The sequence below is a fragment of the Juglans microcarpa x Juglans regia genome, chromosome 7D, assembly GCF_004785595.1.
Source record: "Juglans microcarpa x Juglans regia isolate MS1-56 chromosome 7D, Jm3101_v1.0, whole genome shotgun sequence".
Taxonomy (NCBI): Eukaryota; Viridiplantae; Streptophyta; class Magnoliopsida; order Fagales; family Juglandaceae; genus Juglans; species Juglans microcarpa x Juglans regia.
Window position 1 is genome coordinate 18,580,227 of NC_054606.1, and position 72,089 is coordinate 18,652,315.

Below are 72,089 nucleotides of genomic sequence, written 5' to 3' on the forward strand. Positions count from 1 at the left end.
TTCATTGGACGGGCGACAGATTTTTGTGAAGAAAATGAACCATCTCTTGTGTCGGTTTGGATTTTCCTCCCTGGTTTACTACCGAATTATCACCGTGAGGCGTTTCTTCATAAGATTGTGAGTCCGTTGAAAAATTTTCTATGTCGAGATAATAGTACTAAATGTGCAACAAGAACAGACGGTGCTCGTTTGTGTGTGTTGAAATGGATGCGACCGTTGATCCGATCCCTGGTTTCTGGATTGGGATTCCTCAGAATCAGAATAGTTGGTTTCAATAAGTTGTGTATGAAACCCTCCCGACATATTGTCAACGTTGTATGGTGCAAGGACATAACATTAAAAATTGTAAGGGTGCAAAATAAATAAATAAATAAATAAAGGAAGAAGCACAAGATGTTGGTCGACGAGAAAAAATATGGGTTAAAAAAATATGGGTGAGAGTAGTTTGCTACAATCAGGGGGAGGATCTCCCAGTGGTGGAAAAGGATATTCAGGATGTAGAACACCTAGGGTTAAAAAGAGGGAGAATTTGCAAGATGGTTTGGTGTCATCTGATGTGTCACCAAATATTCCACTTGTCATCCCATTGATTGGGTTCAGCCCATTGAAAATCTATCACTAATAATAAGGGACGGCAGGTAAGGACTTCAGGATGGTTTGGTGCCATCTGAGTTCCCGCCACTTTATTTTGGACTTCAGGGCCTAGCATGCCACCCCTAGAAGCGACCATATTTTCCACCAAATCCGTAGGTTTGACAATGCCATACTGCTATTGAGTAGTCCCAGTTGAATCCCCTTCCATTTGCTCCAGAAGTACCTCCCTTTCCATTACAGGCGATTGACTCCCAATGCATTCCCATCCCACCCTTTGACTCTTGCCTCAATTCTCGCTCTGTTGATAGGCCTGCAGCTACATTAGAGTCATGAGAGTCTGCAAAGGTCCATTCCCTATCAATACAGACCTTTGTCCCCTGACCCATACCCAACCTGACATTTGTACCGTGACTTGAGACTTGTGCCACGTGGCCTGTGACATGTGGAACAGTAGACTCTTTGGCCGTAGGATTCACTGGTGACACTTCCATCGGATTTCCACCATTCGCAGGCATCATCTTCAAGCTATGTTCACTGTTGGGGCAAGTCACCCCAAGGGTAAAATTTCCTTCAGCATGGTCACGACGTTTCTTCTTTCCTGGGTTAGCACGCAGCCAGAACCTAAATTGAATTGTAACATCCTAGTTTGGTTGCTACACTTGCTGCCTTGTGCATGATTCTTCCACACTGAAAGTAAAAACGTGGGAGCTTTTTGTATTGTACTGAGATCCAGTACTTTATCCCTTGCAATGTTATGGTCCTTCCTTGAGCTATAGGTTTAAATAGATCCACATTAACTTCTACTCTCATGAAACTGCCCCACCCTATATTATCATCCTCAACATCAACGTCTTCAACGACTCCCAGCGTGCTTCCAAGTTTAAAGCCACATTCCCGATTAATTCCTACCAGAGGTAGATTCTGAAATTGCACCCAGAATGCAGTAGTCTCAAACTTCAACATACTTGGTTAAGTGAAACCTTGGAACGGGTCTATAGCCAAGAGATAGCCGTCAAACGACCACGGCCTTCCTTCAAGTATTCTGTTTTTGTCAGCATGGGTTTCAAAGATAAACACGTTTGTACTCAACTCCTTGAACTTGGTAGGTTTGCTCCACCTCCATATTTTAGCCATCATCGACTCCACCACCTTACTGCTAATATGACGCTATAAGCTAAACTTCCCAACTAGACATTTCTCACCCTTCCTCTGAGCTTCTAATATTGTCTTGTCTTCTAACACAATTTTGTCTCCCTCCTTTTCACTTAAACGTAGGTTTCCCCACATCTCTTGCATACTCTCCATCGTCGTTAGCTAAGAAGAGAATTGCACTCTGTATCCACCCCTGTTGTTGTGATGCCCTGACTCCCACGTACAGAAATACAGGAATCGTGACGTCGGGATGATGACAATATGGGTCACGCATCCCAACGAAAAGTGCTTAAGTGTGTGCAACATGCAAAAAGTGCACAACAAAAGTTGCAGCGGTTAAATAAAAGTTAGTCGACTAAAAAACTAGAAATTTAAATACAAATATCCAAAATAAATTACCTTTAAAAAGTTATACAGTTATCTAATATAAATATAATACAAACCAAATACATAGCCAAAAAGTGTGAGACAAATCCCAATACACGAGCAAGTGATCTCAAATCACTTCTTCGGCAGAGTCGAATCCTCAGGCGCTTCTTCCTCATTTGCATCAAAATCTGCGATACCATAAAACGGTACCGCAGGGTATCGAATACTGTAAGATTATGAATCTCAGCAAGTAATCAACCAAGCAACCCAAGAGATAAAAATGCATTAATGCAATTAACAAACATGAGTATATGACGAAACACAAATGTGACCCAACAATCTCATTTTTCCTGAAAATGATTATTTTTCAACACACGTCAAAAACCCCATTTGATAAAAAACATGCCATAAATAATATCTGTCATTTCTCCAGAAAATGTGCTCGTAACCATTAAATCATAAACTGACAACATAATCATTTATCGGACACTGTAGGCGGGAATTACAGGCGGGACTCTACCACCATCCCTGTTTACTACCATCCCTACCACATGCACCGTTGGCATGACTATATCACCATCCCTGCTTACCAGCATCCCTATTGCATGCACCGTAGGCGGGAATCACAGGCGGGACTATACCACCATCCCTGCTTACCACCATCCTTATAGTTCATTTTCACACAAGAGGTACTTATCAGAGCATTGTAGGCGGGAATCATAGACAGGACTCTACCAGCATCCCTACCGCGTGCACCGTAGGTGGGAATCATAGGCGAGACTACACCACCATCCTTGCTTACCACTATCCATACCGCGTGCACCGTAGGCGGGAATCACAGGCGGGACTATGCCACCATCCCTGCTTACCACCATCCCAACTGTCTCTTTTCCTTTCTCTCAAACTAGTCAATCCAATCATTACAAACATACTCAAAATCATTTCTCACATGAAAACCTAGTATTTCAAGTATGCACATGAACATGTATACAATTATGCGAAAACCCAATTTTCAGTTACAAACATGAAAATGCGTGCAAATATGCAATGTACATGATACAACACAATATCCAACACCTAACAAATCACAACATTGTCCAATAACACAAACAACTCCATCCTCCAATCCATTCAACCCCCTTACTCCTCGGACTCAGTCCGGCATAACCAATCAATTCACAGTAAATATGAGTTAGTGCAAAATACATTTAAATCTCAAAAGTTCTTTGGAAAATACTTACAGTGCTATAATATAATTTTTGAAGGATCATGGAGGTGCTAGAAGTGGCGGCACAGCAACGTAACAGTGCAAAATGCACTATGGCCGTGGGTCTCAAAATGCAAAATTTTGAACGAAGACTTGAGATTACTAGAGAAGGGCTTAGGGATGTTGGTGAAGTTAATAGTGGTGGTGGTTGGCCGTGGGTGGCGGCGTAGAGGGTGGTTGAATCCAAAAAGGTCAAAACGGAAATGGAGTTGGATGGACTTCACCGGTGGCTGATCGGAACTAAGGATGGGTGGGTTAGGTAGTTGGGGGGTCGCTGGTGAAGTGGTGAAAATATGGTGGCCAATGGTGGCACGACAGCGGCGCTGGAGCACAAAGGTCGTGTGGCTTGAAGCCGTGTGTGGAGGCTCACGGCGGCATGACAGGGGCTGGAAATGGAGGGGTGAGGTCGCCGGCTAGTAGGGAGAAGAATGGGAGGGGCGGTGAAGGAGATGGGCAGCACAGGGCGACGTTGGGGAGGACGACCCACGGATGGGGGGAGAGAGAGGAAATTGCACAGGAGAAGAGAGAGAGAGAGAGAAGAAAAAGAAATGAGGAGAAAAGAAAATAAGAAGAAAAGAAAAAGAGGAACAGAAAAAAGGAAAAAGAAAAAGTGAGGGAAAGAAATGAGGTCCAATCCTCACATCTTGGATCACAAAAATGATCCAACGAAAAATATTTCAAAACAACAAGTTAAATAAAATAATTTAAACGTAGTGATTAAATGAAAATAAAATAATTAAATCCAACAATAAATTAATTTAAAATAAAGAGCAATTTAAATAATGAACAATAATTAATAACAAGAAAACACATTGAATTAACAATTAAAAATCTTAAAATAATATCACGTAAATCATCTAAAATTTAAAACAAGAAAGCTCATAATCTTAATAAATGTAATAATTTATTTAGTCAAAATACACGTAAATACGATGTATCATAGTTGTCGTTTCCAACACCAGTAGGCTAAGAAACTACCACCAACTCTGAATTTCCTTAGAGAGAAAAAGCAAGCGAGGACTTTCAATGGGCTGAACCCAATCAATGGGATGATAAGATGAATAATAAGGGACGACATAAAGCCAAGAGATCTCCTCTATAAAAGGAGGAGATCTCTACAATCTACGAACTCTCCAAGACTTCTCTACGCACGGCCTCCACCAGGCACAGTGACTCCGAAGGACATTCTCTCAGGAGAGGCATTGTATTAAACTCCCAAAATCCTAAATTTCTACATTGTATTGAGAGATACTTGAGGTCATGAGAGATTGTAAAATCACCAATTATAGTGATTTCGATATCAAATAATCCATGAATTCAAGTTTTACTCCAAACAATGTAAATTTATGTGGCTATCTCTATTTATCTTTTATAGGCTTATTTGCTATTTATTTTTATAGATCAACGCTCAAATCATTATTATGGGTTGGGAATGACTCTTTCTTCCCAACCCAAATTTACGTATACACAAATTTACACACTAACAGTTGGCGCTGTCTGTGGGATCCAATTTATTGATCTTGAAGCAAAAAATTGTCTGACTCAAAGAGGACATCTCCAGAAAACCAAATAAGTCACGCCACCCTTTATCTCCACAATAGTGTTTTGTCTCTACTACACTTGTAAATTTTACTTTTGTGTATACGTAAATCCTGGACACTAACTAATCAGGCACATCCCATCATTTAATATATATATATATATCTACTTAATTTAATTAACATATATCATTTTAGATTTCTTGAGCCTCAGTCAGACCGATATGTCTTTATTAGGCTAGTGAATATTGATAAGCATGTTTAGCATGGCTTGCATGCAAATTTCACGGCCGACATGCACATTGGATAAATGGATCAGCCATAAGAGTTGTCTTCCTCAACCAGTTCTTAGGGTTTGTGCCGCGACATCTTGATCCTCTCCACTACAAGCCATAGTAGCAGTCACTTGCCTAGCTATGTCGCTTCATCAACTGGCTGCCCAATGAGCCACACAAGCATCGTAGCCCCCAAACGCACCTCTGGAAGCAATCACCAAACATACCAGTTTGGTCCTCGCATGACCATTCTCCTCCACAGCAACACCAGGTCAAGTTGAGAGAAGGGAAAACAACTTAGACCTAGGCCGCCACCCGAGAAGATAAAACCACTAAGAAGCACACGACACAAGCCATTGTATTTACGCCATGCAAGTTGCTACACTTCACCAGGCTTAACCGCAACACCCCCTCCACGCCACCTCCCTCAGCCACAGTCAGGAATCAATTACAGTGAGACTACCACAACCCTCTATATAGTGCCAAACCTGAGCCACAGTAACCCCCTATTTTATGATACCAAAAACAAAGCACACTCAACTGCCATGCACCTCCACTACAACACCAGAGCAGCCACCACATCCAGCCTGCCTAGCTCCACCTTAAGCTACCACCACTGCTGTAAAGCTCGTCGATCGCATTTTGCAAAACACAAAGGAAATTAATCCAAAGGACATATGAACAATAAATTTACAATACGGTTTGATATTCGGAAGGAAACAAAAATAAAATAAAATGAGCTATTTGCTTGGGTTTATTCCTCTCAAACTCACTATCTTGGCCTAGAGATGGACAATCTCCATTGCTACAAAAAAAATGCTCAAGAAACAATCTCCCCCATGCAAAAATTATTCAACAACGAACAATCTCTGCCAATGAATAAGTGAAAGCAATAGCTAAATGGCCATGGTTTTCCTCCCCCGAGCTCGCTATTTGAATTTTATTTTCATTTACAAATTAGGTTTTTGAAGGTTTTCCCCAACAAAATTTCTCAAGATTCAAGAAGAATCCCGCTGGATGAATAAGCATGAACACATTTTACTCACCAAGCTTAACCAAAAAGCAAGTTCGGATGATTCATATCCCAAACAAGAGTCCATGGGCAGATAAACAGAATACAGAGAGTGCATAATGGCGATCAACTTTCACCAGGAAATAAGCTTGGAAACCTTCCACTTGACCTAGAATGCCAACTGTAGAGTCACCCTCGAGTAGCACTCAGGCACCTCAACTCCTTATCCCCACCAGAGCTGAAGCTCATGCCAAACAATGGCAATACTCGCCAAGCAACAAAAGGACTGTGCAACCCTCAAAGCACCTAGGCACCTCCAGCCTTACTTGAGCACTATTGGATTTGAATGTCCACAGGACATCACGCACACATGGTTCAGGTTTGCAAGTCTCAAAATTATAACTTTGGTTATTTACAGTTTCCTATTTGGTCTTTGGTGAAAACCTATCAGTAGCAACAGAGTGCATGTCTTACCATAGCAAAGTGGTAGAGCATCATTCACCCTGCAGCAGAGCAGTCGAGCTCTACCTCCCGCCACAGCAAAGTGGTTGAGTACAACTCTTGAAAAAGTAACTCGATCGAGCATCTCTCCCGCCAAGCTCAACCACACTTGAGCAGTTGGGTTAGCCTCCCTCAATGCAGTTGAGCATCTCTCACATCGGGTTTAACACCACTCAAGCATAAGGGTTGCCCCTCAACTCGGTTGAGCATCTCCTTCTGCAAAGCCAAGTCTCGCACTCACACCGGCGACCAAAGGAGGAAACAACTTCCTTAAATGCTTCCCTTCTCACCACCCGTGTTCAAGCTCATCACCCACCTAGCCCCAAAGTCGAGCATTTTCCTCCTCGACACCTAGCGTAGTTGAGTTCATCTCTCACCTAGCCTCAAAGTCAAGTGTCCTTACTCCCATCGATGATCAAAGGAGGAAAGAACTTCCTTAAGTATTTTACTCCTCGCCAACTAGCACGGTTGAGCTCATCTCCTGTCTTCCATCAAAGTTGGGTTTTCTCATGCTCGTACTTGGCCATCAACGCCAACGCGTCTTCTCCAACAAATGCCAAGTGTTGACACTTGTTCAACAACCGCCGCCTGTAGGTACCTTTGGGAATGAGCTTCTAAGCTCAACCTCCTCTCGTGGGTTACTTCGGGAACGAGTCGACAGGCTCGGTAATTGGCCGAGATGGACCCAGGGGGTAGACGGGCTCCCTGGCCCCTTAGCTTAGGTTACAAAAAATAAACTCTAACCTCAATGCCAAAATGGAAGTGTCAACAAAAAATCTCTTCAAAGGAAAAAAAAATCCACTACTGCCAACAAAAGCAAAAACAATTATGAAAATAGGCACTCTTTGCTAACGATAAACAGTCACCTGCAATCATCAGTACACTCGATTATCTTCTTCTTCTTCTTCTTCTTCTTTTAATAACAGTACACTCGATTATCAAGTGAACATTCTTACAAACAAACTTCCCAGAGGCTCATCCTCAAAGGCCCTTAATACAATTTTCGCAGATTGTCCTCGAGGACCACTCACGGAGATCTCCATTGCATTACACAAGAACATAAAACTAGGGACAAGTTCCTAGAATTTTTCTACAGTTTTTTAGTCTATCTCTATCATGGCTTGACATGAAGATTCTCAAGGACTTCTTATTGAGCAAATCGACCTTAAGAATCGCAGGCATATGATAGAAATAAAGTTGACTAGGGCCAACCCATTGAAAATTATCACTAATAGTAAGGGAATATATAAAACTAAGAGATAAAGTAAGGAAGAGATTGCCTCAGATACAAAAAGGTGAACCGATATAAGGCAAGTAGGACGCACTACTCCAAAGAAGAAAATAGACCTTTATAGAAGGAGAACATCTCTACAAATCTACGAACTCTCTAGGACTTCTCTAGACACATCCTCCAACACGCACAGTAACTCCAAAGGATCTTCTCTCAAGGGAGGAGGCATCTTCAATCTCTAAAAATTCTAAATTCATCCATTGTATTGAGAGATACATGAGCCTATGAGAGATTGTAAAATCATTAATTGTAATAGATTTCATTTCCAAACAACCTGTGGGTGTAGGCTTTACGCCGAACAACATAAGCTAAACATTAAAAAATCTCTTTGTGATCAAATATTATTATGTAAATAGTATAAATATTATGTTTTTCACAAAGGTTTGCAAGTAGAAAATTAATGTTCGTGAGGACGCTATATATCAAAACATAAACTTGGGGACCAGGCCAATCTTAAGGGAAAGGAATCCTAGGTCTCTGATCAACTTTCATGATCATCGGTTTCAAATGGTTAGTCAAATCAATCCATAATGGTTGGGACGAGTCAAGTCTACTGATGACCAATACCAGTCATGTGAGATGGCCGGACACGTAACGTCTTGGAGTCTAGATGATTAGGCTTTTATTCGGAGAAATATAGGGTTATATTTGGATAAATTCTAATGTTAGTTAGACATGGATTAGCTAAATGACAATACATCTTCGTATTTTGATTATGTATGAGTAAAATCTTTTATATTGAACTAGTCAAACCATGACTTAAACTCAACATATGACCTACAATAAATTAGGCTTTCTAGTCATCTTTAACTAGATACTATTTACTCACCAAAATAATATTTTAATCATTTTTAACGACTATTATATTTTAATCTTATATCAAGTGTACAGGTTTTGAAGTTTTTGACCTATCATGCATTATATACATAAATGTTACTTTTCATGCCCTTTCTGTTTTGTAATATCTTACATCAATTTAAAAAATCTATACATTATTTTAATGTTTATATTATCTAATTATTTTAAAGTCTATATTATCCATTCCAATTTTCATAAATAGTTCGTTATTTTCTACTTTATTATATTTCATAAATAATAACTAAATTATGAAATTAAAATTAAATTATTAATTAATATATTAAGTATATTTGCAAAATATTACAAATTTATGTTTTGTAAAATATTATTAAAATATATAATATTATATTATTATTTTGACTTTGAAATGACTAAGTCAATATAGATTCACCTAGTCAAAAATTAATACTATAACCAAAACTTAAAGTTATATGGCTCATTGTCAATGCTCTAATTAGAATGTAACGTGACAAAGTTTATCTGCTAGCTATAGTGTCATCTCAGTGGATTTTCGTGAAGCAAAAAAAAATTTAGGGCCACTCTGTGTAACGACCGGTACTTTTATATTAATAAATTGCAGAAACAATGTTTAATGTTGCTTGGGTATAGAATTCCATTAAAAATTCAAAGAGATACAACGTACGTGCGTGGTTGCTTTACAACTCATGCCACCTTTATATGGTAGGTAGGGATTGCCAACCCAGAGATGTCAATTTAAAAAATTTAGAAACATGCATGTGAAATATGACAAATCTCACATTCCTTTGGGAGGAGCGGAGTTTTTTTTAGCGATGTCAAGAACAATAATCGATCTTTTAAAAATATGCTAGAAATAACAGTATTTTGGATACAACAATTAAATTGCCGGCTACTGGTAATATCTATTGCCAGTTATTTATAAGGAGTCTCCTACTAGTAAAAAATGATGGAAAAAAGTCATTTCTGGTAATTATATTGACTATTTCGGACAAAAATTCTCACGGAAAAAAGACCTTTTTGTTGTAATGAGACTTGTGATTTGGACTTTCCTTTTAACACAATAGACATTGTTGAAGTGATGATGGTCAGAATGGTCGTAGCAAAAGATATAACGTACACTCAAGATGGATAACAACTTTAATTTGAAGCGTCTGTGTGCGTAATTTTCGCTCTCAAGAATAATTTACTAAGATAATTATTACATCTTGGAAGTTAGTTGGGTAAAAGTATGCACCGAAGGTCCATGAAAATAGATTTCCAGTTCATGATATTTTCCATTCTCAATTTTGAATCTTAAACAAGAGTACAAGACCTAAAAGAAATGGAAGCCAAAAGTACCATATAATTCGAATGTTGTGTATTTTAAGCAAAACACTCAGGAATATGAATATTCCTAGAATATTCAGTCATGCATGGTGGCTTGAAATACATTGAAGAGAATGAGCTGGTAGATGCTTCTCGCCTGGTCAGTCATGTCTATTACGTTGATCATAGCATGGTATAGATAACTAAATCATTTTTTTACTGAACTCTAAAGCAAGATGCCATCCATTTTAAAGGATTAATTATATCTGAGAAGAGTTTGCAACAAATATTAAGCTTAATGATTATATATATATATATATATATATATATATATGTTGAATAAACACAAATTAGAAGATACTTTTTATTATAAACTTGTATATTTCTTCATGCTTTATTTCTTTAGATCAGTTAAGTGAGAAATATATTTGGAGTTTTAAGAAGTTTTTTAAGTTTTTATTTCCATGATGCCAAGATTTTAGAGGGGTTAAATTAGGATGGAGATTTTTATTAGGACTAGGCTCACTATTATTGAGGTATAATTAGGGGAAAATTAGGTTTGGGACCTAAGATTAGTAAGCTATCAGTCTTTTAGATGATATTTGGATAGTGAATTGAGATGAAATGAGTTGAAAAGAAAGTTAAATAAAATATTGTTAGAATATTATTTTTTTTAATACTATAATTGTTTTGGAATTTGAAAAAGTTAAATTGTTTATTATATTTTGTGTGATAATTTGAAATAGTTGTAATAATTAGATAAGATGAATTGGATGTCTTTTTGTATCCAAACCAAACTTAAGGATTATGAAATAACCTAGTAGGCCTTGTTTGGTTATGCAGTTCAGAAGAGATGAGATGAAATATTTTGAACAGTATTGTAATTTTTAAGTTAAGATGAGAATAAATAGTTTGTAAAAAAAATGTGTATTTGAATAGTGAGATGAGATGATAATATATAGTTTGTAAAAAAAATGTGTATTTGAATAGTGAGATGAGATGAGATAGTTTTTAATTTTAGAGATTTGAAAAAGGTGTGGGTTCCACTATTAATTAGAGAGCCAAAAATATCACTGTTCACACATTGTTTATGCACTGTTCAATGTTAGTTTTTACTGTTCACAATTGTTTATTTATTGTTTGCGCACTGTTCCTTTACTGTTCATACACTGTTTGCGTACTGTTCAATGTTCATTACTATTCATTGAAGTGGATATTTTTAAAATTTAGAGATGAAATAAAGTGTATTTGGATAGGAAAAACTAGTGTATGGTACTGATGAGATGAAAACATCTCATCTGTACCTTGTAACCAAACCAGGCCTTAAGTGCATCGACCTACAAGGACCCAAGAACAACCATATGACTTACGATTCATCCCACCAAAAGATCCAAATACCATTTGAAAAAGGACCCAAACCTATAAGCCTTCTCCACTTCATCCACGCATAACATATGGCGCTACTAACCTCCAAAGTTGCCACACCCCATAACTGCACCTCCATAAATCACACCACATTGTGAGCCTCTCTGCTGCCTAGTTCAGCCACCCACGCCACCTGTACAACCCATGGAAGGTGGTAAAATTGGTTTGTTTCTGCCTGTTAGACACAATATGAACTAGGTCCAGCCTACTGAAAACCAATTATCAAAAATAAAGTAAGAGATAAAACCAAAAGAGGTTGGCTTAGATACAAAAGATGAATGTGACATAAAGACAGGACTTAACTACTACAAAGAATGAGAGAGACCTCTATAAAATTAGAGAATCTCTATAGATTTTCTATAGACTTCTCTATGCACAGAGACCTAACAGAATTTCTCTCTAGAAGGAACGTGTCTTTTTCAACCTTTCTCAAAACCATAATTTTATCTATTGTATTGAGAGATATGTGAGACCATGAGAGATTGTACAATCAACAAGCATAGTGGATTTCACCCCATACAACCTATGGACGTAGACTTTTATGCTGAACCATGTAAATCTATATGTCTAATTCTTTTTTCTACATTTTATATGCTTTTTTTTTTCATAGATGAACATCCGAGCAGTGTATCAATTGTCAAAGCCATCATCATGTGCTATCCTATTGTATTGTTAGGCTTCCGAAAAAATGCATCAACACTGCCTCCCTTCTACCCCTATTCTCTTTTACCGCCAGCGCGATGTTTTCTACAATCCACACTTGTGTACTACCTAAACACGTCCAACCTCACCTTCTAAAATGCCCATAAAATTGCCAAGGCCGCCATTAATCATCTAAACCAAGGTTGCACCAAAAGCTAGTCATATAAGTCTTTCCCTTTGTTTTGTGGTTGTAATGAAATCTTCTTGGATTGTACTAAGGCTAGTTTATGCCTATATACTAAGGGCTCATTTGGGAACACAACTTTCAAAAGTATTCTCAAATATTCTTAGATATTCTCAAATATTTCATTTCTAAATATCAATTAAACACAAAACATTTTTCAATTTCATGTCTTCCACTTTTTCATCGATTAATTATCTAATCATTACAACTTTCTCAAACTCCCAAACAAAACACAAAAAATAATACAACTTTTTCACAAAATAAAAATAATATTAAAAGTTATATTCAAATAATTTTTTAACTTTATAATACTTTTATTCAGTTTTTTTATCTCCTTTCCCAAAATCTAATAAAATATTTTAACTCAAATTATTTAAGTACTATTCACAAAACTATTATTTACAGATATTCTGAGATATTCTTAGTATCCAAACGAGTCCTAAGAGTCAACGAAAACGGTAGAAATGTTGAGTCATGCCTAGGTTTCACTAAACACTGCAGTTTTATTTAAATGAGATTAAGACCATTAACATATTCTCCAAGGGATACTCAAATAGATCGAGCTGAAGATGTCTGCTCTATGTTTTTATTTCTTTTAGGATACCCAATTTTATTTATTACCTCACTTATAGTAGAGGAATATTGTTTACATGATAGAGTTTGGAGTTACAAAAATGTCATGAACCCAACTCCTGAGAGAACTGGTTACAAGCACATCATAAGTCTCTATGAATCAAAGCAAGAGCAAGTTTGGTTTACATCATGTGCACTAGATATAAACTCTAAACTCCTTGGCTTCAGTGTCTAGGATTCCACTATGGGTCCGTGTTTCTTCTCACTAGACCAAAGCAAGCTCTCCTTGTCAAGCTCAAGCAACACCACCACAACTTCTTCGTTCCTCATCCACTCATGTTGGAACCAATTGGATGTTAACCAAAAACAACCAAACCCTCATGTCCATCTTATTACACTACCACATCAATCTTCAAATGTAAGCCATGTTTCTCATTATTCTTCCCCACCATCAAGCTTTGCACCAAGGAACTCAGACAGCCTTGCACCCCTATGAACTATGTGGTGCCCCTTTCCCCTGGCGTGGACCCATAGTGACAAGGATGCCAACCATACAGCAACACCCAGTTGTTTAAGTCAGGCTAGGTGTGCAACGTTTGCTAGGATGTGTACATGTAAAGAAAGTTATATGGTTCATAGCAGAAAAAAGGTTTAGTCTAAAGGCTAAATGATATAGTACCAGAAATCTAAAAGAATCCACACTTTCATTCTCACAATATCCACAATGTCACATAATTCCTTAAATAATTGCAAACATAACCAGCTGTTTAATTATATCCCCAAAATAAGGTTGATCGAACATAGAGGATCATCTGCCTAAAAGTTACAAATACAACTTTCATAACTAACCAATCCTACAACAGTAAAAGGATCTACTCGCCTATTGCTCGGGCTGGGTTGGCTCTTGCTCCTTGGGTATTACTCTTGGGTCTACCTCCGCATTAAAGTCTATGGTTCTGATACCAAAACCATAGGCAAATTAGGCAGGTATGACAAGACTGCTAATGAGAAAAATTTATCTCACGGTGAAATACTTTATATAAGTATGGCAATGAATCACCCTCTGTGGAATTACCCTGTGTCATAAAACTCAATACATATATATGTATGCATGTCGCCGAGGCATGGAATCACCTTCTTCTCTAGCATGTAAACCTCCCAACACCAGTCACACACCTGTTCATAGTCTTCACATAGATATTCGTCACAAAGACATGTGTCACTAATGAGCCAACATGGGATGAACCTTTCCACTGTTCAAAATCGGGGGTCTCTCCCATCCAACCAACATGGTGCAAGTAAACTCGCTTGTACCCCAACATAGGTCGACTCTCACATAGAGATATACATGTTGTACTGGAGAAGCATCTATCTAGCCAACCAACTCGAAAACACCAACACCCGATAAACCCAGTTGATTCTTCATCCCATCTATTAGGTGAGGCCAACACAATACCACCCCACCCCAATCATTTAAGGGACCTCCTTCTACCTGTATGAAGCTCGTGGTGACGTCTCACAGGAATGGCTCGAGGCGTTCCTCATCTCGTCTCATGATGATCGACACATGGTATACTTACTTACATAAGGACATAGATACTTACATAGAGATTTCACCAAAAACAAATGCATTCAGATTTTAGAGAGACACAACATAAAGATAACTATAAACATAATGGAAAACACTTATTGTTTCAAAAGTGAGATTTTGACTTTTGTCTTAAACTTTTATAGCATAGGTGCATCAGGTGTCCTATCGACGTGCCTTAAGCATATATGCCAAACTCAGTAAATGTGAGTTCTAGCTCAGAGAAGTAAAGCTCTTGGGCCACTTGATATCTAGTGTAGGAGTAGTTGTTCATCCCAGTAAGGTGGAAGTGGTGATGGATTGGTAGAGGCCAACCAATGTACCCGAGATGTGGAGTTCCCAAGGACTGGCTAGATACTATAGAAGATTCGTAGAGGGTTTCTCCAAACTACCTGGACCACTTATTGCTAACCACAAAGAATGCAAGGTTTTTATGGAGTGAAGGATGTGAATAGAGTTTTCTCAAATTAAAGAGGAGGTTGACAACAGCACTCGTGTTGACATTCTTGGATCCCCATAAGCCTTATGTAGTTTATAGTGTTGCATCCAAAGTGCTCATTGGATGTGTGTTGTTACAAGAACGGCTAGAATTACTCTTCCCATAAATTGAAGAACTACGAATAGAATTACCCTTCTCATGAATTGGAGTTAGCAATAGTGGTCTTCGTCATGAAAATTTGGAGATACTACTTGTATGGCGATAAGTGTGAGGTATTAACAAATCACAAAAGCCTCAAGTATCTTTTTGTTAAGACAAATATGATATGAACCAGAGAAGATGGATTGAAACGATAAGTGATTACCAATGTGACATAAAGTACCACCCAGGTAAGGCAAATGTGGAGGCAGATGCTTTAAGTCGAAAGACCCAAACCAAAAGTTCTTCATCTTCATTAGCAGAGATGCAGTCTCTTTTAAGTAGCATGAGGAGTCTTCTTATTGGGAGTCGTCACTAGGATGATGTTCTAGCCACCATAAAGGAGACTATTCCTTTGGATTGGGAGGAATTGAAGAATCACCAGAGGGCGGACAATAAGCTATTGAAAACTATAGTCTTAGGGACTCCGTGTAACCTAACTATCTCATATATATACAACTAAGTGAGCTTACTCAGAGTGTCCATAGTGTTGACCAATAAGAGTGGGCACTCCTACTCAACCGATATATAATTACCCATATGATATCCTTACCACTAGGGGTTTGGGGTAACCCGAAGACAAAATTAATAACGATGTCTTATCATTTCCATTTTGGGATCGGTATATGCTCTCACTTTCCTAAGTTAACCAGAACTACCTTTCGTCCTCTATAAAATAAGTTTCATCCTTGCTCAAACTAAAATGTGTAGTTCCCTTACCTCTATAGACTCATCGCCTAATTTTAAGCAATTTGGGATCTTCTCTACTGAGGCTTCAGCTTATCAAACTCATTTACTCTCAACTGCCGCATAGCCGTGAGAACTTCCTCTGATGACAAGTCCTTCAACAGGAGGTGTCTCATCCCTTCCAACAGTGAATCCACCCCTATTGAATCTTCCACACCCTTAGAACCTAACTTGCAACTTAGTGCATAGGCAACTAAGTTCGATTTTTCCGAGTGATACTTGATTTCACACCGGTAGTCACTAATGGTTTCTAACTATCTCAAACTCCTTTGGTTTGTGTACACCTCACATTCTTCACTATACAGGTAGTGTCACCAAATCTTCAAGGCAAACACCACGGCCGTTAGTTCCAAGTTGTGAGTACGGTAATTCTGTTTGTAGTCTTTCAGTTGTCTAGACGTGTATGCCCCTACTCTTCCTTCTTACATTAGAACACAACCTAATCCAAACTTGGACGCTTCACTAAACACCAGAAATGGTTGCTGAGGTTCGGGCAAAGCTAAAATAGGTGTCGTGGTTAATCTTTTTTTTAGTTTTTCAAAGCTCTACTCACATTTGTCAATCCAAACGCATTTAACGTTCTTCTTGGTTAAAGCCAAGAGAGAACTTGACAACCTAGAGAATCCTTCCACAAACCTCTGATAGTAACCAACTAGACCCAAGAAACTCTTCACCTCATACATTAAGGTTGGTCATTGCCACTCAAATATTGTCTCAATTTTACTTGAGTAAACTATGACTCTTGCCTAAAATATCACTTGACCTAGGAACTTCACTTCCTCAAGCCAAAACTCACACTCGTTGAGTTTGGCAAACAATTGATGATCCTTAAGTGTTCCTAATACTAGCCTTTAGTGATCCCCATGGCCCTCTACACTCTTGGAATACAACAGTATATCGTCTATGAATACCACTACAAATAGGTCTAGAAGTGGCCGAAACACTATATTCATAATATCCAAAAAGCTGTTGGAGAGTTAGCTAACCTAAAAGGCATCATTGTGAACTCAAAATAGCCATACCTTGTTCAAAAGGTTGTCTTCTGTATGTCGCATTCCTTAATCCTCAACTAGTGATATCCTAATCTAAGGTCAATCTTAGAAAACAGATCCTCATAGTTGATGGAATAAATCATCTATCCTCGGTAGTGGATACCTCTTCTTCCAGGCATATGGAATGTTACCGTCCTTTGGCAATAATCTATACTCACGAGGTATCCACTACCGAGGATAGTATGTTAACAGATTTATATATTCCAAATTCTCCATCAAAATACAAACTCATTTATTCAAACTAAATATATATGTTCCTCCACCAGAACACCAAATAATTACTTCAATAAAATAGTTTAAAACTTCAGAATAATTCAAAAATATCCATGATATCAAATACTAAATAACATAAAATCATAAACCTACTAAATAAGACTATCGAATAAAAACTTGTACCCTCTGGCACTTATTCCTTTATGATCAACAAACGTTGCTAACACTTCCTACTCTTGACTTCCAGCTGAGGCATCCAAATTATCTGAAAAAGATTGTAAAGATAAGGAGAGAGTTATCAACAACTCAGTAAGTAGAGAACATATACTAGTATGTAAACATAAGTATTTTCAAAACTCAGAATGCAGAACAAAATATTTACTTTTAGAATGTAGAATCAGAAATATTTGCTTTCAGAATGCAAAATCAAAACATATTACCAAAAATATCATAGCGAAACTTTTAGAAAACATTCTTATTCAAAAATCCTTTGGCATATCAAAATTTGAGACCTCATCTCCATCAATCAAAGCATCACATCGGGACAGATACCATGTTTAACCCTCGTGTAAGGGTTATAAACCACAATTATAACCCGTGAAAGGGTTGTCTCCACTATTATAACCCATGGGAGAGTTATAAACCACAATTCTAACCCGTAGAAGGGTCGTATCCACTATTATAATCTGTGGTTGGGTCGTATCCACTATTATAACCCTTGGTTGGGCCGTATCCATAATTATCTGTGGTTGAAACATATCCACTATTATAAACTGTAGTTAGGTCGTATGCCCCTATTATCACCTGTGGCTAGGCTGTAATGGAAGATGAATAGAACATCATAATTAGACTTAATCAGAATATAGAATCAGAATCTCATGCCAAGGTTTTCAGATGCTACAAAATATCCAAATATAGTACTGAACAAATTTAGATCTTTTTACATATTTAAAAATAGTTTCAGAACATTTTCGCATCACATGCACAAATTTTCATAAATTTCATATTCGCTCTTTTTGCATAATTCAAAAATAGAATGCACAAAATTAGCTCATATTTATACCAATCATGACAGAAAATATTTTCTTTTATACAGCTTTCATGCATATGCAAAATACATATCTGAGGTTGTTTTTAGATTTATTTTCAAAACAAACATGCATATTTTCAAAATCAATCTCGTTTCTTTTTCTTTTTATGCAAAGTCAAGTATAGGACCTCACTTATCTGAACTTCTTAACTTTTTAAAAATTTTCCTCAATAATGCCGAACAAAATTATTCGTCACCTATAAAATAATCAAGCAATTTTTGTAAATTTTCAAACCAATACGTATTTCGATATTTAAACCCGAAATCCCAAATTAACCTATTTTAATTCTTCAAAACATAAAATTGTCATACTCCTAAAATACCATTACTTTTCAAATTTCAATGTCCACTTAATATCTTCGACTAAGATATTAAATTCTAACTTATTTACTATTGAAATCAAACTATAAAATTTAATACTAGATAATACAATAAAAGGAATATCCTTTAAAAACCTAACTATCTTCTGTAATAATACTTGTACTTAAAACCAAGCCCAACATATAACCAAGGGTATTTTGGAACATACTCATATAATGCATGGGTTCTTTGATGAGTACGTTGCAAAAATAAACTTCTGAAAATACAAAACATAACCCATGACAGCACTAAACTCACCGAGAGAGAAGGAGCCACGATGGGCTTGGGCAACTACGGTGCATACTCCAGCGAGTTGGGCGACTACGCACTGAGAGAGAGAGAGAGAGAGAGAGAGAATCCAAGGGAAATAGGGAGAGACGAAGAGGAGACCGTGGGGAGGATTTGAGTGGGCTTACCGAGAGAGAGCAATGGCTTGTGTAACTCCCGTCCTTGTGGTGGGACTTTTTATAAAATGATTTTAGAAAAGACGACGGGAATTACCGTTCAATTTAAAACTTTTTACTTCCATACCCAGGGTATGAGACTCTATGTTATAAAATAAAATGTATTTTGAGTATAAAAGAGGTTTACAGCGGAAAACGTTAATCTTACAATAAAATAAAAGGCCTCTCATGCAATTAAAACTCTCATGCCTAGACTTTCGTGTTCTTCCCATGGGTTATGTCCGTCCTGAGACATACTTCTCATTCACTTCCTGTGGGGGGAGGGGCATGCATAAAAACTAAAATGAGTCGATGACTCGTAAGCATTACTTCATACAATTAAAATATAATAAATTAGGTCTTCATTCATGCATTCATCATTCCGTACATACTATACGTATATGCATACATGCATACGTGCGTTCGTTTGAAAACATCACTGGATGAGATTTTTCTTTAAAAGGGTCTTCTCTTCGTAAAACATATCTCCTGTCAGTGCCTTCATTTCTTCAAGAGTGCGATGCATTCATGCATTTATACGTTCTTTCTTATCACTTTCATTAGCTGGTACACACTGTTATGCCCTGTGTGTTAGGGTTAGTGGTCTTCTTTTAGACTCGGACTCCGCCCGTGGCCATGAGTTGGGAATCCCTTTTTAGTCAGGGGCAACGCTGGGTGCACTACCAGTACTACTTACCCGGCATTGCAATCTGACCATTCATTGGTACCCTTTCCATTCATTCATATAGTCGTTACGTATTTTCATACATTAAACATTCAATCCTTTCTTTCAGTTCATTTCAGCTCTATCTTTCATTTAACAGTTCATTCATGGAAAACGTAATTTAAAAGTATGGGCTTAAACATTATCTTTCGTGACATCCATAAAGCATCAGTTCATATGGACATTTTAACATCAGTTCATAAGGACCATTTTAGAACACTTTTTTCGCGTCAATCAAAGCATCAGTTAAAGCTCGAGGCACAAGTCTCGATATTTCTTTTTGTGAAAAATACATACAATAGGTACAACGTATAGTCATCCATTCACATACGTACAATTAATACTTTTGGTGCTTAAAAAGGGGCTGCCAAGGAGGGGCCATACATACGTATACATTTAAACACTTATACTTAGCATGTTTTTCGTAAAACATCTTTCGTGTTGTTTAGCAAGGGAAAAGCGTTTCATTTTAGATTCTTGTATTTTAGAGAATGCTAGAAGAGTATGAACGTAATACTTACTTGAACTCCATGCTACTTTCATATTATGCAGTCCATTCATGTGCGTGTCAGATGGCAATCTACATGTATACGCATAACCTTGACATCATTCTCTATCTAATGCATAAGCAACTTAAATTATAAATAAAGCTACACACTCCAATTGGAACACTCTCCTTTGATCCCATGCCCTTATGTGCCCTTTACTATGCTAAAACCTTCGGGGTTCGTTTACGGTCACTACCTCTTCCAAACTCGACGTTCTACTTTGAGTGCTCATCCCCTAAGGTGAACTCATGGATTAAGACACTAAAACTTTCGTCTTACTCTTCTTACTAACCACATTCCGACGCATGATTCCAATCGGTGGAATGACGCATTCCAATCCTAGACAATACACCCGTCACTATCTTCATGCACATTATCTCACACTAAATCCTCATTCCCATCCATACACGCCACAAGGCTCTAAGCCGACTTCGAGACTTAAGCACCATGTAACCATGCTTTGGACGGATAACCCATTACATATGGTGAATCCATTTGGCACATGTGTCTAACCATATTACACACGTACCTTACTGCCTTATCACTTAAGACCAACATATAACACGTTGATCACCTGCTTGTGTAAACAAGCACCATATTCCAATACCAATCTTCTCTTAACTAGGCTAGCATGACTCTTCATACTATCTGTCCCTTTTTATAGTTCATCCCAACACTTAACACGACAAGACTCCGTTCACAACCATGCCTTACGTCATGTCATATAGCTCGAGATTACTCTCAAGCTACACCGTGACCATGTCAAGTCACCTGACATTCTGTTACGCCATTTCTAAGCCAACTCCTAACTCATTACGAGTACGATTCATCACGTACTCCTATCACATTGTGACATCTCGTCACAATCCCTACTATGTCATTCCTACGCTAACTCCTCACCTATCATAAGCACGATTGCTAATAACCATGTCACTTCGTGACATTCTCCAGTCATGTTTCCGTTGCGCACTCTTACACTTGTTCTTCTACTTCACCTATACTCCTAGCCATAAGTCAATTACGGTGACACCTGTCACCTCAAACTCCAGGCTACACCATAACTATTTCGGGACATTGTTCCACAGTTCCCGACACTACTCATCACACTACATGCCCATCGACCACACAATTATCTTTATCTCTACGACACGCCACACGGTGTGTCGCTGCACTTCTTGGAGTACACTTCACGTGTACTCCTTCTCACACGCTACGCCACATCACCAATATGGCATATACGCCATATGGTGCATCACTCCATCACATGGAGTACAATCCGCTTGTACTCCCTTCATATATGCTACGCCACACAGAGTACACTCCACGTGTACTATTCCCATTCCACATTATGCCAAGAGGGTATATTTTACATATACTCTCCTTATCCCACACTACGCCACGAGAGTACACACTCTCTTCCCAATCCACATGATGCCATGCTACTATTACAGCACATATTCCACAACCACACTACACATCACAATCCACAGCACATCACAATATAGCAACTCCACAATACTAACAGCACAGTCCACAACCTAATCCACTAATTAACATCTAACATAAATACGAGGGATAGAGGGTTATACTATCGATGGGCTAACCCGTGCGTTGCTCGTTGATCATCGTAGTTGATGACATTGGAAAGGTTGTACGTGGTCGCTAACCCACGTACAGTGGCTGTTTGGACATTTGGATAGCTAAGTTTGGTCTTGGGAGGGCTCATGGTGGCCTCGTGGTAGAGGTGAGAGGGCAGAACACGGCTTATCTAGCCATGTACAGCAGCGGTTAGCCACGCACAATGGTTGTCCACCACATAAAATGGCGGTTTGGGCCTAGGACTAGGCTAGGGAAGGCCAATGGAGGATGAGGGTGACCTTCATGGTGGTTGGGGTGGAGGAGCAAGGCGGATCTAGCCATGTATAGTGCACCCGTGAGGGTGAGGATTCGCGTGAAGCTAGGGACTATTGGGAACTATGGCTGGCTATGGAAGGGCTTAGGAGGTGCTGTGGAGGGGCATGGTGGCGATGGAGTGGCGGCATGGCCACTGGAGGCGGCAGATCTAAGCTGCGCATGAGGGAGAGCCCGTGGGAGAGTGAGGAAGCTAGGTGGCTCGGCTGGACCTGGCAGTGGCTAGGGGAGGTCGCTAGTGGAAGGGGAAGCTCTTGGTGGTGGTGCAGTGGTCGTGGGGGGCAGAGCTCCGTCATGGGTATGGAGAACCCATGCGTCGAAGGAGCTCCGTGCGGCTGAGGAAGGGGCTATGGGCTTCGGGCCAAGGGGAGGAGGAAGGGGGGAGGCTTAGGGTGCTCGGCGGCCGTGGGTGGACGCATACGGTGGTGGAAAGGGGCTGCGCACTGTGAAGCCGTGTGTGAGAGGCTGCGTGCGTGCGTGGGAGAGGATGGCTACGAGGTGGGAGCTGGGTTTGTCAGTGGGAGGTCGCCGACGTGAGAGGTGGCTATTGGTGGTGGAGGTGAGACCGGGCGGCGCACAGTAGTGCCAGGCTAGAGGAAGGAAGAATTGGGTGAGAGGGAGAACGGAAGGAGAGAGAGAGAGAGGAGGGAAAAGTGAGGCAGAAAGAGAGAGGGTCTGGGTTTTAATTATAATCCCTTCATCTTGGGATCTTCAAAATGATCGAGCGATAGGGAATTAAAACACTGATTTAAACTAAACTTTAGTTTATAAAATAATATTCATTTATCATTAATAAAATGATGAAGTCTTATTTAATATCTTTAAAGAGTAAAATCATTTAATTTAATTAGAGTTTTAAACATAATTTTAAATCACATAATATTTTAAATAACCGGAATCATTTTAATAAATGATATTAAAATAATTTCTGACAATTATAATATTTTTGGAGCTCTTCAAAAATATTATAATTGTCTTATTTAAAATCAAATTTAGTTCAATAACACTAGAAATACTCCATATAAATTTTTTCAGTGCATTTAAAACACTGGACGTACTTTACAAATCACATAGTATCTTTGAAAACATGCCATCGGGGTTCGACATGCATAATGAGGCTCGCAGTCCTTAGAGAGAAGGGGCAGGCTATTACATAATTTTCATCCTCAAAATTTGCTTACGTCAGAAAGAATGAGCGTACGTAAAAAGGAAGGAGCGGGGTGTTACAACTTGGGACAGTGTGAAGTGTCCAGTAGTGTTTTCTGTGCATATGGTGACGAGGTGGAGGGGGTTGATGCCATGAGGTGGCTGGGTCATGGCTTATGGTGGGGGGAAAAATTTTCTGTTTCGATGTAGTAAAACAAAGTGTTTCGTTGGTGGTTTTCAATGGTTGGGCGACAGTGGCATAGGGCAGTGTTGTGGAGGCTCTTGACCTTGCACGGTGGCTGAGAGGGAGGAGAGTGCGACATGGTGGTGGTGGTCATACGCGTTTGCGTGTGGTGTATGTGTAATGGCATTGCTAGAGGGCTTCACCGTAGTTTTGTTCTGGATAGTTTGGTTTCGTGCAGCGGATGACTAGTGTTGGGCTTCCATGGTGGCCAGGATGTGGCCTAGAGTTGAACAACAGCTTGGTGGTCACGGCCAGGTGGCCCATGGCTAATGATTGGACGCAAAGGTGATGACGGCAATATACAGGAGGGAGTCAAAGTGGTGTGGAGGTGCTATAAGGCAGATTACGGCAACCCTATTCTGGAAGTTTCTTCATGCAGGAGAAATAAAACTATGTATATATAGGTGATTGAAAACAAAGAAGAAAAACCTAGCGACGAGGGAAAAAGAGACGTACATGCATGGGACTATGGGAGTGGAAATCGTGCGTGGTGGGGTTTTAAAAAAAAAACTGATGTTGGTTCTCCTGGGTTGGTTTTTTAGGGGATCAGGTAGGGCCCATTTCAAATATTTTGGCCCATGTATTGGGTAGTGTGTGAAAATAATAAATGGACTTTTTCCAGAGTTTTGGGTCTCCAATCAAGCTCCAAAATACTCCTACTCTTCCCACAAATTTCTCAGCCCAATAAAAAGATTCCACCTAATCCAAAAATATTTAAAGATTTTCACTTAATAAGCAAGCCCAATAAATATTCAATATCTGCCAAAAATAAAAATTGGGCCCAGGTGTTACAACCAGAGTCAAAGCATGCACATTTTGATTAATTTATGCTTAACTTATGGAGTTTTGATTTATTTCAGTTAGACTTGAAATATAAACATTTAGAAAACCTTGTGATTGGGATAAGAAGAGAAATGCATGATTTAATTCCAGTTTTTAAAAATTTTGATAAAAAAAAGATTAAGAGATATCATTTATGCTTAAGGACTAGTTTAATAGAAATTAAGACTTTTAGCCATAATTAAGTGATGGGATGAACTTATTCACCCAAGACTTAGCTTTTAACATGTCTTTAAGGGTTATAGTGATTATTTTTAATGAAATAAATTTGAATATGCATACATTCATAGAGATCAATAGTTGGAATTATACTTAAGCATCAACTAGAGTGCATGCCACGGGTTGAGTGTATTTGGGATAGTTCCACTTTGATTTTGGGATTCAAAGAGTATATTTGGTTTTTGAATGTGAAAAATATTATGTCTATGACGTTTGGTTAAATTTGGAGTTCGGTTGCAAATAGTAAAAATTATGGGCTTAATGGAAATTTTTGAAAGTTTAGGGGTATTTTTATAAATACCCATTTTTGAAACCTTTTGATTATGAACATCTTCCATAATAGTTCAAATCTTAACTTAGTTAACTTTGATTATAACTACTACATTTTTCCAAACTCATACAGTTTGTACGTTGGCATCTAACTTACACCTCGATAAGTTATTTATGATTTATTGAAAAATGTCACATTCATGTTATAATTGTTATTTTAAGCATGAAACATCATGTTATATGATACATTGAGTACATGACTACTTGCTTATATGACATGTGAAATTTTCACCATTTTAGCATATTGCATATAAATTTCATTTACACATGAAAGCTTGCTACATATGCACATGTCATGAACTACATTTTTCAAGCGTAACATGAAAATAATTTTGTCAGGACCCCAAAGGCTAGGATGACAAATTATCCTAGTAGAACTCTTTTGTCTACTATGGAGTGATTAAAGTTAGAGTGGTAACTCTTGGGTTGACGAAGAACAGTCAACAAGTTTAAAAATTAGTTCTTTTTAAAGAACGCCGCAGCGAAGTCAAATGCTATGACACCTACGGCTGATGGGTGTATATGTTATGAAGTTATGATGTTATGATGCCAATGCATTGAGAACGAGTCTACAAACAACGTAGTTTCAACATTAGTTATATTATAGTTACCAACATGTACTCACAGTACATGTGAGAAACTGTGATGATACCACACATTATAATGTTAATATTGTGATTAAATGAGAATTTCTAATAATGATGAAACCTTATGATGAAATTATGTTTCTGACAGTTGAAGTGAAAAATATTCTCTGTAAGAAAATATGTATCTTAATTTTCTAAAAATGTTGAGGAATCTGGATGGGAGACAAATACTGATTCTTTTTTCTGCATCGCATGCATTTCATATTTATCATTCATCATGCATAATTTATCTTTGTACACGTTGATTGTCTAACTTATTGAGATTTCAAATAAATCTCAGCCCTTGTGGACCCATTATCATTCCACTCGGAATGATAGAAGCTGTGTCAGGACTTGACGAAGATGGACTGGATGAACAAGTGGATCCGATTGATTGAAGAGGAGCTGGACCTCGACAAAAGATTGGACATCATCTTGATGTTTATAGCCCTAACCCTTCATGCGTTAGAGCGCATGAAGCAGTTGATTTAGCCATGGAGACTTCTTAGCAAGAATAATTGTACTAAGATTATGCTACCTTATGATTTGAAATAATGATGGTTATGAATGAAATTGGGATATTTTAGTTTATTCTGGCATAAATTTTATTTAGTCAACCTTATTCAGCTGCGGTTATTGCATATTGCTAGATACATTTATAGAATGTATTGCATATTAACTGTCATGAGCGAGAGTATGTAACCTTGTATTACATGTCCCGATGCTCTAAGTCTTCGTTCAATCTCAAGCAGAGGTTGGGAGCTTCACAACGACCATCTTTGGCAATAAAGTATGTATTCGAAAACAGGACGAGGAATCACCTTCTCGGTAAAATACAATTTTATAAGAATGGCAAGGAATCACCCTCTGAGGAATTACCCTTTGTCGCAAAACTCAATACATATATATGTAGTTATGCATGTCGTTGATGCAAGGAATTTCCCTATTCTCTAGAATGTAAAACCTATAACACCAGTCACACAACAGTTCACAGTCATCACATAGATATTCGTCACACAGGCATACATCGCCTGATGGGCCAACAGGGGATGAGTCATTTCACCATTCGAAATTGGGAAATCTCTCCCACCCGACCAACATGGTGCAAGTCAACTCGCATGTATCCAACACAGGTTGACTCTTACACAAAGTCATACATGTTGTACTAGAGAAACAACTACTTGGCCAACCAACTCAAAGACACCAACACCTAATAAACCTGGGGAATTCTTCATCTCGTATGTCAGGTGAGGCTAACATGATACTATCCCACCCCAATCATACACGAGGACTCCCTCTGCCAGTATGAAACTCATAACGACTTCTCCTCCCTCTGCCAGTATGAAACTCATAACGACTTCTCGTAGGAATGTTTCAGGGAATTCTCTAGCCCATCCCATGATGGTTGACAGATAGTACACTTACTCACACAAAGATTTCATTGAAAACAAATTATTAAAATCTTATAGAAACATTAAGTAAAAATAATAGAAAACATAATAGAAAAACACTTATTATTTCATTCTTAGAAAGTGGGAGATTATAGAGTATGCATGAACCAAAATTCCACAACATTTACCTCATCCCTCGGTGTAATCTTAGAAGCTAACCTACCTCACAATTTAGGCTCTACTTGGGTAGTTGAGTGTTTTTGAGAATACTCCATTACTATTCATTATTTTATAATTACTTTTTACCTACTTTTCACTACATTTTACTATTATTCACTATTTTATCATTAGTTTTTCACTACTATTCACAGAATATCTGAGATCACTTCACTACCCAAGCAACATTAGAGTTACGACGGCGCTGCGCTACTCCTCTTTTTGCCTCCTTTAAAGTCTCAAGCTCATTTGAAAAATCCTACTCTAGGAGCTCTCATGTCCTCATGATCTCAAAGTAAGATTTTGACTTTTGCCTTAAGTCTTTTAAGGCACAGGTGCATTAGGTTTCCTTTTGACATTCCTCTCACTCAAAACATGACTCAATAGAAGTCCTTTAGCTCGTTTGTTTTCAGAGATGAGATGAGATGAGTTGAGATTAAAGTTAAAAAGTTGAATAAAATATTGTTAGAATATATTTTTTAATATTATTTTTGTTTTGGGATTTGAAAAAGTTAAATTATTTATTTTATTTTGTATGGGGATTTGGGAAAGTTGTAATGATGAGGTGAGATGAGATGAGATGTTTTCTGAAAACAAACGAGGCCAATTTCTTGATCATCTAACTACAGGATGACATAGACAAACTGGCAGGGCATGGTCTACACATCCTTACAGCCTTCCTTATGTCCAATTCTTAGTCTTTCTCCAAATGAGGGTCTCCCATGTGGCGTTAGATCATACCTCTGGGTTTAGATGATATATTTTACCAAGCCGATAACCTTTTCAGCAAACCCATTCTAGATGTGACTCCTTAGATGGAATGTGGCCTTTTGCGTACAACTTTGCCACCGTTTCAGTGTTTCCCTGTAGCTCGTACATGACAGCGAGGGCTTGGTCCTCAACCATTGCTCGCCCTGTGCTCGTTCTTCGCCTTTGCTCATTAGGCGGCTTTTCTAGTTAGCGTACATAAGGTGAAAATTCCTTTATCACCTTCCACAGGGACGTGCCAGCTGAGCTTTCTACGTAGTGTTGCTTGCCCATATATTGGAGTTACGACACTCTGCAGCACCTACAGCTATTTTTAACCAAATCAATAGAGTGGTCCCTCATCTTTCTTTCCACTCAACTCCACGGGTGGTCGGTCCCCTTACACCGGCAGAGCCCTCATAAACTGCCCCACCATGTACAAAGATTAAATACCATCCCTCTAGTTAATTTCATTGTTCCAAGGACAAAGCCAAATAGAATACTTTAGCGTGGCAATGTAAAAGTCATTACATTTTGTGAACTTGGCAACTCTGAGGGTTATGATTTTTAAACCCTTCTTTTGTATCGAGAGATTTTGAGCAAGTACTTTTGGGATTTCTTAGTTATGTTTCAATGGTACTATGCATTAATTGCTCTAATCTTTACTTAGAATTAAACTTTTTCTGCTGCGATTAGTAGCTACTAGAAACATGTTAGGTGCATTCTATGTTAACTATTATCAACGGGGGTGTGTAGCCTTGAGTTACATGTCTCAATGCTTCAGTCTCCGTCGAATCCCAAACGGGGTTTAAGGACGTTATAGTTTGTAAGGTCTAAGGAAATTCTTTCTATCAAATTTCTTTCAATTACAAAAAGCAAGACACTATGCATTGTTCTGGTCACATGTTTAATTTTGTATTTGTGATTATATATATCTTTCAAGGAAAACCAGTGTTTATATTATGTTTATTATATGACGCGTTACCTATTGAGTATTTGACTTATTTTTTTTGTGTTATATTTTAACCATCCCTAGTGATGATCTAGGATGAGACATAGCTTGGGGATGCTTATTTTTATGCTTTTAGTTATTAATAAATTATTTTGTTAAGCACATGGCATTGTATAGATTTGAATTAGTGCTTATGTAGAATCTCTTTTAGTTTTTCGTATTTATTAAATTATGTTTTATATTCATGTTATGAAGTCTTTTATACGTGACTTCAAAGTAAATGCCTTGGAAGGTTAGTAGCATTCTCCTTGATTTCTAAAACTGACATTAATCTTAATCCCTAGGAGACGAGGTGTTGTGACACCTTTTTTGATTTGAATGTTATAATCAAAACTCTTATCTCCTCGATGAATGGTTTATCGAGACATTATAGTTGAGCATGTATTAATGTAGTCAATAATGATAAAAGAGTCCCCCTTCAATATATGATATATTATGATCTATATATGTAGGTCCACTAATAGAAAAAGTTTAAGAGATTCTCATTGCAAGCTCCCCAAGCAAAAGTTTTTACATTGTTGGCAGCTTTAAGCTCCATATCCTTTTCCAAAACTCCCTTTTGATCTCCAATTCATTTGAACTTTCTGTCTCTTCTTAATTTGTGCTACCTAATCTTAAGAGAACTAGTCAAGTATGCAGTAATCGCCTAGTGCTAGACTATGAACACAATATTAATCTACAAAAAGGAAAAAAAAAATAAAACATGAAATTCACTTTTGTCTTTATATTTTGAACATAGTAGCTATTATTCTAGCTCACTTATAGTGATTGTCGTTAAGTTATTAGGATTTGACCTTATATTTGATATATTATAGTAACAAAAAAGTAAAATAAATTATAAATAAAAATCTATTATTGTAAAAAATCATATCAGTCATGCATGTTTAAGAAAAAAATATATATATATATATATATATATATATATACACACAAAAAATAAATACAATCAGAATGAGAATGAAGTAAAACTTCAAATAAAGAAAATAATAAGGGAAAATCAAACTTCACCCCCCTCAAATACCAACTACATTGCAATAAGACCACGAAACTACCAAAGTTATTATTTAACTGCCAATTTGAAATATAAATTGCAAATTACCCATTTGTTGATACCTTATCCTCAATGTGGTTGTACATATGATGTAACAAAATCTAATTAGACTCCGTTTGGATACAGAAACGGTTTTATTTCATCTCATCTCATTAACTTTTTCAAATTCTCACATAAAATATAATAAGCAATTCAACTTTTTCAAATCTCAAAATAATATTAATATTAAAAAATAATATTTTATTAAATTTTTAATTTTTATTTAAAATCATCACATCTCATCTGACTATCCAAACGAGTCCAAATAGTTGGTGCGGTAATACTTTGACATGGCATGGGAGGCTTAGAAGAACATATCACTATAGCCTTTATAAGGAGTTTAGATTTTGAACTGATCTAAAAGTCAAATGTTGTATGCGTCATTTTTAATCCCATTGGTCTAAAAAGTCAAATGCTGTAGGTTTTAATATTTTCAAGTTGTTGTTGGTTTCTCTAAATGTCGTTTGTGTCAAAGTAAACCGTTTTTCTTTTCCTTCTAATAGGAAAGGTTTTTTTATCATATATTTATATATATTAAGCTGCTTTTTTTTTTTTCTTTTTTAAGCCGCCTAAGCTGCTTATCCCTCGTGCTGCCTTTGATTTGTTGGTAGGCTTATTATATTTTTCAGAATTATTAAATCATTTTATTATTTACTAAATCATGAAATCAACTATAATATATATTATGAAATATTCGATATTTGACCACACGTCCACAATAGATTAAAAAAATCAATCAAATTTAGCACCAACTTATTGACTAATGATCAAGAAAATTGATAAATCACATTTTTCTTACATTTGCTAATGTCAATTTGGTTAATTATTGATTCTTTTTTACCAACAAACAGTGCTGAGTCACATGATTGACGAGTGGGCTTTTTAGAATTCTTCTATAATTATTCTTGAAATCCATTTCAGACACTGATGGCTGCATATCCGGACATCAGAAACATGAGAACGTAGAGTTTGGTGAAACAAAGAAAAATAAGGTAATAAGTAGGGGTGGTAATATGTGATATAATCTGTGAATTCAACATGAATACGATATGAAATTAGCGGATTTGAATTTGATGTGATTTATTTTAAAATTAAAATTTTATTATTGTTAAGTTGTAATGTTAATTAGTATTTCTTTGTATATTTATATTTTTATTATTTTTATTATTGAGATTGTAATTTTAGACCGAACATAGAGTTTGGTGAAACAAAAAAAAATAAGGCCATAAGCCTTCTGCAAATAATTATTGAGAAATGCTTTCAATAAATGTCGGATTTTTTTTTTTTTTAACTGAATGATTAAAAAAATATTTTGTAATGATGTTATAAATTTTTTATTTTTTTAAAAAATATTTATAATGATTAAAAAAATACATAAAAAAATTAGATTATTCGGTGAACATTTTAAGTTTCGAATTCGGGACCGTACTCATAATTATTTTCCTTTGTTGCTTAAAGTCGACGACTGATGATTATTTTTCTTTTGGCCGGTTCAAACAAGACAGGGAAAGGCTCATGTACGTCATGCACGTACGTACCACTCTTGACCTTGGACCATGCAGTTTGTCGTAGTTTCTTACCTTTTTTTCCTCTATTTTAAAATATACATAAAAATAATTATTTCATTTACTTTATTGTAGTATGAGTCTCTGAAAATAATTATTTCAATACTATAGATCGCTTAATTACTTTATATATATATATATATATATATATATATATATGACTTGAATCCGGATTCTATGTTATCACGTACTCTTGACCTTCGGCCATGCAATTTATCGTCATTTTATGCCTCTTTTCCTCTACTCTTGGTATCAATTCTTTTATTAAAAAAATAATATATAATTCTCTCATTTTCCAATTGGACTTTTGATGGACTTAAAAATTTACTGGCTGAAAGAATGAGTTAAGAATGACGGCTCGGTGACACCTTTTTTTTTTTTTTTTTTTTTTTTTTTTTTTTTTTTTTTTTTTTACATTAAGTTGAAAGAGATATGCAGATATATCATGATGTGGACCTGGAATTTCTAATTTGGACAATATCACAACGGAGTCTATGAAGTACTAGTCTTCCACGCTTTTTATGATCAGTACTTAAATGATGGTTGGGTTGAAGTTAAGAAATTTCCAAAATTTTGAGAACTTTATAAGTTAATCAAATATGGTCAATTATTATTATTATTCCACAAACAAGAGAAACTTATATTATGAATATTATATGAAGTGAATTCTATAATATATATATATATATATATATATTGAGTGTTTCATACTGTTTGAAAAATGTAAAGCTTATATTATGTGTCTTTCGTTTTTCTAGTATTCTAGATATTGATGATCTGAATCTCAAATTTAGCATGATATTGTATTTAGAAAGTACCATGTCTTCAGTAGTGAAATTGAGATCTTGATGGGTCTGATAAAGTACTATTGATCCAAAGGTAACAAGCTAGGCGCGCATACCATATAAAGATTTAAGATGTGTCCTAGCTAGCTATTTGATCGACACTGCTATATATAACGATTTAAACGGTCAAACAAGGCTAGGGTAAATAACCATATAATCCTGGTCACATTTCTAACATATTAATCATCTTATAATATCTTGAAATATTTTGTTTCATAAATATACATATAAAAATAACATCATGATAATTGCAACATTCCAAGCATAAAAATATACACAATCGCTCTTAGAAAAGAGAATTTGATTGAATTTAGAGTTAGAGAATTCCGAAATGTTAAATCATAACACATAGGAGAAAAAGCTTATGAAAGTTAATAGTCGTATATATGCTCAGAGCTTGACAATGAGTACTAGAGAGCTTTTGCCATGGCGGTGACAAAATGGGTCTATAAATTAGAACATATATGGGTAATATCATGTTGAAAATTTTAGAACTTTAGACGTTAGGGTACGACCAAGATCATACTAGTTTTGGGTTTTGATGAGTTGAATCTGGCATATTAGCTCCTTAAAAATCAAACCTCTTGACATTAGAGGCATATATATCTTCCAAGAAAGTGTAACAATATGATGAATGATCAAAATAATGGTTTTCAGCTTTAGTTAGATATGTATTGACCTTCCTAAACATAAGATTAAAACTTAAGTAGAAAAGGCGTGATTGTAGGAGTATTGAGGAGGACTTAATGAGTAAAAAGAGAAATTAATAATGGATTTTTACCGGCCTATAGATTTCGGTCATGAATATATATATATATATATATATATATATAGCATCTTGAACTCTTTTAAATATTGAATGGTCATAAATCAAGTCTTATAATGTCTAATTATTAGAGTGTCATGTTTTGAATTAATTCATAATATGAACTCACTCCTAGCTTACAAATTCGGCCATCCTTGAACATAAACTCAACTCTAATTTTATGTATGTCTAGAGAAAATGCTAAAGATGTAAAAAGGGTCAAGCGTTTAATCATGCATGATGATGTGTCTAAACCTAAAAGGAATGAGCAAAATTGAGGGTCTAGTACTGTAGTAAAGCGGCGCCCATAGTGGGCACGCCTTTGCCTTCCCTCGGCTAAGGGATATTAAGTGCCGCCATTTCATGAGTTTTGATGGTTGGCCAGGCCGGGGGTTACAACTGGAGGGGCTATATACATAGCTCTGCCCCCTTAGAGCTAATAACTTTCAATGTACAAAGTGAGAATCTTTCTCTCAAAGAGTTCCCTTTAGTCCCGACATTTAGGCTATGTATATTGTGAGTGTTACTCTGGTCTTACCATGTAGTATACTCCATCATCGACGAGATGGTTTCGGATGTACAACAACGAAGACCAAAAATTAGTGGAACAACCGCACTAAATCTACAATCAGACAACGAGATAATATTACTTCCGTTGTACTCTGATCTATTCTTTTTCCTAACATTGGTAGTAGAGCAACTGATCGATTGTTCTCCATTAAATTTATCATCTGCTTGTTGATATTTCGAAAATATATTTTTTGTGATATATTTTTCTTCTTTCTCGTGGTAACCATGCCTACTCGAGATTGGTTGTTACGGAAACACACATGTAGCAGCATCGATGCACAAGTAGTGGTTGTAACCACCCACTCAAAGTAGCATGGACCCATGTATGTGGATGTGCTCCAAGTCTTGACGCTACACCATACGAGGCAGCAACGTTTAGTGGAGGTAAAGGGAGCACCTAGGTGCGGGGGCCGCCTCTGCTGCACGCAAAGACGTGTAACAAGATGGAGCTACAGGCTCTGCTGCCATCAAATCTACATGCAAAGCCACACACAGAGGTGGGTTGTCCATTGTAGGTGGCAGCACTAGTGTCACAGACAGTGCCTTTAGCAAGAGATGTGGTGGTAGCGCCACCCATGGCGCTACACACACCAATGTTGCGCTAACGAGGATGTTATGTGCACCCACTCAGTGTTGTGCAATGCCCACCAACAGTTATGGACTCTATTTGTGTTGGGCTTTTTAAGTTTTCAGATTGGCCCATAGTTATTGAGCAAAACCCAAATTCTTTTTGCTTAAAAAAAAAAGCTTCAAGTTAGCCGGGTCATGAGCCTAGCAGGCAAAAGCCTGATTTGCAGCTGGGCACTCAGGAGGGTGTGGCCAGTTGAGTTTTGAAAGCTTGTATTTATTTATTTATTTATTTTCAAAATAGAAGGGCTTGAGGTGTTTTTGAACCCAAGACCTCACAAACTAGAGTCATGAACCCAACCATTGGGTTGGAGGTCATTGTTGGTGTACTTGCTAAATTTTGTATCTTTTAAATTATGCAGCAAATACTCATGCCACATGAATATTTGTTTTTAGTTCTGAAATATTTTTTTGGCATGATTTTATAATATATTATTGGTTATCGAATATATGCATGCTATTATATTATGAGATCATTTTGTCACATTTGCTGGGCATTTTTATTTTATGTTATAAATTGTCTAGATTATTATTTGGATGGTTTTTTTTTTTTTTTGTACATGTATTGTGGTTACATGTATGGGCTTATTTTACCACTAGTATTTTTTAGGCTAATTTTAGGAGTTAGTCTTCAAATTTTTAGAATCAGATTAAGTAGTTTGAGTTTATATTGCCCATGCTTACGATAAGTCCAAATGAATTTCTTTGATCTGAGAAGGAAGTGTTCTTGCATGTGATTAGCTCAGTAGGCTACTTTTCTCCTAGTGTAAGTATGGTTGAGATTGATTTAGTGTAACGTTCGTCCTTGTGGTGGGACCTTAGAAAATGAGACGGGAATTATTAACATTTTTAAAACCTTTTCCCTTTCCTTCCCAGGATATGAAAGGTTTTAACTGTAAGATAAAAACCTACTCTATAAGTTAAAAGAGAGTTTGCAGTGAAAATATTTAAATTAAAATATAAGTCATTTTAAAAAATTACCCTTTCATACGTCACATAAAGCTCACCTAGGCTTCAATCACTCTTCCCTTAGGCCATGTCTTTCCCTTTTCTAATGCTTCTTCCTTACTTTGTCCTTAGAAGGGGGAGGGACATACATAAAAACTAAAGTGAGTCGAATATTCAGTAAGTATTACTATATACAATCAAAATCTAATAACATAGATTTTCAGTATGCATTCACATTCATCTACATACTTTACATAAGCATTCATTTCATTTAAAACATTACAAGTTGGGGTTTTTTCTTAAATAAGTTTTCCTTTCATGAAACATTTCTCACCCTTTGTACTTTCATTCATAAAGAAACTAAAACATACATGCATTCATTTAGTCTTTTCACTTTTCCTCTGGTCAATACACACTATTACGCCCTGTGTGTTGAGGTTAGCAGTCTTTGGACCTGAATTCCGCCCATGGCCACAGGTTGGGAATCCCTTTCAGTTAGGGGGTAGCACTAGGTGCACTACCAGTACTATTTACCCAGCATTGCAATATGCCCAGTCCATTGGTATCATCATTCATTCATTCAATTATGGCCGTTTATGTATTTTCATACATTTAAAAGATTTGCATTCCAGTCCTTTTCTTAAATTCAATCATTTCCTTTCATTTCCATTCCTTTCAATCATTAGTTCATTTCATTTCATAAACATCATTTAAAAGCATAAGCTTAAACATCATCATAAACATCATTTCATAGCATCATTTAAACATCTTTTTATAGCATTATTTACAACTCATTTCATAGCCTTATTTAAATACCAGTTCATAACATCATTTAAATACACTTTCATCGCATCGTTTAAACATCATTTCAAAGCATCAAGCATAAACCTCAACATTTTGTTTCATGAAAATAAGGACAATAGCTACTACATCCATTCACATATATACAATTATTACTTTGGGTGCATAAATAGGGGCTACCAAAGGACTTTACATACATATACCTTTAAATACTTATACTTAGCATTCTTTCTTAAACCATCCTTTCATTTCATGAAGCATCATAAAGAGAAAATTTTCTTTTTTTTTTCCATTTAATATCATTTAGAAAACTCATAAGAGTATGAATATAATACTTATCTAAACTTCATGCTATACTCATTTCATGCAGTCCATTCATGTGCATTTCAGATGGCAACCTACATGCATACATAACCTTACATTATTCCTTTCCTCAAGTGCATAACTTAAATTTAGAAAATAGATAAACTACTTCCGACTTGGACTTCCTTCATCCAGACATACTCTTTCATCCCAATCCATCTTTTATATTTTCCTTTATCACATTTCCTTAATCTTAGGGTCGTAACTTGTGATCCATTTGAGATCACATTTCAAACACATAGCCTCATACTTCACGTTCTTATCCTTCAAAGTAAACCTCCTTGATTTACTTTAAAGGCTAAGATACACAGTCGCCTCCATCATTATCTCTACCTACGAATTCATCCACTTTGATGCATAACTTGGACCAACCAAGTTACACATCTCAACCTTAGCCAATACATACATTCTTTCCTTCAATGTACAACCTAACCGACACTTCCTCGAAATCTTAACCATGCATATTCACAACGTCAAGCTAACCTTGAGACTTAAACATCGTATACTCATGCTTAGAACAGACTATCCATTACATATTGTAAATTTTTCCGGCACATGCATCCAACCAATTTACACATGTACATCACCCTCCTATTACCTAAGATCAACATATAATCCACTAAAACGTATGCTTGTTTACACAAGCCTCATACACTCCGATGCTAACATCCAACTTTATATTATTTGTTTAACTTATCCAAAATGAAAAAAAAAAATTACATTCTTAAGTTATCTTCCATTTACAGGGGCCTCTATGTCCAAAGCTAAGAGAAACGGCACCAAATATCAAAAGAACAACGTTTCTGCATCCACTAAAAAGAAGTAGCTGGTCTCCGAAAGAGTAAATTTCTGGAGTTCTCTCTCTCTCTGTGTTTGGTTAATCGAGGCAGATACCCTTTAAAAAGCTGGAATCTCTGATTTTCTATCTAGGGGATTGTAAATTACATCGAATATGTTGTGACTTAAATCTTCTTTGCATGAAGAGGGGTTTCCTCATTATCAATGGGGTCTGTTTAGGTAAGTTACTTCAAGTAATCAAAGCAAACTTCGTGTACAGTTAACCATATGAATTGGCATTGATACCGTGGATTGTAAGCGAGCGTGTTAAGCGTTGTCAATGAAATTAGCGATAAGACTATTTCTGTATTTGTTCTTTGGTTATGTTTTTTCTGTAAATAAGCTTCCGCTCAGATGGTATTTGCTTGCACTTTTTTTTTTTTTTTGTCTATTTATGTTTCGAAGAATAAAACAGTATCGAGTACACCTCTCTTCGGCTGGACTCTGGAGATCGAACTTAGAAGACAACTTAAAACGCATTTAATGCAACAAGATTTCAAGCTGGCATTTTTACAATTTTAAGTTTCTCTGTGATCACTACTTTCAGTTGTTTTATTTTGAAGAGCTATTCACACGGAAGAAATCACAGAGCTCCCTTATTTACATTGGAGATGCTTCAGGTTAAGTTGTTTTTGCAAATCTGAAACGCATATGGTATAGCTGCATGAAGGGCCTCCTCCACTTTTACCGTGACATGTCTCTTTTCCTTACAAACAGGTTGGAAGTAAGAGAATGGGGAAGAGAAACCAAGAACTTGAACAAAACAAGATGTTCGCAACACAGCTCCTTTGTATGGTTAGAAAATAGAAATCATTCATCATTGTTTTTCACTCAGAAGAAAATCAGCTGATTCTAGTGAGTAATCGTTCATCATACTTGGGAATTGCAGCATGTTTCACTCCCTGCCCCGACCTTTTTGGCGACCCTGAAAAATTATAGTATGTCCTCCACACAAAAATACATCTAGACTGCTGCTAGAACACTTGAGCCAAGAGTTCCATTCCTTCCTCATCTCAATACCGCTTAAGAGTTGAAATCAATCCCTCAAGCCAAAAATGTCTTAATTGTAACAGATCCAAGTAAAGAAGTTGCTGTCTCAATACATCCAGAAGGTTATAAGCATTACATAAAAACACGAAGCACCGGAGTAGTCTCTTCATGACCTGCTTATATTTCGTCCACTTCAAAGAGATCTCTTTCGGGGTAGTTGCCAATCTGAAACAAGATTTAAGATTTGTATCAACATCTAAATTGTTGATCAGGCTTTTGAGAAGAAGTCTTTGCACTGGGTCTACATGTCTGCACCATGAGTTTTTAAGATGCAAACTTTGCATTCAAATTTTTATTAGTGTTCACCATATTGCATGTGTAATTAACTACATTTTTATGGCTACCTAATTGAATAAGTCAAATTATAGAACAGAATAACAAGAGCGCAAGTAATATATCAGATCAATAGATCATATGTAGCAGGTACTTTTGGATCTGTGCTTTTAAAAGGCATCACTTTCGAAATCTTAGAAAAAAGTACATTATAGTGATGGATAGGTGTTGTGTGTGTAAAAAGGAATGGAGAAAATGAAACAATTGATCATCTTTTGCATCACTGTGAGGTACATTCCATAAAGCAATATTTTTCGACCGTTTGGGCTAAAATAGAGATGGCATGTTTGCGAGGTTCCAGCCTTCTAATTGGTTATCAGTGGACAAGCACCAATTACTTGCATTTACAGAACATTGAGATTCAGTGAACAAATTTCTCTCATTCCAATCAATCAAACACCTTTGGTCCTCAGAACAAAATATCTAGCCATAGTACATTAAATCCCAATATGGAAATGCTTTGAAAGATGTTGTAATTACTAATAGTAATTCCAATGTGTGCAACAAGTGTAAATTTCCTAGATTGAGGGTCCACAAATGTTAAACCGGCAATAGCACTTCGTGAAACCTGGGCAAGGCTCAATACAAGCCTGAAAACCATCATTTTTAATCATGAAAGTGGCTGAACTTACATGAGGGCATTGATTCTCATTCTTTGAGGTAAACCAAGTATGCTTCTACCGTGTGGATCAGGCCAAAAGTAAAATACCTCCATATTTTAAAGGATAATAATCAGCATTACACAAGCTAAAGGATGGCCAGAGCATAGTTGAATACACACCTTTACTTTGTCTGGCCTAACCATTGCACCATGAAGCGGAGGGCAATCAAAGTATCGTACTCCTTTCACCCTGAAACATGTTGAAGAGATTCTAATGAATGTGGACAACATAGCATGACAATCTATTAAAAGAGGGAGGTAATTAAAGTTTACAATCTAAAAGGCAAGCAAGCAGCAGCAAGAATTCACTTGAGCGCAAGAAGTCGAGTCCCAACACAAAAAGAATACAGTTCAAAACTTGAAATGACTCCAAAATGAGTGATGACTAGTCATATAAGAATGAAGCCCAAGCAGAAAGGAGCCATTTTTGCTTTGGTTTATTCATTTTTCTTTTGCCTATTTCACCTTGAGAGTTGGTTTACAGGTAGGACCACAGCCTTAACTTGAGAACTAATCTATAATTGAAATAAGTCCATTTTCAGAAAAATAGAATGGTACTATAAAATTCATGTTTAGTTTTTTCCGCAGATAACTCCACAAGCATTTCCATGGTATATATGAATTGAATCTAGTTTTTTCTAAATAAGTTATAGCGATCCTACATCTAATTTGTTTCTTTAATGACTTCAAAGACCTTTTAAATTGTGGGTTGGCATGCACTTCTGATAAACGTAAAACATATATTTAAGAGTATGTTGCTGCAGGAAATCATCAATAATATTAAATAAATGAGACCAAACATAAAAAATTGAAAAATATTATCCACAAAAAACCATAAAATAAATAAAATAAAATAAAAAAATTGATATCTAAAGTGCCAACTTACATGCCATCATGTTTTCCCAGTGGTTCATCATATTGAACTCCAACCCAGTAACCAGGTGCCAGGTTTTCTGCCAGACCCACAAATTTTACAGTACCTCGTTTCTCCCCTGGTTCAACTTCACATCTATCTCCTAGCTTAATTATAAAATTCAGAAAATGATAAATGAGAAGACATAAGTTAATCATTGCATCGACCATTCATGCATAATGTACTCCACTTTGTTCTTGAAACAATTTATAAATTAATCCGCTAATCATGTTTGATTTGTAACTTATTTCTTTTGGAGTGTCTCCAAGATGAATTTTCCAGAATGGGAATTATTCACTGCTTATTGATTTTCTCATCCATAAAGCTTTACCTCATTAACATGCAACATCACTTCAGCTGATACAAGTTCCAGTTAATGCACTAAATTTTTGTCATCAACAGAATAACTAGTTGAAAGGGGAAACAAGGTATCAAAAAAAAAAAAAAAACGCATACACATACACCAAAAAAGAATCACCTAACCTTGATATTGGCACATAGATTTTCCATGTAGTTGTCAGGTATCTATAAATAAACTCCAAGTTAACTGAAGCAACAATTGCACAATGCTAAAACTAATTTGTTAATTCAAAAAGGAATAAAACCATGGAGCTTACCTTGTTCCCGGGAGTTGATGGATTTTGGGAGGTCAATTTTCCCTTAAATTTTCTAAAAGTTCCTGAAACACACAAAAGTAATTGAACAGCATAAAATATGCATGAACAGTTAATCAAATCTATTGTGTGTTTTCAACTTTCATACAGTCATGGTCACAAGCGCACAATCTATACGTGTGCATGTATACATTTATATATATTGAGTGAGTGTGTGTGTGTGTGTGTTATACACATAATTGCAGGCTTCTTTATCAAACTTGAGGCACTTTCTCACTATTCTGGACTCAAAAAATATTGTCAAATGCCCCTGATATGTTAGGATGCACTTGTATGGTAAACAAAAATAATAATAATAATATAGAAAGACTAAGATCCAAAGAAGAAAAGGGAAATGTCTTATCACACAACCAAAAATAGGCCTTTCACAACATACTAGACCATGAATAAAAACAAATAAATGCAAGGAAACCCCTTCTCACCATGGCATGCACTTAATATGCCTGTTGTTCTGAGTTAAGCAACTAGAGATTTATATGGGACCACAAATCAGCTCAAATTAATTTTCCCTTGGGAAGTAATTCATACACATCAAAATGCTTCCTTATGTTGAACTAGTTTGTGCATAATGTCAATTGTACTGTTGCCACTGTTCAATTCCCATTCCAATTTTGGCCAATGAAGTTCGTATGCACCGAGTATCATAGCATCTTGCGAGTCAAACTCCAGTCCCCAACAACCCCAAAAATTGATACACATCTTGCATGCCTGTCTTGTAATGTCTAGTTAACTAAAACTTGTGAAGCCAGGAACTCATTTCCTCACCAACGACTTCAGTCATAATTGTCATGTCAAATATTTTACTACAAAAATTTTAACCATGTGAGCTTTCACAGCTTGAATAATTCTATTTGAAGGCCTTAGCCCTTTACAACAAACACCATCCACATGGCATAATTTGATTTGTAAGATTCAAATTTTAAAACTTATCTTCAAAACAAATTATGTCACACGGATGGTGTGTGGTGTAAAAGCCTTCAAATAGCACTACTCCTTTAATAACACTAATAATTAAAAACATGGAAACTTTACCATCACGTTTCTCATAAGCTTCTTCTGAAATGGAGTATTTCTCCACCAATGAAGTGTCTTCCAGCCAACCACCAGAGGTTACCGATGCAGGGTCAAGATCTATAACATGTAACCGGTACCTGAAGCAAACATTCATGTAAAGAGGTTAGAGTGCACTTTGCACAAGCCAGAAGGCACAAGATCCAACAGAGACGTGCAATAATGATGTTAGGTGAATTTGAAGTTTTCCACAAGCAAAATTTGAACCATTAGTTAATGGTGCCTTATACTTTCAACAGTTTTCAACAAGCTAGCCACTTTCAACAACTATAAAAGCAACCCAAACTATACATGTGTGTGTGTAATTAAGAAAAGGGAATTCGTCTTACCCATCAAGCGGAGAATAGAATCCGAAGGGCCTCGAATTGTCGGTCAAATCCGAAATCTTGGTGTTGGTATCGTCGTAGAGCTGAAGGCCCATAGAATTAACGGAAGTGCCACATTTTCTCCAGAGTTTTTCTTTCACGGATTCCACAGTAATCTAAGATCAAAGAGGAAGGGAAGGTGTAATCGGGCAACAAAAAAAGATGAAATTTGTTCGGATAATTGGCAGGGAAGGTTGGTAGGCGGGTTGTTTACCTGAAGCGAGAAGCGAATGTCGGCGGAGAAGGACTTGAGGTTGGAATGTGTTACGCGCAAGAGCACGGACTCGTCCCCTTGGATCTGTAACCCAGAAGCCATGAAAACCACTTTTAACTCGTTTACCTTCCTTTTCTTCAAGTTCCTTCCCCCCTTCTACACACTTCAGATACAAACCAGTGCCTCTCCCTCGCGCGCTGATACTGAATGCACCCACTGGCATTGTCTACCTTTAAATGCATTTATTAGTAAACGTAAAATGCGAAAATAAGCTTATAATTTTATTTATTTTCTTATAGCACTAAATACTAAACAGTTAATGATTTATTTCTTTTTTATGATTTTTATATTAATTGAAGAAAAGTATTATAAGAGGATATCAAAATTTTCTAATTTATTAAATGTAAAATTTATTTACTTTTTTATCAATACAGATAAAAAGATTCCACATTCCAATAAGAGAAACACTACTATTCTCATTCCTTTTGACACTTTTATTTGACAGTTGGTCAAATTTTTTTTTTTTACTTAGTGATTAAAAAAGTAATTTTAAATGTATTGATGTATTTTTTTATTTTTTAAATATATTTAATTATGTTAAAAAAATATGAAAAATTAAAAGAAAAAAAAAACTTTTTTATACTGGGCAATATGTTAAGATGGGGTGGCATAGTAGCCACACCCTTCCAATAAATACTCATTTCCAACTAGTATATTACTTAGTTGGAAGCTTGTAAGAGCATTGGTAATATAGCCAAAATATTTGGCTAGACTAATTCACGTTGTACCAGTCATCATAAAATTAAAATAGTAATATAATATTATATATTTTAATAAATTTTTACAAGTTTTTTTAATATTTTACAAATAAATTTTATATATTAATTAATAATTTAATTTTTACATAAAGTTATTGTTTCCAAACAAAACATGGGAGATCATGGAAGAGATCTCATGGAGATATCCCCAAGGAGCAATGGTTGTTGAGGTGTTTCTTCATGTGCAGTATTTTGGCCACTCAAAAAATAGGACTACAAAATCTCATAATATGAGCATCATCGTTATTTGATGAGAAAAAATATTTGTAATTATGAATTGTATTAGTGTTGAGTAATCGTTTTGAAAAAAGTAAATAATATATGAGATCCACATGAAAAATATTAATTTTTTAATAATAAATTTCACTCTATTTTAAAATGATTATACAACATTTACGCACTTTATGATTGTACGTAGAATTACTATCATTTGATTATGGTAAATATATATATGTCAAACAAATCATCATAAAGGTAACGGGACAATCGAAAACTAGTCATGCATTTGTACCCATTAGAGAAAGAAATGGTAAATGTCCAGCTTCATCTGCTTTGGATTGACATCTAAGCTGCAACAATCATTCTCTGCAAGACCTTCTAAAACGTTATTGATTATTAATGCAAGTTTGCAACAACTACATATCAACAAAAAAAGGAAAGAAAATAAAAAAGGGAAAATCTGCAAACTGGATGCTGGCCTAGTCACTGAAACAAGGTTATGCCTAGTCACTGAAACAATGTAAGTTGGTTGTAACTCTATTTGTGATACTCCATATGATAAAAATAAAGGTAGATGATGAATGAGATCCCACATTGATTAGAAAGAAAAAATTATTATTTTTTATAAGGTTTCAATGAGGCTTTAATTGTATTATTGACTAGTTCTTTTGAAGTATAAGTCATGTGGTTTGAGTCTTCCATTAGAGCGTTACAACTCAAGGCAAACAAAAGGTGCAAAATCACAAATATTTTCCAAAAGAAGGGATTTTTGGGAGGAACCAATGACAAACCTATGAGAATTAAGATTTGAGGCTCGTGGCTTTGATTTCTCTATCGTGTTTGAAGCGACGATGATAGAAGAAAACACTGAAAATCCTAGAAATCGCAAAATGGAAGGAAGAGAAATGTGAGAGAAAGAGAGAGAGGCAGTTGGACGTAAAGAATAAAATAAAGGTTTGGTTTCTACAATGTCTCACCAAGTATGACAAGGGAGAGGAATTCACTGTACTATAGCTCAAAATGGAGAAAATATCCCCTTGGGTAATCCAATATAGGGATTTTAACTCAAAAAATGTAAAATTTAGGCTCGATTTGGATTGAGAGTTGATCTTAATTCATCTCATCTCATCTTATCTTATAATTACAACTTTTACAAATTCTCATATAAAATACAATAAACAATTCATAATTACAATTTTCACAAATTTTCATATAAAATACAATAAACAATTCAATTTTTTCAAATCTCAAAATAATAATAATATTAAAAAATAATATTCTAATAATATTTTATTCAACTTTCGATTTTCATCTTAACTCATATCATCTCAACTCACTATCTAAATCTAACCTTAGAGTTCACTGGCATTTGACTAGGCCAATACTAGTACTCTAAGTCAAGCTTATCTATCAAATAATTTCATATTCTTCAAAACGGGTCTAGGTCCAAAATAAATGAAAAATCATATTCACAATGCTGATATAACATGACTTGATTGACAAAAAATTAATTTTAGATTTTTCATACTAATCAAATTGCTTGATGTCAACAATGTAGATAATACATATTTCACTCCGATTTGTAAACATATTTACTTTCTTACTATCCTTCACTCTCAATTATGGAACTGTGAAGAGAGAAAATCCCTTATACTATGCCAAAGGATGGGCCCAGATTACAATCCAGATATGTGGTCTGGGTCGGACTGGGCCAGAGGCAAGGCCCAGCCATATCACATGGACTAAGTCAAACAAACAACTTGGATTACGGCTCAGGCAAGAGAGAGACCTAGGTCATGCCAGGCCGACGGGATAGAGGATGAAGGCAAGGCTTGAGAAGGAAGGGGCATGGCATACATCACCAGATGGAAGGGACGTGGGACAGAAAGCATGCCGCATTTAATGCGGCCCAGGGTAGAAACCATGCCGCATTCAATGTGGCCTAGAGTAGAAGGCGTGCCGCATTCAATGCTACCCAAGGCCCGAGCAATGCGCAGCAAGCCTGAGCCCTTCACGGCTCGATAAGAAGACGGCACAAGAGCAACTTAGTGAATCAACAGCACAAGTGTATTATCCCCTGCTATGCAACACTCCATTATGGTGGGGACCTGGTCGGTAACTATAAATAGGACACCACCAGCAGAGGACAAGGTAATCAGTCAATCTATCACTATCACCTACACTCTCATCTTCATTACTGTTTATCATCTTCTTCTTCACCGTACTGACTTAAGCATTGGAGGATCAACGGACCCCGAGGTCCCCCCTCCCCCCGCGATAGCTACTGTGTAGGTGATCGCTCGTATACCAAGGGTATGAAGTTGCCCAAGCCAGCGAAACACGACATCAATAGTGGCACCGTCTGTGGGATCTCTGTTGTCCCAAAGCTAGTGTGTTCTTCATATGCCGGCAACAACCGCTCTCAACATTCGTAGCGTGCAAAAATGCAGTCTGAAGCAATGGAAGCAAGATTCAATCAGCAAAATGTAGCAATACAAAAACTCATGGCAGACAAGAGACCCTCCGACAAGAGAACATTGCCTTACGAAGGAATGACGAAGAACTTGAGGCAAACCAACAGAGTCATCTTTCTGGGGACCATCCTCAACCTAATGCAACCACCGCAGATGAAAAATGATGCAGAGTAAATTTGCAAATCCAGATGGAAGTATCAAAGCAGATAGGCCAACCTTCCATAGTGGACCAACTACTCACCAACGATGAACTACCATACAGTACTGGGATTTTGGCGGTACCTATACCTCCAAAGTTTAAAATTCCTCAGATGGAAGCATAAGATGGGTCAAAGGACCCATTGAAACACCTGGAGACCTTCAAAGCCCATATGACTCTCCATGACTTCCCCAATGAGATAGCATGTAGGGCCTTCCCCCTCACCCTAAAAGGGGCAGCATGAGTGTGGTTCAGTTCTCTGTGGCCTGGAACAGTAGATAGTTTCAACGAGCTGGCACGTCAATTTTTAACACAGTTCATGGCCAGCTGAACGGGGAGAAAGCTAGCTGCCTATCTATTGATTGTTAAGTAGAGGGATGACAAGAGTCTTAAGTCATACCTCTCCCGGTTCAATAAAGAACGGATGACGACGGAAGACCAAGACAAAAAGATCACTCTGGTCGCATTGTTAGGAGGGGTCTCGCCTCGTAACCCCTTTATGACAGAGATCGCCTGAAAGACCCCATCAACCCTGAGGGAATTCATGGACCGAGCAGACAGTTACATAAACAGAGAGGATACACTCCAAGCGTTAAGAAAACGGCAGACTGGCATCAGGCGTCGAACCAAGGGCCCACAAGAAAAGGATTTACGAAACCAAGGGCAAAGGAAAACCTAGCCCTTGTATACACTCTAATTTAACGGTAGAAGCTATGGAGGACCTAAGTCAACATGAAGAGCAAAGACAAAGTTTGTCGCGCCCCAAATATTGTTCCTTCCATAGGAGCAGTGGACATAACACGCAAGATTTCTATACAAAGTGGAGAAGATTTGACGGCCCAGAGATTCGTGCCAACCAATATAAAGATGAGAGGGATGAGCCACGACGGGACTACCGTCCCTACTATTGGAGAAACCAGGACCGAAGCCCCATTCGTAGGAATCAGGGTCCAATTCGCAGGAGTTACAGCTCAACCCACAAAGACTAGAACCGTGAACCCCTGTAAAGAGAACCCGCATCAGTGAAATTCGAAAAGAGAATAACCCCCCATAGGCGAAATTAGCACCATAGCTAGAGGATACACAAGGGGAATGACTTCCTCGGCACAAAAGGCCCATGCAAGGAAGGTCAAGTACGAAGAAGTATTCTCTGCCCAACGACCTTCCCATAACAACAGAGATTCATCCGAAGAATATCTTGTGACGTTCAACGAAGAAGATGGAAAGGGTTTGTTGCGCCCTCATGACAATGCACTGGTAGTAACAGCGCAAATTGTTAACTGCTGGACCAAAAGAGTATTAATCGACAATGGCAGTTCCGCCGACATCCTCTTTTGGGAAGCATTCATTTAAGATGGGAATCACTCCTGATAGGTTGCGGCCAGCACCTACGCCCCTCAAAGGCTTCACAGGGGACACCATCCAACTGATCGGGGCAATCGCTTTGTCTGTATTGGTAGGAACCGCTCCCAAAACAACATCTCTCATGATAGGCTTCTTGGTAGTGAAGGCCCCTTCTTCGTACAATGTGATACTCGAACACTCATCCATGAACCAAATGAAGGCTGTGACTTCCACATATCACCTGAAGGTAAAATTCCCGACCCCATCGAGAGTAGGAGAAATGCGTGGCAAACAGCAGACCAAAAGAGATTGCTACACCCCAGAGATGAAGTTGAAAGCAATAGCTATACAAACACTTGAGCAAGACTGTATGGAAGCGGCCACACCTCCACTTCTGGCTCAGACTGAACCAGACCAAGAGGCATTAAGGCAGGCGGAACTCAATGGGGCAGCCATGCCTCCACCTCCGGTTGTAACTAAACTAGATCGTGAAGTTAGGGATGAAGAGGCACCGAGGCAGGAGGAACCCAACGAGCTGCTACTTTTGATACCAATGGATCCTAAAATGTTCGCTGAGCTAAGCCAGTCAATGAAGCAACTACTTGTGGAACATCGTGATGTCTTCACCTGGTGCCATGAACAAATGTCGGGTATCGATGGATCGGTAATAGAACACCACCTAGATGTAAACCCCGAGGCCAAAATAGTCAAGCAAAAGCGCCACAGTTTCAATACAGAGAAATATGCGGCCAGTGCTGAAGAAATGGAACGCCTTCTAACTGCGGGGTTCATTTGGGAAGTTTACTATCCCGAATGGCTCTCTAACGTTGTATTGGTTAAGAAGGCAAGTGGGAAATGGAGGATGTGTGTCGACTTCACTGACTTAAACGAAACCTGCCCTAAAGATAGTTTTCCCCTTCCAAGGATAAATTTGATAGTGGACTCGACGACCGTACACACCTTGCTCAGTTTCATGGATGCATACTCCAACTACAATTAGATCAAGATGAGCCCCGATGATAAGGAAAAAATGGCATTTATCACCGATAGAGGACTTTATTGCTACAAAGCAATGTGGTTCGGCCTAAAAATGCAGGAGCAACATACCAGCGTCTGGTCAACCGAATGTTCAAAAACCAGATCGGGAGAAACATGGAAGTCTATGTAGATGATCTTCTGGTTAAGAGCAAGGAGTCCGAGCAGCATCTTGATGACCTCTGAGAAGCTTTCGCAGTACTGAGAAAATACAAGATGAAGCACAACCCGCAAAAATGTGCTTTTCGAGTCGAGTCAGGAAAATTCTTGGGTTTCATGGTCTCCGAGCGAGGGATTGAAGCTAATCCTGGAAAAATTAAGGCAATCGTGGACATGCCTCCACCCCGAACTATCAATGAAGTCTAGAAACTGACAGGGAGGATAGCCGTCCTGGGCCGTTTTATTGCAAAGTCAACCGACCGATGCCATCCTTTCTTCAAGGTCCTACGAAAGGTACAAGAATGGGATGAAGATTGCGGAAGGGCCTTCAGCGAGTTGAAGGAATACTTGGCTCATCCACCTTAGCTTAACCAAACCACGCTAGGAGAAGACCTAACTGTCTACCTGGTTGTATCACCCAATGCGGTGTCCTCCGTGTTGACCCGAGTAGAAGAAGGAGTTCAACACCCAGTTTATTATGTAAGCAGGGCCTTTCAAGGGGCAGAAGCTAGGTACCCCCGAACGGAAATGCTAGCATTCGCATTGGTGATCACTGCCAGACGATTAAGACCCTACTTTCAAGCTCACCCAATAAAAGTCCAAATTGATATTCCCTTGAGAAAATATTACAGAAACCAGATACTTCTGGTTAGATGACTAACTGGGCGATCGAGCTAAGCGAGTTTAAGATCGAGTATCTTCCACGCACCGCAATAAAAGGCCAGGTGTTAGTAGATTTTGTAGCTGAGTTCTCAGATTTTCCAGAAGAAATGGTCCTTATACCTTAGGGCAAGCTGTGGCAGGTCGACGTCGACGCTCATCCTGTTGATCTGGGGGAGGAGTAGGAGTCCATATGATAACAAACTCAGGAGAAAAACTTGATTACGCCCTCAAGCTCGGATTCAAAGTCACCAATAACGAAGCATAGTATGAAGCACTCTTCTCAAGTCTAACGATTGCCAGATCTTTGGGTGCAACTGAAGTTGAAGTAAAAGCTGACTCTCAGATAGTGCTGGGGCAGTAACCGGACAATTCCTTACGAAAGGAGAAAATCTAAAAAAAAATATCTCCAACGAGTAGGAGACGAGCAAGATCTCTTCCAGTACTCTACCATCCATTAGATTCTGAGACGAGAGAACCAAGAAGCAGATTGGCTAGCCAAAGCTGCCTCAGGGCAAGAAGAATTCCCACTCCTAGATCACGTTGTAATTTGAACTATTGATGTGGCAGCAGTAGGAATTTGGGTGTCAACTATTAAGATACTACAACCCCCAGAATGGGCCACAGACATTTTAAAATTTCTTCAAGAGGGAATCCTTCCGGATGACGGGGAAGAGGCCCGGAAAATTAGGAACGGAGCGACTCGATTCACTTTGGTAGAGGGAGTTCTATACAAAAGAGGCTACGCCAAGCCTCTATTAAGATGTATCTCCTCCGAACAAACTCAGTACGTTCTGGCAGAGATACATGAAGGATTTTGTGGGAATCATGCGAGTGGAAGGGCATTAGCACCGCGAACTACTCGAGCAGGATACTATTGCCCTAAAGCTCACAGGGATGTCGACGAATTCACCCGAAAGTGTCTCAAATGCCAGGAGAATGCTCTTATTCATCATTCCCCCCTCCCCCCCTCGAAAAACTCACTTTTGTCACAGCCCCATGGCCCTTCACGCAATGGGGATTGGATCTCATTAACCCCCTCCCTGTAGGCAAAGGAGGAGTAAAGTTTGTCGTGGTGGCAGTAGACTATTTCATGAAATGGGTGGAAGCAGATGCTCTAACAACGATTACAACTCAAACAATTACAAACTTCCTCTAGAAATCTATAATCTGTCGGGACACTGGGAGACAGTTCAACTATTCTCATTATCGAGAATGGTTCTCGGAGCTCAGAATCAAGACTAAGTACTCTTTGCCGAGACATCCCAAGCCAACAGGCAAGTAGAAGCGACCAAAAAAACATTACTTAACATTTTGAAGAATAAACTGGGAGACCAGAAGGGGGAATGGGCTGAAGAACTTCCGAGTACGTTGTGGCCATACCGAACGTCAATAAGAACCCCAACAGGGGAAACTCCCTTCTCCCTCGTCTACGGAACAGAAGCCATGATGCCGGTTGAAGTGGCAATACCCACATATCGAGTGCAACATTATGATCCAGATCGTAACAATGAACGATTGAGATAGGACTTGGACTTTTTGGAAGAAAGGAAGGGGGAAGTTGTAAGCCAAGCGGTAGCCAACAAGCGGAAAGTTGAGCAGTATTTTAACAAACAAGTCCGGCCCGACAATTTCAAAGTGGGGGACATGGTTTTGAAACAAACAGGTGTTACTACTCAGAATGAAGGCAGACTAGGGCCCAAGTGGGAAGGACCGTATCTGGTAACAGCAACCGGAAGACCTGGTTCGTATCAACTTAAGGACCACGAAGGACACAAGTTGCCGCATCCATGGAATGCTAAACACCTAAGCAAATATTTTGTATGAAAAATCCAAGTCAGGCTAGAACAATGTAAGATTATGATTAATTGAAATTTTTTGGAGTAATTTCGAGTGTTGCATTATTGTGTCTCCTGTAAATAGCCTAAATTAGATAAGCCCGGTCTCTAGCTTGTCAATAGCTTGTCAATAGTCTCTAGCTTGTCTCTTGTAAAGCACAGGAACCGAATCACGAGATTTGACCTGCTAACAACTATTCTCAACGCAGTTTAAATGACTTGCCGAGCTTCATGCAACATGTGAAATGCGTTGGTGAGGGAGCAGGGCCCTTGAGCTCTGCCAACCTATAAGTGTCAATCCACGAAGTATAAAGCACATAAACCGAGCCATGAGCTCTGACCTGCTAACAACTATTCTCAACATAGTCTAAATGACTTGCGAGTTTCATGCAATATGTGAAATGCATTGGTGAGGGAGCAGGGCCCTCGGGATCTGCCAATCTATAAGTGTCAATCCACGAAGTATAAAACACAGGAATCAAGCCACGAGCTCTGACTTGCTAACAGCTATTCTCAACACAGTCTAAATGACTTGCCGAGCTTCTTGCAATATGTGAAATGCGTTGGTGAGGGAGCAGGGCCCTTGGGCTCTGCCAACCTATAAGTGTCAATCCACAAAGTATAAAGCACAGGAGCCGAGCCACGAGCTCTAACCTGCTAACAACTATTCTCAATGCAGTCGAAATGATTTGCCGAGCTTCATGCAATATGTGAAATGCGTTGGTGAGGGAGAAGGGCCCTTAGGCTTTGCCAACCTATAAGTGCCAATCCACGAACTATAAAGCATAGGAACTGAGCCACGAACTCTGACTTGCTAACAGTTATTCTCAACGTAGTCTAAATGACTTTTCGAGCTTCGTGAATATGTGAAATGCGTTGGTGAGGCAACAGGGCCCTCGGGCTCTGCCAACCTATAAGTGTCAATCCACGAAATATAAAGCACAGGAACCGAGCCATGAGCTCTGACCTGCTAACAGCTATTCTCAATGCTGTCTAAATGACTTGCCGAGCTTCGTGCAAAATGTGAAATGCATTGGTAAGGGAGCAGAGCCCTCGGGCTCTACCAACCTATAAATGCCAATCCACGAAGTATAAAGCACAGGAACCGAGCCACGAGCTCTGACATGCTAATAACTATTCTCAACGCAGTCCAAATGACTTGCCGAGTTTTGTGCAATATGTGAAATGGGTTGGTAAGGGAGCAGGGCCCTCCGGCTCTACCAACCTATAAGTGCCAATCCGGAAGGTATAAAACACAGGAACCGAGCCACGAGCTCTGACCTGCTAACAGCTATTCTCAATGCAGTCTAAATGACTTGCCGATTTTCGTGCAATATGTGAAATGCGTTGGTGAGGGAACAGGGCCCTCGAGCTCTACCAACCCATAAGTGCCAATCCACAAAGTATAAAGTACAGGAATTGAGCCACGAGCTCTGGCCTGCTAACAGGTATTCTCAACGCAGTATAAATAACTTGCCAAGCTCCGTGCAATATGTGAAATGCGTTGGTGAGGGAGCAAGGCCCTCAGGCTCTGCCAACCTATAATTGCCAATCCACGAAGTATGAAGCATAGAAACCGAGCCACGAGCTCTGACCTCCTAACATCTATTCTCAACGTAATCTAAATGACTTGCCAAACTTCGTGCAATATATGAAATGCGTTGGTGAGGGAGTAGGGCCCTCGGGCTCTACCAACCTATAAGTGCCAATCCGCAAAATATAAAGCACAGGAACCAAGCCACGAGCTCTAACCTGCTAACAGCTATTCTCAACATAGTCTAAATGCTTGCCGAGTTTCATGCAATATGTGAAATGCGTTGGTGAGGGAACAGGGCCATTGGGCTCTGCCAACCTATAAGTGTCAATCCACGAAGAATAGAGCACAAGAACCGAGCCGTGAGCTTTAGCCTGCTAATAGGTATTCTCAACGCATTCTAAATGACTTGCCAAGCTCCATGCAATATGTGAAATGCATTGGTGAGGGAGCAGGGCCCTCGGGCTCTGCCAATCTATAAGTGCTAATCCATGAAGTATAAAGCACAGGAACCGAGCTACAAGCTCTGACTTGCTAGCAGCTATTCTCAACGCAGTCTAAATGACTTGCCGAGCTTCGTGCAATATATGAAATGCGTTGGTGAGGGAGCAGGGCCCTCAGCCTTTGCCAACCTTTACGAGCTCTGACCTGCTAACAACTATTCTCAACACAGTCTAAATGACTTGCCAAGGTTCGTGCAATATGTGAAATGCGTTGGTGAGGGAGCAAGGCCATCGGGCTCTGCCAACCTATAAGTATCAATCCATGAAGTATAAATAACAGGAACCGAGCCACGAGCTCTGACCTGTTAACAGCTATTCTCAACGTAGTCTAAATGACTTGCCTAGCTTCGCGCAATATGTGAAATGCATTGGTGAGGGAGCAGGACCCTAAGGCTTTGCCAACATATAAGTGCCAATCCATGAAGTATGAAGCACAGGAACCAAGCCACGAGCTCCGACATGCTTACAGCTATTCTCAACGCTGTCCAAATGACTTGTCGAGGTTCGTGCAAGGATGTAGAAACAAACAAACAAGTACACAAAATTATTTTATGTACAAACCAGGCCTTCGCGGGATACAAGTTTGGTCACCCAATTAAACGAAGCAAGAGTTAACGGAAAAATGGCAGCTCGAAAGAACTTCACATCGGAGGACCTTTCATTGCTCGGATTGAAAAAGCTCGATGAAAAAAAGTGAAATAAAAATGAAAAGTCGTACAAACAGATATACAAAAACAACGAGTCCTTTTATTTCCCGAACAGGGTTACAAACAAAGGTACAAGAAGAATAATACATAAAAGCTACAAAAATGAAAGGAAAAATCTTGACCGGATAAGAACAAGATGATCAGCAGTGCAATATTTCCATCAAAGAGAAGTCATCCAGTAGAATCCCACTCTAGCCAGACAAGATGGAGAGCTCGGTAGTACTGCCATGGCCAGGCGGAATAGGGAGATCGGCAGAGTGACTTCCCCCTCAGAGAAGATGGACGCCCTGTCCGTCCGGATTCGTCTGAGCAAAACTAGAATGCTCAGCAGTGAAGTTGCATCTCCCTCGAAGGGACGCTTATCTTTCTTTCTCATGGGAAGGGAATCCAGCGGCACCCTACCCAGGTTCTCCGAAGGGCGAACTGGGATTCAAGGTTGGGTAGGGTGGAAGGGCATTCTAGGGAATAGAGGGTCGGTTGGGAGGCAAGAGAAATCAACTCCCAAGATTTTATTGCCCCTTGAACTATCTGTTCCTACCCTCCTCAGCCGTGGCTGCCACACCACCGCCTTGATCGAGCACTGTACAGAACTCGTAGGATGCGAGTTCTGATACAATGCTTATGGAGGTTGACCCCCATAAGCAAAGGGGCAAGAACAAGCGAGGTGCCATAAGCAAAAGGGTAAGGACAAGAAATGTGGAAAGTTTGTTTCTTCTTCGATATTTGAACCGCCATAACCAGTGACAGCCTGAGCACCAAAGGAGAAGGCATCACCTCTCGTAAAACACGAGAGGAAAGAAGAAAGCCATAGAAGATTGCCAAGTTTGGGAGGAAGAAAAGAGATGTGGGGTGGGGTGAGTTTCTAAGGAAAAGGGAAGGGACCATTTTATAGGCGAGAGCGACACTTGACGTCCTCGGGGTACCATAACTCTTGGGACCTCCCTGGGCAACCATATGTCCCTAATGCCTTCCGAGTTGTCCACGTGTCTCACAGGGGAAAGCGTAGGCCCTTGAAATTCGAGGATACGGGAAATACCAACCGAAGCATTACATAGAGTTCATGGGGCAGATAATGAGGAGATTTGAGAATACGGGAAATTCCAACCAGCGCATTACACGGAGTTCGTGGAGCAGTTAATGAGGAGATTCGAGAATATGAGAAATCTCAACCGGTGCATTACACGGAGTTCATAGAGCAGTTAATAAGAAGGTTAAATGCAAAGCCTCAACCGACATGCTGCGCACAACACATGGAGAAGTTAACGGCAGATACAACGACGCCGACAGGAGTGGAACAACATTCAGATGAAACAGGGAACAAAGAGACGTCAGTAAAAGTAGTTTCAGGATAAACATGAAATCAATATTAGATTAAGATGCCCACGTGTGTAAAAGCGGTGTCGTGCGGTAAAACACTTTGAACAAAGAGGTTTTAATGTTGTGAAACACCTGAGCATGGGTCCAATAGTAAAAGGACTACAAAATACAAACGAGTAAAAAATGAGGAAAAGTCAAAAGCTTCGAATCAGCCAAGCCCAGACAAATCAGAGGTATATTATTTTGTAGAAAGTTATCAAAATTACATCAAAAGCTAGAAGCAGGTCCAAGAACAGAGAAAATGGAACACGAATTATCAGCACATATCTACACAAACGTAAAGATTAACAAGAGTCAAGATTGGTGCAAAAAATCGCCACCCGGCAAGCACCCCTACATGGGTACCTGCTCGGTACCCAACGAAGATTGCTGCGTGGTAAATGCCTGAACATAGGCTCAACAAGTAAAAGACTACAGGATACAACAGGCAAAAAAGGAGGAAAAATCATAATCTTCAAGTCAATCGAGCCCAGACAAAGCCAAAGGTATGTTATTTTTTATGAAGTTATCAAAATTATGTCAAAAACCCAAAACAGGCTTAAAAACAGCAAAGGTTGCGCACAAACTGTTGGCATGCCTCCATACAAATATGAAGACTCAACAATGATTTAGATCTGTGCAAAGGACCACCACTCGACAATTACCCTTACCAGGGTACCTGCTCGATACCCATCTATACGAAAGGGTCTCACTTGCCATTTTGTTAGCATTGAATCTCCATCAACGATGAATGGAGTTAAACAGTTCAATAAAAAAGAAAGGCCGGCAAATACAGTAAGTAGTACAGAAGCGAACAAGATATATATATATATATATAATTAAAAGGCACCATTTCATTGATATTGTCAAAATTACAAAAAAAAAAAAAAAAAAGGACAAATGCATGCGAGTGACATGAGGGGAAACTGGGAACTAAGGAGGAGCATCGCGGACGGCTAAGGGCATGTCCTTTAGCCCCCACGTTAGCATTTTCTCGTATACATTCATGTTCAGTGAGATCTTTCGAAGATTCAGAGTGCTGAGATCGGTCTCGGGATTCTGAAGAAGCATTTCTCGAAGACGCTTGAGACCCTCCTTATACCCATTGATCCAGGCTTTGTTGAGAAGGGTGGGAGCCTTTCTGGGTTGGGACTCCAGCTGGTCTGCGCAGTCCCGAGCTGCCCCTAAAGAAGACTTCATGCGAGAAACTGAGGCGTGGGCTAAAGCCTTCGTCACATCTCCTCGTTTGGCTATCCTCAGGTACTTATGAAACATGCGACATCAAATCTAGGTAGCAAGCTTCTTTTCACTAGCCAGCGTTTCGATTGTCTCCTCACTTAGCCTCAACGCTTCTTGAGTGAATTATAGCTCGCACTCTAGCTCGGCCGCACATTTCTTCTCATTCGTCAATGCTTCAGCGGTCTCTTCAGTCTGCCTCAACGCTTCCCGAGCAAACTCCAGCTCGCGCTCCAGCCTTAGAACCTCGGAACAAGCACCTTCTCTCCCGGCAAAAAGGGGACCAGACTAGGCTCGAAGATCCTCAAGGTCTCTCTTTGCAGACTCAAAACCTTCGACTATTAAGGACATCTTAGTTTGGAGTATGTCTATCTCCACGTTCTTCAGTTGGAGTTCCTTATCCTTAATCTCGAGCTCCATGGCCACTTCCTTCAGCAACTTTCCCGTCTTCTTGGCTTCTTTCCGCTGGTCACAGATCTTCTGATGGCAGAGCGCATTGTCCCCTCTCAAGGACTCATTCTCCACCTCTAGAGCGCGAAGGTCACCCATCAACTTCTCCCCTCGAAAGTTCAGCAGCTTGTTCAACGCCCTCTGAGTTCTGAAATCTTCTTCAAGGGTCTCTTGCTCTCAGGAAACTAGATCAGCTAGCTGGTTGGCAGCCTATGAAACCAGTAGTAACAAAATTCATTAGCAAAGTATGAAAGATCGAAACGACAATATAGGAAAGGTACTCACATTGGCGAAAAGAGGCCTGAACTTCTAGGCATACGCTTCAAAAGATTCTACCCGGGCATTCTTATAACCTGGCCTGGGACCCTACGAATTCCCTGGCCCAGAAGAGGTAGCTGGCTCGACACATACCAACGGCAGAAGGGCTTCAGCATGCACGGAAGGTAGACTGGATTCCTCCTTGTGTAGATCGGGAGCCTCCATAAGAAGATCCTGTGGGAGGACAAACTAGGAACCTGGCAGTCCTTCAGCTTGGGCCAAACTCCAGCCCTGAGCAGCTCCCGAGGGGGGGGGGGCTGCAAGCAGGGGAAGAATCGTCCTCTGTCTCCACTATTACAACATCTTCTTGTAGAGTAGAAGACTCAACTTGAGGGGCGTGGCTTTCCTGAGACAAATAAGTGGCTCGGCATATGGTAAAACAATGAATGATGAATAAAGGAAGAAAAGCAAAGAAGAAAGAACAGATACTTGAGCAACACCAGCCGAAGAGGTAACTCCTGGGATCAGTGGGGGAACTGGCTCGACTACCTGTTCCAACAAAGAACTGGGACTTTAGGAGGAACAGGTTCTGTAGTCCCTTCAGAGCGGCTCCATGGACTTGAGCTGTTCGGCAACCTCCGCGGAGCACGGCTCTGCAATCTTAGAAGAAGTTAATCCCTCGCCCCCAGCGAGAGTAACTTCTGTCTCCAAAGGCAGAACGGGAGGAGAGGCAGAGACTGTTGGAAAGGGAATCGAAGGGCCACTAGAGGAAGCTGGACCAGAGAGCTCCAGGGGTGGAATAGGGGAGTTGGTGAAACACTTCGCAAAGGATGCCTCAACCTTGGCAAGCATTTCTTCGAAGCGAGCTGGTCGCCTGCGCAAGGGGACTTCCCTCAAGGAGAGTTTCCTCGAAGGAAGGAAAAACACCCGTCGCTTGCTCGGGACCCCGAGGCATAGGGTCTTCAAAGGCCAAAGCAAAAAGAAAGGCAATGGCCGCTTCTGCTCCTTCTCCCTCACAAGGCCTACAAAAAAAAGGGGCTGAACCCCATCATCCTCTGCTTAAGTGAATTTAACAAAGGGATGGAATTTAGAAGTCTCGAAGAATTACCTTTAGGAGGTTGTTTATAGGAACGACTTGGTGGGAACCCTCTGCAGTTTGTTGAGTATTGCCCACTGAAGGAGCTTAGCGAGAACTACTCTTAGGAGCAGCTCAGTGAGAGCTACTTTCCGGAGCGACTCGGTGAGAACTACTCTTAGGAGCAGCTTGGTGAGAGCCACTCCTTGGAGTGGCTTGGTCAAAACTGCCCTCTGGAGTGACTTAATGAGAGCCCTTTTTCTTCTTTTTAAGAGGAGCATTTGGCTTAGTGAGGGGCGGTGAAGTGGCCGGGATCTCTCTGGTAGGAACCAACTGGGTGGGAATGGAAGTCCTTTCCTCTATACGGGACCGCTTGGCGTGGTTACGGAGGAGAAGCTACACGACGCTTCTCTCTTGAGGAAAAAGAGCTTTTTATAGAGGCATTCTCCCCTGCATGGCCAGAGAGTGAACTCGATAAGAAGTCCCGACCTAACACATGAGCATGGTGCTGGAGAACAAAATAGCGATGAATGTAATCTTCATTCAGTAGTGCGTCGGTTTCGGCTAGGTCGGGATGAGCCATAACCCAGGATATGACAGAGGCAATTCTTAATTCCTCTCTCTCTGATAGCGTAACAGCAAGAGATTTGGTGGTCGGAACCTTACCCCGAACGAATCAAACTGGAAACTCGTCGTATTCGCGTTCCCCCTTCAGGCATTCCCATCCAGAGCCCCTAACAAAAAAGAATTGGCGGTGCCATTCATTTATCGAAGAATAATGCCTCTCCAAAATAGCGAAGCATCTTTCGACAGAATAGGATTGGAAGCTGCAATAGTTCCCATCAAGCCGATTGATTCGGTACACACTCAGAAACTTCCGGGTAGTTAGGTCATGGTAATCCTCTGAGCCACTCAGAACAATCCGAAAGGCCACACAACTGGCCAAGACCAAGCGCCAAGCATTAGGGTTAAGCTGCGCTAGAGCAAGTTGCAGGAAGTCCAAGATGTTGCGCACCGGACGGCAGAATGGCAGACGCAGGCCAATGGAAAACATGTGGGGATAAAGAGCCACCTTTGTCAACAGACCCTGCTCGTCAACCATTGTAGCATGAGCTTGAGGGAGTTCCAGAGCAGTCTTAGTAGGAATAGGGAATTCTCTGTAGAATAATTGAAGTTCGTTACTAGTCATAGTTGATGTCCACCCCTTCCCAGCGTAATAATTGAACTGAGCCTCGTTCGTGCTTCATTTAGTCATGGTAAAAGTAGACGGAAGAATCGGGAAAACTTTTAGGGCTTCGAAGAGGCGAAGGAAAAGAGCGAGACGAAGATGAAAGGAAAGAAGGGGAAGAAGGAACGAGGTAGAAAAAAAATAAATAGGGACGGAACAGTTACGTATCCGAAACGGTGACACAGGATTTGAAGAGACGCCTCGGTTGCAGGAGAACGACATGATGTTTACCTACCGCAAGTGTACATAGAACGAACCAATCCCGGGCAACGTTGGCACGTCAGAAAGAAACTTTAATTAATGAGACCGACGTTAATGATTATGGAGAGATCGGTTCGCAACAACAGTGAACAAGCAAGTGCCCATTCATCTTCTACGTTTCCAGACTAGAGTTTAGAGGAAAAAATCTCTTAGAATTTCCAGTCGATGAGTATGCTGAAAATTCGTGGGATACTGTGAAGGGAGAAAATCCCTTATACTGGGCCAAAGGATGGACCCAAATCACAACCCAGATATGTGGACTGGGTCGGATTGGGCCAGAGGCAAGGCCCAACCATATCACATGGATTGAGTCAAACAAGCAACCTGGATTAAGGCTCGGATAAGAAAGAGACCTGGGTCCGGCAAGGCCGACGGGACAAAGGACGAAGGCAAGGCTTGAGAAGGAAAGGACATGGCATACATCACCAGATGAAATTAATGCGGCCCAAGACAGAAAGCATGCCACATTCAATGCAGCCCATGGCAGAAAGCATGCCACATTCAATGCGGCACAGGAACAGCTCGGTGAATCAATGGCACAAGTGTATTATCCCCTGCTATTCAACACCCCACTATGGTGGGGACCTGGTCGGTAACTATAAATAGGACACCACCAATAGTGGACAAGGTAATCAGTCAATCCATCACTATCACCTTACACTCTCATCTTCATTACTGTTTATCATCTTCTTCTTCACCATACTGACTTAAGCATCGGAGGACTAACGGATCCCGATGTCCCCCCGGTAGTTACTGTGCAGGTGATCTCTCGTATACCGAGGGTGTGAAGTTGCCAAGGACTGCGAAACATGACATCAACAAGAACATTCTTAATTAATTTGACAATATAGACAACATAAATAATCAATAATTTTTAATTATATATGTCATAAGATGAAATTTTAAAAATACCCAAGAATTACTTCTCTCTAAACTCAAACAAAATCCATTAGGTTGCAATTAATCTCGTAGTAATATTCAATACAATCTTCTAAAAAGAATAAGATCTGTTATTAAAAAATTAATTTTTTTATATAAATTTTATATTCACTTACTTTTTTTTCTTTTTTTTAAAACATTATACAGCACTTAAGAAATCTCATTTGTTTTCACAGATATATTATTAGAATATATTTTTTAATATTATTTTTATTTTGAGCTCTGAAAAAATTGAATTGTTTATTTTATTTTGTGTGAAAATTTAAAAAAATTATAATGATTAGATGAGATGAGATGATATGAGTTGAGATAAGTTGTGGAAAAAAATGAGACCTTAAAGACACTTCAGTGACTTCACCACTGCAAATATATTTATCCCACTGCAAATATATTTATCTTAACTAACCTCAAATCGATGACAGTTTCCTCTCTCCTCGAGAACTTTCTGGTGAGGTGGAATTGTGTCCTTCACTTTCGGTGGAAGGTTTTTTGCCCTGGGCAAGACAGTAGCTAGCCGTGTTACCTGGTCTGAGGTTTTGTTTACACATGTGTTCTTGTTTTAATTCTGTCTTCAATAGTTATTAACTTCAAGTCTATACAAGTTCGAACTCTGGTATCAGATGGATGAGGATCTTTCAGAATTATGGAATAAGTTTTCTTTAACTGAAGAGGAAAGGTACGAGATAGTCATAACTGACCAAGATATAGAGAATAATATGGGGAGAGGGAAGTTATGTCTGGTGGGCAGAGTTATTGCTGATAAAAAGATTAACAAAGAGGCTTTTAAAAATACGATGTTAAAGGTGTGGAAAGCCTGTGCTGGAACAAAGATTATTGAAGTAGGTGATAATCTTTATGTTTTTGAATTCCAAACTAAGGGAGATTTGAACAGAATTTGGGGAGGTCAGCCATGGTTGTTTGACACAAATTTGGTTTGTTTGAAAAATTTTGATGGGGTTACTCCACCTTCTGAACTGAATTTTAATTCTACCACTATGTGGGTTCAATTGCATAATTTACCTCTTGGATATATGAATAAGGAAATTGGAGGTAGAATAGGATCCACGATAGGTAGAGTTATTGAGGTGGAGGCTGACTTTGATGGAAACTGTTGGGGGAAGTGGATTAGAGTGCAAATAGAGATGGATTTAATGAAGCCTTTAATTAGAGGGAAATTTGTGGAACTACTTGGCCAGAAAAGTTTTATTCAATTTAAGTATGAAAGACTTCCTAGATTTTGTTTCAAATGTGGGGCTATCAAGCATGGAGTGCATGGATGTGTTGGAATGTTGGCAAATCAGGAAGAAAAGAAAGATGATAATATGCAACAGTATGGCTCATGGCTGCGAGCATCAAGCTCAACTGTAGCTTCAAGTTATGGAAGTTCATCAGCTCCTATATTTCCTACTGTACCAAAGCAAGGGAATTGTAACAAGATGGAAATTTTAACACAAAAAGAATTTCAGTCTATTGAAGTTGACCCAAGCAGGGATTAATGACGCAAAATCCAATAGGTGAGGAGGCAACAGAGAGCATTGTAGGTAATCTTCAACTTATTGAAATACCTGTGCTTCATAGGGAGGCAGATTCTAAAGCCATAGTTCTTGACACTGCAAAAGATCTACTGGATCAGTCTGTTACAACATCTACAGAAGCAATGATGAGAACTAGTCAACTTGCTCCTTTTGAGACAAGGCAGGAACAACAACATGTGGGTGAAGTGCAGCAAATTCCTGAGGTATGTGCTAATAGATGGAAGAGAAGGGCAAGGGGACAGCAAACCAATGAATTGCCACAACATCCTCATTATGCTACAAGAAAGAGAAAGACTGATGAAGACTCTGGTATGTGTGTTATGGAAAATCAGCAAGATGGTAGGGACAAGAAATAGGCTTTACCTCTTGATTTTGATATATCGGTGGAGGCTGTTAATCAGCCCCGCCGGGAGAAATGAGGCTACTAAGTTGGAACTGCCGAGGGCTTGGCAACCCTCGGACAGTTAGAGATCTTAGCCTGTTGGTTAAGATTCACAAGCCTAGCATTTTGTTTCTTATGGAAACAAAGTTGCATATGAAGAACTTAGAAGCTTTTAAATTGAAGTTGGGGTTCCAATGTGTTTTTTCAGTTGAAGGTGTTGGAAGAAGTGGAGGCATGATTCTGCTATGGGCCGATGAGGTTAAACTTAATATAAATACTTATTCTCAAAGACACATAAATACGTGGATTTTTGACTCAAAAACAAAGTGGATGCTTACTTATTTTTATGGCAATCCTGAAACAGAAAAGAGACATGAAGGGTAGGATATTCTGAGACATCTACATCTTCTCAAACCTCAAAGGTGGCTGTGTATAGTAGATTTTAATGAAATATTACATCACAGTGAAAAATATGGAGGGGCTCGAAGAGATGGAAAACAGATGGATGATTTCAGAGGGGTTTTACAGGATTGTCAGTTGAAGGATTTGGGTTTTATTCAAGGCAAATATACTTGGTCTAATTTTAGACAGGATCATAATTTTACTAAAGAAAAACTTGATCGAGCCACAGCCAACTCTGAATGGTGTTCAGCTTTTGGTGGGGGAGAAGTACAAGTTCTAGCATCTTCTACTTTACTTTGCAGATATGAAGACAGTTGGTCTCTATTTACAGATTGTGAAGAAGTTATCCATAATGCTTGGCAAAGGCATGGGAGGAACAAGGAAGGCCTCACAAAGATTAATACAAAACTGGCAGGTTGCCTACAAGTGCTGAAGCAATGGAGTTACCAAAAAGAGTATGCCTCTAAAGCCAGTCTTAAGCAGAGGAGGAAATCTCTTAAACAACTTCAACAATCTGTTACTGCTGAATCAGTACAACAACTCCGAGAGTTACAAACAGAAATTGATAACCAGCTTGAAAGAGAACATGTGAAATGGAAACAAAGGGCTAAAGAGAATTGGCTACGGAAAGGAGATAGAAATACAAGATTCTATCACCTTAGTGCAACTCAGAAGAAAAAGAGGGCCAATATCTCCAAGATTGTTGATGATACTGGCAAGACAATTTCTGATAAAAAACAAATAGGAGAGGCTTTCACTCAGTTTTTTAAAGGACTTTTTGCAACTTCCAATCCAAAGCAAATGGAAGATGTGATTAACACTGTTAAGAGAAAGGTTACTCCTCAAATGAATGAAGCTCTCATAGCACCTTTCAGAAAAGAGGAAGTTGAGGAAGCTATTTTTCAAATTGGCCCTTATAAAGCTCCAGGACCAGATGGATATGGGGTTTGTTTTTACCAAAAATATTGGTCTGTGATAGGGGAGGAGGTTAGTGATGCCATTCTTGACTTTATACACTCTGATCATGGCATGGAAGACATCAATTTTACCTATTTAGTGATGATCCCTAAATGCAGCAACCCAGTGAACATTATTGACTTTAGACCTATAAGTTTATGTAATGTGCTTTACAAAATCATTACTAAAATGTTAGCAAATAGACTCAAACAGATTCTTCCTTTTATAATTTCTCAAAACCAGTGTGCTTTTGTACCTGATAGGTTAATTTCGGATAATATTTTGGCTGCCTATGAAACTTTGCATGTTATGAGAACTAAGATGAAAGGAGAAAAGGGCTATATGGCTTTGAAATTAGATATGAGCAAAGCCTATGACAGGATTGAGTGGAATTTTCTGAAAGAAGCTATGGTGAAGATGGGTTTTGATGTTAAATGGATTGAGCTTATTTTGAGGTGCAATTCTTCTTCATCTTTTTCTATGTTACTAAATGGTGTCCCTCAAGAAAGTTTTAAACCTACTAGAGGACTTAGGCAAGGCTGTCCTTTGTCTCCTTTCTTATTTATCATATGTGCTGAGGTGTTAACAGACCAGCTCCAAGCAGCAGAACAGAAAGGGCAGATCTCAGGGGTTCCAATTGATAGAGGACAGATGAAGCTGAGCCACTTGTTTTTTGCTGATGATAGTATTTTATTTTGTCAAGCTAATATACAAGAGTGGGTCAATTTAAATCAGATTTTGTATAGCTATGAATAGGTCTCAGGACAAAGACTCAATAGAAACAAGACTTCATTATATTTCAGCAATAATACAAGGCAAGAAACAAAACACTATATTTTGCAAGTTGCTGGGTTGAGAGCTGCATCAAATATGGAAAAGTACTTGGGTTTGCCTTCAGTAATTGGAAGATCAAAAGTCACAGCTTTTCAAGGTATAGTTGAAAAAGTGTGTAGAAAACTTGAGAATTGGAAGGTTAAGTTCCTCTCACAAGCTGGTAAAGAAATCCTCATCAAGGCCGTTGTTCAAGCTATTCCTACCTACAGTATGAATGTGTTTTTACTTCCAAGAACTTTATGCAATAAGTTGAATTCTCTGATTTCAAATTTCTGGTGGGGTACAAATGACAAAACTGCCAAGATTCACTGGAAAGGGTGGGATAGTTTGAGTAAAAACAAAGTAGCTGGGGGACTTGGTTTCAGAGATTTGCTAGCTTTCAATTCTACTTTATTGGCCAAACAGGTGTGGAGGATTCTGAAAAATCCCACAGCCTTAGCAGCAAAAGTTCTCAAGGTTGCTTACTTCCCAAATAGCTCTATTTTGCAGGCTAAAGTTGGCTCCAGACCTTCTTATACATGGAAAAGTATCAGCTCAGCAATCAACACTGTTAAAGAAGGTATGATTTGGAGAATTGCCAATGGAGAAGATGTTAAAATATGGCAAGATAAGTGGATTCCAACTAATAATTCTGGCAAAGTAATGTCCCTTGTAAAAATATTGTCCTCGAATGCAAAGGTAACAAAGCTCATTGATCCTAATACCAGATGGTGGAACATGCAGTTGCTTCATGACATTTTCTGGATAGAAGATAGGCAACAAATCATAAGAATACCTGTTGCACAGACCACTCATTTAAGGGACAATATAGCATGGAAGTATACAAGCAATGGTTGTTTTACTGTCAAGAGTGCCTATCAATTGTGCAAGCAAAGGCAAGATCAAGATAAAGGAGAAACTTCAATAGTAGGGCAGAATAAAGTTTTATGGAAGCATATATGGCAAATGCAAACTAAAAATGCTGTCAAAGTGTTCATTTGGCGTGCTTGCAATAATGCTTTACCTACTAAGCAAAATCTGTATAAGAGGAAGATTGTAGAGGAACCTTTATGTCCAATTTGTCAACAAACAGAAGAAACTCCAGGGCATGTTTTATGGGCTTGTTCATCTGCACAGGATGCATGGATGCTAGGAAGCAGGAAAATGCAGAAAGTTGCAATCACTCATGATGAGTTTGGAGATATCTTTATGGATATGTTACAAAGAATAGGCAAAGATGAGATATGTGTGTTTGCAGAACTGGCTAGAATGCTGTGGATAAGAAGAAATAAATTGCTGTTTGAAGACTATTTTGTAGCACCTTCTATTTTGATGCAGAAAGCAAAGCAGGCGTGCACTGAGTTCCGACAGCTGCAACACAAACAATGCTCACCGAGAAGTCATGGTAATGTGGATCAGATAGCCAATGATCTTTGGTATCCTCCTGACTCAGATTGGATCAAGATAAATTGGGATATTGCAACAAGGGAAAGCAGCCAAACAATTGGAGTGGGGATTGCAGTTAGAGACTCTGAAGGGGATCTATTGGTTTCATGTATGCAACCAATAAATTTCTGCACACAAGCTACTATGGCAGAGGCTAGAGGACTAATATCAGCTGTGAAGTTATGTAAAGAACTCGGTTTACAGCAAGTTGTTTTTTAAGGAGATTCACTTCAGGTTGTTAATGCAGTAAGACATCACCAACAAGAGAATGGTATGCTCCAATATCTTGTGGATGATATTCACTACCTCATGGCAGATACAAGATGGGAGATTAGACATGTCCGAAGGAGGGCCAACCAAGTAGCTCATCAGCTAGCTCAACAAGCACTCCTTCAAAATTTTGAGGTTATCGATATTGAGTTTATAAGCCCTTGTATTAGTGCTCTAGTTATGGCAGATAGAACTAGATCTAGTTTTTGTCCTAGTTTAGTAAATGTAGAACAAACTAATGTAAATCCTGAAATTCCTGTAGTTTTTGATAATGTCTTCAACAATGTAATGGCTGAATGCCATAGTGATGGTTTTTGAAATGAAGTTGGAGGTTTCAAAAAAAAAAAAAACTAACCTCAAACCGCTGTTCAGTATTCACCAATAAAGTATTGGAGTAAAAAAAAAAAAAAAAAATAGAGTTTTACTATTCATTATCTCTACATACTAAACACTATATATATTTTTTGTTTTTTTTTTTCTTAAACTAATTAATTTTTTTTACTCATCATTCATAATTTTATATATCACATATTTGATAAGAGAAAAAAATAAAAAATATAATATATAGTGTATTGAGATGATGAATATAATTTTTGAAGAAAATATGATAAGAAAACTCGATCCAAGATTCCAAGGTACGAAACTTAAAATGGCGTCTGGGTACAAGGACTACCCCGACACATACATTCGCTCCCCCTCTTTCTCCCTCCACCAATATCATCAGCAGCCTGAGCCCCAAAACCCTCCTTCCTTCCACTTCAACCATGGCTTTGACGTCTTCTATTTCTCTCCGGCCTTTCTTTTCCTCCGCCACCACTGATCTAAACGACCACGTACGATTCCTAACATTTCTCTTTACACTTGTTCTATATTATTCTGTTCACCCCGCTTTCTTATTTTATTTGGTTTTGTTGGGGGATCAACAGCGTTTGCGCCTTATGATTCCGATCGTTTACCCTTATTTTCCAGTTGGTCAATGAGATTGGGAAAGCAGAGACATTAATATTTTTGACAAACGACAGTACATTGTAGCATTCTTACTTAATTGAAGCGATTTGTCCATTTTATATAAAGATTGAGCTTCATTTTTAATGTTTTGGGAACTTATGCAACACATGACTGGCAATTTTAACTTCTTTAATTTTATAGATCCATTCGCTTTCCTTGATAAGCGTCGGATTTTAGGGTTAAGTCCTACTCGATCTTATCAATAAATCCTCCGGGTTAACGTTCTGTTTGGTTGAGGAGAAAATGTGGAGCAAAATATTGGCGGAACTCAGGTTTTATTGTTTTCATTTTGAAAGTGGAAGAAGTGTGAATACGAAATCATTTGAAAGTCGGATTTCTTTTCGTTGAAAACTAGAAACATGGGAAGAATGCAATTTTTAGTATTTTCTGTTTGATTTTAATCATTTTTTTAAAACTGGATCATCCAACTGAAGGCTTTGGGTGATTTGATTCAAATTCTGGTTGGTGTTTTCTCAGAGCTTAATCTCAGGGAACTTGTTGAAGAACTTTTCGCTCAATAGACCAACTTTGAAAGGAAGCCAGTTGTTTAGGAGGTCGTTCAAATTGACTTGTTCAATAGACAGAGAAATGGATGTTAGCACATCGGCTTTGATTGATGGTGTAGCAGAGTGCCTAAATGGTATTTTCATATAGATGCTGTCTAAATATACGGAATCTTGATTCAATCAAAGTATATGGTTTTCACCTTATTTGTAGTTATTTTGTTTTGTTGCAGAAACGCAGGTGGAGCCAAGTATTTCAACCATGGTGCTGAATTTTGAGAATAAGTTTGATCCTTATGAAGCGATCAGTACACCAATTTACCAAACTGCTACTTTTAAGCAGGTGACCTGGAGAAATTCACTCTAAATTTCGTGAACTTGTTTGTTTATAGTATTTAGGAGATAGGGACATGAGTTTTATTCATCAAGAACTTTCATGCATTATATGACTCTAATTATGCAACTTAAGTCATAGAAAAAACATTGTGCAACTTAAGTCATTTTTTTATTTATAAAATAAAAACTATTGGACTGGATCCTTTAGTTGTTATGCATTAACTTGGGTAAATATGACTTGTGAATTATTTTGGACTATGAAAGTATTCAACCTCTTGAGTAATGTTTTTGCTGTTAGCGCATGAAGGAAGCAAAAGCTAGGAACTTAATCTGTTTCACTCAGGGAAAGGGATAAGTGATGTCATGAAGTAGATAGAGGAAGGTCATGATGACCGTGGACCTGTCCAATTTGGGCTGTCTCCTCAGTAATTCTACTTTGTGCACTTTTTTTATTGGTATCTAATGTGTGCCCTTGAAGTTGTAGTTTAGTTCATCTTGAAGGAGGTCATCTTTTCCCTTGTCATTTAATTTGGTCTTTCAATAAGCTTCAATTTTTAAAGAGGGGGAATAGAAGTTGATGTGCATGATGTTCTCAAAAGTTACTTTTAATTGTTCGTCTTTTCAATCTATGTCACATTACCCATCACTCCATTGCCAATACCTTTAAGCTCTCCTTTTGCTGCTAGCCTGCTACTTCTCTTTATCCAAGACCCATAATGTTGTCAAAGTTCACTTTGATAGTTCTTAAGAATTTTGTTGATTCTTAATGCAACTATTGTCAGACCTTTAGTAAATTTTAAAGATCTCATCCCCCCCCCCCCCCCCCCCCCCCCCCCCCCCCCCCCCCCCCCCCCCCTCTGGACCAGATGGCATAAGGACTGGTCTCCAAATGGGAGAATCAAGTTCGAAACCCCTACCCCCTTTATAAAAAAAAAAAAAAAAAGTAGCGCTACATGTGCTAAATGTACTCCCCCTTTAACATTTGATAAAGTCATAATTTTTTTTTTTAAAGATCTCATCCCCCCTTAGTTAACTATAGATGAAGAAGTTTAAATGAGTAAACATCACTGTATTCTCTTCAGATGGACTCAACAATGAGTGGTGTTGTATTATAACTGTATTCTCTTTTCATGACTTCCTTGTATCTCTAAACTAGCATGCATAGACAACGCTCTTGTATATGTCCCGTATACTCAGGCCTTTGTCTATTTTTTGCTCAATAAAATTTTGTTTATCAATAAAAAAAAAGTTAACACTCATCAATAACTTCCATTATCTCATAGCGTGCTAAGTGAGCATCACCCCTATGCATTTTTCAATGTTTTGTGGTGTCTTAATTGTCTAACATACTCAATATATTTGTTACTTGAATTGTGTCTGCAATACTCTGTTATGCAGCCGTCAGCAACCGAAAATGGCCCCTATGATTATACCAGGAGTGGAAATCCTACACGGGACGCTTTAGAAAGGTGAGACCTTTGCTTGGTGTACAAATATAGTTGAATCAGCTTTGTCAATCTTTAAAATAACTGTTCTGTTCTTTTCTCTGTTTCTCTCTCTCTGATGAACTTTATGTGCTGTATTCTTAGCCTCCTGGCAAAGCTTGATAAAGCAGATCGAGCATTTTGCTTCACTAGTGGAATGGCTGCTTTGGCTGCTGTTTCTCATCTTGTTGGAACTGGTGCTTCTCAACATCATTAATTTATTATGTTTTGTGAAGTTAATATAAGCAGCACTCCCTGTTATTATGAGCAACATTCCTTATGCATGCATTGGACTCTCAAAGGATTATTCAATGTTCTCATACTAGCTGGACTGGTGTCCTTTAGAGTTATAGTTGCCATACACCATGCAGATATTGTTTATGAAAGTCCCATATGCACTGGCTTGATGAAAAAAAAAAAAAAAAATAGCCACTCCTCTGTTGGCTGCTGAGTGCAAATTGTTTAAACTATTTGAAATATATCATTTTACAAATTGCTAACAGTGTCATTTTAGGTGAGGAAATTGTTGCTGGAGATGACCTGTATGGTGGTTCTGATCGGTTGCTGTCAAAAGTAATTACAAAAAATGGAATAGTAGTGAAGTTAGTATTTCTTTCTCTTTCTCCTTTGTTCACATTGACTCAACTACATGTAATATATAACTCTGAACTGCTTGCAATATACAGGCGAGTAAATACAAGTGATTTGGATGAGGTTGCATCTGCCATTGGACGGCGAACAAAGCTTGTCTGGCTGGAGAGTCCAACCAACCCTCGGCAACAAATATCTGATATTAGAGTATGATGTCTTGTTCTAAAATTGTGAAATTAGGTTATCGACTACTATATTTGGTTCGTTGTTGCTGCGGCATGCTCATAAGAAATGAAGAAAAATTTACTATCTGGCTGTTCATCTGCTGGGATATGATGCATAATAGCTTGTGTTATGTGAAACTAAGTGGCCTTCCGGGTAATATTGCTTGAGAGGGTGGTCTAGACACTGAGGTACTATTTGGAGGAAATAATCTTTGGATGGAGTCTTTGCTACACAGTTACTGCTATTGACCCGTTATGATACTGCTATTGACCCATTATGATATGACTAAGTTATGTGAAAACTAACTGCCTTCCGAGTAATACTGCTTGAGAGGGTGGTCAAGATACTGAGGGACTATATGGTGGAAATCATCTATGGATGGATTCTTTGCTACAGAGTTACCACTATTGACCTGTTATGATAAGATTAAGGATGCACGATGCATTCATTCTTCCTGGCTTGAGTTTCTCCAGGCTCTTGAGGGATTCCATGTTTGTGGATTTAACCCCTAGGGGTTGGCTCAAGTGGTAAAGGCCTTGGGCTTAGGGGTATGCTCCCCCTAGGTTTAAGGTTCAAATCTCCTTAGGTGCAAACAATCTCTAGGGGTCATCGGACTGGGGGATTTTCCCAAGGTGCATTTGTGGAAAACACCTTGCCGAGGGCCTGTGCACCCCTAGGATTAGTCGGGACGCTGTTCCTGGACATCCGGTGCCAATAAAAAAAAAAAAAAAAACAAAATATAAGCATTATGCTTGTTGTAAGTTCACCCCAAAATTTTTGACCTGGTACTCAAATTTTAAGATATAAACTGAAGTATTCATGCAGGACATGATTAATTATTTTGGGATATTTAAAAAGTAAACCCCAAGGGGTTGGCCCAAGTGAAGACCTTGTTCTTAGGGTATCAGTCCCTTCAGGGTCCAAGGTTCAACACCTCATGGGTGCAAACAATCATTTGGGCCACACTCCCTAGTGAAAAGCCAGCGATTTAACCAGTTCTGTG

The 72,089-nt window shown here is 38.6% G+C and overlaps 3 protein-coding genes across 5 annotated transcripts in view; 2 read left to right on the forward strand and 1 right to left on the reverse strand.

The window, feature by feature from the left end:
- Positions 1–38,329: 38,329 nt before the first annotated feature.
- Positions 38,330–43,066, reverse strand: LOC121239740 (tubulin-folding cofactor B-like). 2 transcript variants are annotated; one of them, XM_041137045.1, is made up of 8 exons: positions 42,842–43,064; positions 42,592–42,743; positions 42,224–42,342; positions 41,135–41,196; positions 41,001–41,042; positions 40,491–40,624; positions 39,725–39,794; positions 38,330–38,775 (listed from the first exon to the last, which is right to left on the reverse strand). In XM_041137045.1, the coding sequence occupies exons 1-8, from the start codon at positions 42,941–42,943 to the stop codon at positions 38,728–38,730; spliced, it is 729 nt and encodes a 242-aa protein (XP_040992979.1). In that variant the 5' UTR covers positions 42,944–43,064; the 3' UTR covers positions 38,330–38,727. The 2 variants fall into 2 exon arrangements, with proteins under 2 accessions (XP_040992979.1, XP_040992980.1); XM_041137046.1 differs by lacking the exon at positions 41,001–41,042 and having other exon boundaries at positions 42,842–43,066.
- An 18,688-nt stretch (positions 43,067–61,754) lies between these two features.
- LOC121238174 lies at positions 61,755–62,630 on the forward strand. Its single transcript, XM_041135015.1, has one exon. The coding sequence runs from the start codon at positions 61,755–61,757 to the stop codon at positions 62,628–62,630; it is 876 nt and encodes a 291-aa protein (XP_040990949.1).
- A 4,944-nt stretch (positions 62,631–67,574) lies between these two features.
- The window catches only part of LOC121239156 (cystathionine beta-lyase, chloroplastic-like), a 9,590-nt gene continuing 5,075 nt past the window's right edge, over positions 67,575–72,089 (forward strand). The window contains exons 1-7 of one of the 2 annotated variants that reach the window (XM_041136298.1): positions 67,575–67,772; positions 68,425–68,587; positions 68,684–68,793; positions 70,185–70,255; positions 70,376–70,467; positions 70,785–70,872; positions 70,957–71,068. In XM_041136298.1, the coding sequence (XP_040992232.1) occupies positions 67,704–67,772; positions 68,425–68,587; positions 68,684–68,793; positions 70,185–70,255; positions 70,376–70,467; positions 70,785–70,872; positions 70,957–71,068 (705 nt within the window). In that variant the 5' untranslated portion in view covers positions 67,575–67,703. The remainder of the gene's footprint in view (positions 67,773–68,424; positions 68,588–68,683; positions 68,794–70,184; positions 70,256–70,375; positions 70,468–70,784; positions 70,873–70,956; positions 71,069–72,089) is intronic. The other variant, XM_041136297.1, reaches the window with a different exon arrangement.

Excerpts from the sequence above, each read along its gene's own strand:
- LOC121239740 (XM_041137045.1), bottom strand. The coding sequence starts at position 42,943 with ATGGCTTCTGGGTTACAGATCCAAGGGGACGAGTCCGTGCTCTTGCGC. Across the intron at positions 40,625-41,000 it reads ATCTATGTGCCAATATCAAG|CTAGGAGATAGATGTGAAGT; the intron begins GTTAGGTGATTC and ends TTTATAATTAAG. Across the intron at positions 38,776-39,724 it reads TTAGGCCAGACAAAGTAAAG|ATTGGCAACTACCCCGAAAG; the intron begins GTGTGTATTCAA and ends ATCTTGTTTCAG.
- LOC121238174 (XM_041135015.1), top strand. The coding sequence starts at position 61,755 with ATGGATGAGGATCTTTCAGAATTATGGAATAAGTTTTCTTTAACTGAA.